Source organism: Schistocerca serialis, unplaced genomic scaffold (assembly GCF_023864345.2).
Source record: "Schistocerca serialis cubense isolate TAMUIC-IGC-003099 unplaced genomic scaffold, iqSchSeri2.2 HiC_scaffold_858, whole genome shotgun sequence".
Taxonomy (NCBI): Eukaryota; Metazoa; Arthropoda; class Insecta; order Orthoptera; family Acrididae; genus Schistocerca; species Schistocerca serialis.
In genome coordinates, this window is record NW_026048472.1 from 1 (window position 1) to 53,474 (window position 53,474).

Here is a 53,474-nt window from a genome sequence, read left to right on the forward strand (position 1 = left end):
ATTGCAGTTAAAAAGTTGATGCAAAAATTAATGTACTGCAACCTTTGATAGGCATTAGAATGTTTGTATCCCAAAGCGAGTCAAGAACTCATCCCCTTCAGTCATTTTCCACACACAATTGATGTTTGCTATAACTGCAATCAATTTTGGTCAACATTCACAGAATACAACACTGATGAAAGGAGCAGCATGACAAAATTCTGCAAAATAATAGTAGACAGTTTTTCTGTAGATAATTGATTGCCAGACATTGAAGGAAGAGATTTGAAGTACTGATTTTGAATTAAACCTTCAAGAAAATTGTAAAAAGTCATTCCATTAAAATATGGTTTTTAAAAAGTGCCTTTATAAAGGACGATACAAGAGTATTGCCTCACTGTAAAGATTTGTGGTATAGATGGGATTAGTGTCAGTGGCAGTGAAAATCAGAATCTGTGACAATGTTGACGTCTCTTATGGCAATAGTATACAGCAGATCTCTATAAAAAAAAAATTGTGCCCAGTAAATAGAAGAAAACACGTCTCACGGCATACAAGGAGTATAGCAGAAGTCAACAAAATTACTGTTGACTATCATTGTTGGCCATTGGCTGTGGTATCTTAAAACCTATTCTGAGCTCAAATTTAATTACCGTCTCAAACAGAATGACCTCCTCCTTGTGAACCAGAAAAGATGTTGTGGACACTGATCATGCAAAATCAAACCTGCATTTTTCTCACATGGCATCCTGAAAGCTATGGATCAAGGCAATTGTATAGATGCATTGCCGGCCGGAGTGCCCGTGCGGTTCTAGGCGCTACAGTCTGGACCCGAGTGACCGCTACGGTCGCAGGTTCGAATCCTGCCTCGGGCATGTATGTGTGTGATGTCCTTAGGTTAGTTAGGTTTAATTAGTTCCAAGTTCTAGGCGACTGATGACCTCGGATGTTAAGTCGCATAGTGCTCAGAGCTTTTTGAACCATATAGATACATTATTTCTTGACTCTCAAAAAGCATTTGACATACCATGAAAATATACTTATTACCAAAAGTATGATTGTCTACAGCATCAAAGTTTGTGACTCAACTGAGGATATTGTGGTAGGAAGGACACAGCATGTTATCTTCTATGGAGAGTCATTGACAAATGTAGAAGTCACTCCAGGCACACCCCAGGAAACTGCATTGGGACCCCCCTTGTTCATTTGTATATTCATGGCCTCAAAGACATTATTAATAATAACCTTAGACTGGGGCTATTTATTAGCTGCCATTGCTTTAACCATTAAATATGATAAATTTTGACAATATTATGAAAAGTATAGATTGCTATTCCCCATGTGGAGGAGACATTGAGTCACAGACACACACAACAAAAAAACTACTATACATTTGAGCTTCCAGACAAAAGGCCTTCTTCTAAAATAGAATATATGCACACATTGACATCCATAGCTACAGTTGTGCTGTGACTGTGGGTGTGTGTATTTAGGTATCTGTGTGGTTGTGTTTTTGGGTAAGTACGTGCATTTGCTAGAAAAAGTGAAGGAGCTGAAAAGCTAGTGTGAATAGTGTTTTCTGTTAAGTGTTTGTGTGTCACATGTCACTCAATTATAGAGTAATGGTTGCCTTCCCTTTACTTTATGTATTGCGTCTTATCATGTTGTGCCTGTTATGCAGCAAAACTGATGCGCCTCTTACCCTCTAACCCCATCTCCTCAATTTTTGCTGCCCGAGGCAGCTTTTTAGTAGATACAAATATACAACCACGAGGGTTGGAACTTTAATAGTGGCAACTATCTATTTACAGCTTGTACAAAATAGATACGTGTTTCAAAGTTTTACTGACCTTCAAAGTAGTCACCAGCATTGTGTATAACCCATTGCCAGCAATGTGGAAGTCATAGAATACTCTTAGCAGTGCCAATTGTGTTGCCAGTTTGAGCGGCGCAGTCTATTGCCCGACGAATGTGTAGCAGCTCTGAAGCAAATGCGGTGAAGTGTTTCCTTCAGTTTAGAAATCTAGTTGAACTTACGAGGGTTTAAGTCAGGGGAGTGCAGTAGGTGGTATAGCACTTAGCAACCCTATCAGTCAAACAAATCAGTAACAGCTTGAACTGTACATGCTTGAGCATGGTACTACAAAATGATTATCAGATCCTGCAGAAAGTGTCATTATTTCTGTCTCTATGCTGCGCATTTTTTTGAACACAACCTGCAACCAGCTTAGAGACAGAAGTGATGACACTTTCTGCAGGATCTGACCATCATTTTGCAGGACCATCCTCAAGCACATACAGTGCAAGCTGTTACTGATTTGTTTGACTGATGGGGCTGCTAAGTGCTATACCAACTACTGCACTCCCCTGACTTAAGCCCTTGTGAGTTCAACTAGATTTCTAAACTGAAGAAAACATTTCATGGCATTCGCTTCAGAACTGCTACAAATTTGTTACGCAGTAGACCATGCTGTTCGAACTGTCAACACAACTGACACTGCTACGAGTATCCTATGACTCCCACATTGCTGGCAACAGGTTATACACAATGCTGGTGACTACTTTGAAGGTCAGTAAAACTTCGAACCATGTAGCTATTTTGTAAAAGCTGTAAATAAATAGTTGCCACTATTAAAGTTCCAACCCTCTGACATTAATGCTCATATTCTGTGAAGCACTGTGAAGTGCATGGCACAGGGGTACTTCCAATTGTACCACACATTAGAGTTTCTTCTTGTATGTAGCATGAGAACAACTGCTTAAAGGCCTATGTGCTGTTATAATTATAAGAATCTTTTATCCACAGTCATCTTGACTGCATGTAATAGAAACATTGTCATTAGAACTAAAACTTTTGAAAAAATAAATATTAAAAAGCCAAAGAATAAAAGTATACAAAGTAACTTGGCATGAAAGTAACATTTCAGGTTGTCAGGAAGCACTAATTGTGCCCATGTAAAATTACCTTGCCTGTTCATGCATCTTACTTTAAAACTGGAAAATTTATTTGCATTGTGTGCTTGAGCATGCTTGGCTTATATTTGTGCGAAGTGTTAAAAGTTACTTACATTTAAAAAAACTGTAACATAAGCTTATGGTTTAATTTTTATGTTCTAGTTTTCCATTTATGACTTGTTTCTATAATAGTCATGGAATACTCCTACTCTTCATTTTACAAAGTGCACAGTTTTACATTTAAAGCAAGTTTCTTACTTTAAAAAATTTATAAAGTTGTGCCTATATATGTTTGCTGTCAGAGGTTACCATTGCTATTGTTTGCCATGTAATCATTAACATACAACATGGACAACAAAAGTCCCAACACAATTCCATGGGACACATCTCAAGTTATTTCTACATTTGTTGATGGCTCTTCTTAAAAGATAATCTGCTCCTCCCTATCAAGAAATCCTCAGTCCAGTCCTAAACTTTATTTGGTACCCCATATGACTGAAAGTTTTGGGTATGGCACCGAGTTACACACTTTTCAGATGTTGAGAAATACAGAGTGGTGCACAAAGAAATGGCCCCAAATGCTAGACTGTTCATTGTCACCCACCAGTTGTCATCCATTGTTTCAAAGAGCTGTTGCTTGCATTAGCTTATTTGTTGATTATTTTTTATTATTACATGTTTATCTATTTGTTGTTGTATCTGCTCATGGTGCACAATAATTCATGCATAACTGGTAACAGTTTGTACTTGAAGCAGGTTTTTCATGCACCACCCTGCATATCATCTGCCGGATGAACTTCATCTTTGGCCTTCGAAATGTGTAGTTCTGTCCTATGTTTGGTCAAGCATTCTTCTAATCTTGAGCCACAATTACTGTACCTGCTTTTGCACTACATGTTTAGATTTCTCCTTGAAAAATGAAATCACCACCTCTTTGGATGACTTTCTAAATATGTAGACTTCCTATTTCTTTTAACTGCCCTTTGTCTTCAATAATCAGTGTTGTTACACATGTATTATTGTGAACATTCTCAGAGGGGTCAGATCTGTTCACTGCCATTGGATCATATATATTTTTGTCATGGGTGACTTTCTGATTGATTCAAATAGGTTACAGAGAACTTAGTATTGTTTCTCAGGGTTTTTCATTGTGTCTAGTACCAACAAAACTGTAATTATCCAAATTGTATGATTAAGGTCTCGTCCATGATAGTATAATGGACATAAGAATTAACAAGCTGAGGCTTTCTCTAAAGTTTTTGAGTAATTCTAGTGTTGATAGAAACCCAGTTATAAATTTGTGCCTACCCTTGATGTTGAATCTTGTACAATTAATTTTGCAGGCAACTTTAGTTTCTGTCTCCGTGGACCTGAGTTTCCTGTCTACTGCAAAGAATACACTAACCCAGTCATCCATTATCGTGTCCTTTTGACATGCTCTTAAATGTACCCAAATTTCTCTGCTGTCAATTTCAGGTATTGACCAGCTTTCTGTACATATGTGGCCTCTCTTCATTATTGAGATTGCTTATAGATCTTGGACTTTGTTGTGAATCCTTTGTCAGTTGTCATTAGGAAGTCTCCTTTGTGGGGAGATGGTGGAGTTGCATGTATGGGGCTCTTACACTAATACTTGAAGCCTCTTACAGCTATGATTGTCTGGACTAACCTGAATAACTCCTGGGTGTACTCCACAGTCAGCTATTTGGCTAGCAGCCTCTGATGTTCAGTGCAGCCCTGACCCTGTTACGGATACCATGCAGTTCTCACTGTGTATGCCACTAGTTCAGGCAGTCACAGACTAGCTCATGACAGAACCTTTGAAGTCTCTGATTCAGTCTTTCATCTTGGAACCAGGGGGCTACACTAAGTTCTGGGGGCAATGCTGCAGATTGTAAGCTTCTGAAATTCTGTTCGCAATCCTGGTCTTCTCAACCATCTCTGCCAGTTGCAGGAATCATCGAAGTATGACATTGGAATGCAAATTATGGGCATATTTTGTTCCGGTCTATAGCTGGTTGCACAGTTTTCCATCAGTGGCTTCTGGAACGGTTCCAGGCTCCTTCAGCAGGTTTAAACATATTGAAAGACCCTCCAACCCACCTTGCCACTCCCCCCCTCCCCCCTCGCCCCCCTCCCCCCCTCCCCCCCCTCCCCCACTCGCCCCCACTCGCCCCCCTCCCCCCCCCCCCCCCTCCCCTCACTCCCCAGGCATACATAGTGTGATCTTGCTGCTGTTTCCCAAAAGGGTACAATGATTTGCTGCAGGTTTTAACTGCTGAGAGTTAACAAGCCTACTTTTCTTCACTTGTTTCCCCTTGGCACAGGACGTAGGTGGTGACGTGTATCACACTGTCTCAGTTTCAGTGGCAAATGTGCCTCAAATTTGTTGCAAGCAAATGAGTGTATGACCCATTCCATAGGCCAACAACTAGCACAGTGCTCAGTCAGTGAGTCAATCCACAAATTTCCAGCAGCTTAGGACTAGCAACTTCATTATCTCAGGCCTGATAGTAGCATTCACAAAGTCCTATGATATTTCTGCATACATTTTCAACTTCTCACCCACCGAGTCTCCATCTCTGCATCTATATTCCATCACTGGAAAATCCAGGATGAAATAACAATAATAATATTAGGAAAATGGTAGATTGCTACTCACCACATGAGGAGACACTGAGTCGCAGACAAGCACAACAAATGGACTGATACACATTTTAGCTATCAGACAGAAGTGTGTCTTTGAAAGTTCGAAAGTAGGAAACACACACACACACACACACACACACACACACACACACACACACACACACATACACACACACATTTGCACGTGCATTTGTTTATATGGATATGTTTGCTGATGTCTGTAAGAGTAATTTTCTGCCTCTCTTGCAAGTCTTCGAGGTTAGAGTTTGAGTTTCAAAAAGACACGAGAGAGGCAGAAAATCACCTGTTCGAACATTACCAAATGTATTCATGTCCACAAATGCCCTTCAAAATGAGAATAAATTCTCGAAATGTGTGCAAAGTCTAAAGAAATAAGTAACTGGTGAAGTTTTCATTATTTAGGTCATGAACGTCAGTCACAGGTTTTCCTGAACCATCTGATGTGGTGAATGAAATTAAGGTCTTTTGCCTAAAAGCTCAAATGTATGTTGTGCCTGTCTATGACCCTTAAGTTTCCTCTATATAGGGAGTAGCACTCTACCCTTTTTGTTATATTGGTATATATCACTCTTATTTTCTGCCTCATTCTTGCTCTTGCTGAAGAAGTTTTAAAGCCAGTTCAAAACAAATGGGTTAAGCTTCAGCTTTTAATTATTTGTCATTACTGTAATAACTGATAATTTTGCATCTGTTCCAGTGAGTGCTAAGCAGATAAATCTCAAAATAAATGTAACCAATGAGATACAGATGTAATTATCTGAAAGACCTTTTTCATAAATGAAGCGCCATATATTAAAAATTTAAAAAAAAATTCGGTTCAATTCAGATGATTGTTTCACAGACAAGCTAGCCATCACTTACCTTTAGGAGGCACAACTCTCAGTATACTGAATACAAGCAGAAGAAAATGAATAATACTCGTCATCTGAGAACCACATTTTCCTCCTTTACGGGAGAAAGTAAAAAGAAAGATGCTAATAGGGACCCAGTTTGTATGAATGAGAAGGGAGGAAAAGTTGAAGGGAAAGGCTAGGAATGTGAGAGTAATATTTTTTAAGTTTTTAGAAACAGACTATTAAGAGCTATTAAGTTGTGGTGTTGCTATAGTTTTAAATTTGTAAACAACAGTAACTCAAAAACTGGCAGAGTGGTCTGTGTACAGTGAGATTTTAAAGAAAGAGATTTTTGAAAAAATGGAAATTTCACATGAACATTTTGAGTGACTTACTTTTACAAAGAGACACTCATAAGCTTGGTTCTGATTGATGTGCCTGCTCCTTAGTCAACCACCTTCAAACTTCCATATTTTCTCCCATCTAGAAGGAACCTATAATTCAAAAATGTAACACAGTAGTTATTTATTAAGATTAGTTTTCACTTGTTAGAGACCATACATTTTGTGAAGTTGTGGCTTTGGTACTGTCATGCGCTTCGTTGAAACAGTAGCAAAACTTTTTTTAAAATTACACTTAAATCAGTAAGTGACTGAAATTATATTCTGACACCTCACCTGAATAGTGCTAAACACACAAATTCCTTGTAATCTAACAAATAATCAAGTAGATCTAAAAACAAAGATGATGTAACTTACCAAACGAAAGTGCTGGCACGTTGATAGACACACAAACAGACACAAACATACACACACAATTCAAGCTTTCGCAACCAACGGTTGCTTCATCAGGAAAGAGGGAAGGAGAGGGAAAGACGAAAGGATGTGGGTTTTAAGGGAGAGGGTAAGGAGTCATTCCAATCCCGGGAGCGGAAAGACTTGCCTTAGGGGGGAAAAAGGACAGGTATACTCTCTCTCTCTCTCTCTCTCTCTCTCTCTCTCTCTCTCTCTCTCTCTCTCTCTCACACACACACACACACACACACACACACACACACACACACACACACACACGCACGCAGACACAAGCAGACATTTGTAAAGGCAAATGGTTGCAAAAGCTTGAATTTTGTGTGTTTGTTTGTGTGTCTATCAACATGCCAGCGCTTTCGCTTGGTAAGTTACATCATCTTTGTTTTTAGATATATTTTTCCCATGTGGAATGTTTCCATCTATTATATTCAAATAATCAAGTAGTGTATACAACCTGATTTGTTTTGTTGAGTATTAATAAAGTATATAAAATTGGTTAAAATGAAATGGTTCCCTTCCAGCTTCCAGACCCAGATAATCTACCAAAACCACTTGGAATGGAGTTTTTCAAATTCAATGCATCAGTTGCAAGGTCACCCTCATTCATCAATCTCCGTGAAGTGAGTTGTAGATTTAAGCTTCCTCCTGGTGTTTACTGCATAGTGCCATCAACTTTTGAACCAAATGAAGAAGGAGAATTTATTCTTCGTGTATTCTCAGAGAACAAAAACAATATGGAGTAAGTATTTTCGAGTGTATATTAAATGGTACTGATTCTGTTCACATTGCAGTAGGAAATGTAATGTACTTAAGTAAATGAAAATGGACATATTTTTGTATAAAAATTTTTGGCGTAGAACTCTTTCTTTAATTTATTGTGGCTGTAGTTAGTAATACTTGTAGAGCAATAAAAGAAATTAATGCCTAATTGAACTAAATATATATGAAATGTGTGTTTACTAATTTAATAATCATTGTTGCCATTGCAATATCATTTTTTTATTATGTCAAAGTTAAGTAGCAACACACTCATTTTGAAAATGTGTGGGGTAGTGCTGTTCAAAAGTAAATAATAAAAATTTATATGTCTTACATTTATTTTGTTTCTTCCAGGGAAAATGATGAAGAAGTTGGAATGGGTGAAATAGATGAAAAAGTAAGTCTCATGAAGAAATAAAGGCTTTAATTTTCCTAATTTATATTTTGTATTAATTTCTGCAGCTATTTGACAGTTGTAATTTAAATAATGAGATACTATTTGTAATTAATGAGAGCGGAAGCTATTCCACAATAGTCACACTGATCCATATGTGATACCCAACTATTAACATTAACACCTTCTGTGACACAGGTTTTGAGCCTCATATCACTAGATAGGAACACTTTGGTGAAAGGCCATTTCTTCTTCTACTAATAACTTCTACAGAAATGGAAGATTTTAAAAAAATTAAATGAATTTATTGCTCTGATAATGTAATAGTCGATTTGGTCAAGAAATTAGTGTTACACATTTGATTATTCTGGTTAAGAGACAGTTTTCAAAATGAATAACTGTCACTGGCATTAAAACATAGACACTGTTGTGATAACTGAAGAAAGATGAGATGTTAAAGTGGATGATTGAAGTATTAAAAAAATAAACTGAAACTGAAGGTTGAAATTCAGTTGACGAATGCAGTACTGGCTCTCCTGTAGTAAAAGCCATATGTAGTTCAGTACTACCTGCAGATGGTATTTGTCGATTTTGAGGCATCTAGAACATGACAGTGTTCCACATAAAATTGGTAAAACTGAAATGGCTCTCTTACAGGTTTTCCAGATCCAAATAATCTACAGAAGCAACTTGGTATTGGCTTTTTAAAATAAAATGCATCAGTAGCAATTCTGGTGTGTGTGTGTGTGTGTGTGTGTGTGTGTGTGTGTGTGTGTGTGTGTGTGTGTGTGTTTTACATTCTTCCAGGACTTGAAATATCATACTTGTGTTGTGTTGTCAAGGTGAATTAGATTGTTAAGGATGAAAAGAGTGACATTCTGAAAGTAATGACAGACTAGATGTATAAAGGCATTGTAAGTCTGAAACAAGAAACTTAATTGTGATTCAGTATACATGCAGAAGAATTGTAATACAAAATTAACTTTAAAAAAATAATTTACAGACTCTATACGGTGGAAAACAGTTTCATAATACTGATACAGTGTTGTAATTATTCTGCTTAACAACATTTTGAAAAAGATTTTAATTCAGTTCCAACAAAATCTGTTAAAATATGTTGAGAAATAAAGTACTGATATGATCTTTGTTAATACACTGGATTGAGCTATCTGGTGTATTATTTAAGACTTTAGAATTAGGTGTATTGAAGAACTTTGGTTTGCACAATTTATATCAGGTTATTGACTGCACAAATGCTGATGGGGTATGCCATTGCAGATGGCTACCAGAAAGCAGTGATGGTAATGCAGTGTGGCATTCTGATGACAGCCCCTAACATTTTCACACTAACAACTTGCGTAAAATCTGTCAATCAGAAATTATAATATTAGGGACAGTTGTCTTATGAACGTGCTTTTGACTTTTGCCTGAGTATATGTTTGTGTCATGACAATTTCTGATGTAGCATAATAGCTTGCATTAATATTAGTGGGAATTAAAGTTACCTTTGAAGAGGGACATTAAATTTTTGATGAGTGCTATGTCAAGTCAGAAGTTTGTAAATATGGTGGCTAATAGCAGTTGCCTTAATATTTTTAGGAATGTTTGATTTTGGTAGATTATACATACTTATTTGGTACATGTGTTTTTATTTTTGTTAGGTAAAGAATGAGCCTGTACCAGAGGAGCACAAGTCTGAGGACAAAATTAAGGAATACTTTAAACAAATTGCTGGTGATGACATGGAAGTGGACTGGATGGAACTGAAAGAAGTACTTGACTATGCACTGCGCAATGGTACTATAAAAATAAGATTTAATTTTTGTATGTGACTATTTCAGATGGACAGTTTGACTTAAATAATGTTTGGATGCAAACTTAGGACAACATTTTCTTGTGCATGTTGATTTAATGACTTTCATAACAACCTTTACATAATTTCATGGTAAAATTATGCTTAATAGGCAGAAGTTTCTTATGGGTGAAATGTGTTACATAAACAACTGAGAAATAGCAATTTTACATAATAGTGTCCAGAGTAGTTTAATTTTTTATTTATTTTTATTTATTTTCTATTCAGTGATCGATTTATATATGATAAATTCTCTTGCAAATTGCTTTACAGCTAAGCAACATATTACAGCTTTCTGGGAAAGTTAGTTAGTCATGCTTCAAAAATTTATGCTTATGTTATTAATGAACTGTTTGATGCAGCTGTAGAAATGACAAATGATCACATTGTTTGCTAAAATGTGTGTGTAGGGACACTAATGCCTACATAAAAAGTACATACATGGAATAATGGTGTAATAAATTCCACTTTATTGTGAATAGATACAAGAAAACATGCATACACAGTAACAAACAAGCAGAACAGTCAGCAATAAAGAATATGAGGAACTGTCGACACACTGCACTTGTCACATATCGATTAGTCAATTATGTCACTCCCACATAGTCCTCCCCCTTATAAAGTGCGGAGCACTGGGGATGAGAGAGAATCTGAGTTTGATGTTGTGCCTAGCCCGCATGTTGGTGGCTGGGCATGGAGGACATGTAACTGCAGTTGGTGACACATCTGGCTTGGTAGTGTGGCCATGAGGAGGAGACAGCAGTTGGTGAGTGTGGGGTATTGGTTCACCTGGTGTCATTGCGTAGCCACCAGAAGTCGGTGGTAGTTATTCCAGCATGATCTGATGATTGCTTGATGAAACTGGAGGACCAGAGCTGGTACAGTTGTGGTGCACTGTACTGTATGTGGCTATACCCTGTAGCTTTACAGGTTGCAGTTTGTCCACAGATACTGTTGTGTGTGGAGCACAGTCGTATTTTGGAGGTACTCTAAGCTGTTCTGATGTTTTGCAGGCTGCTTGGAGTTCGTGTTCCTTTGATGTGATTGCAGTTAATTATTCATGCTGGGTGTGTTGTGTTTTGTTGAACAACCCTTTTCTCCAGTAGTAGTATGACTGTTAGCAGTGTGTACTATTTGGTCATTTAGTAAACCCACAGTCAGAGGGACCTGCTTGAGGAATTAAGTGCTGAAAATAAGTGAAGCAGTGTGGGTTAACACAAAGGTCCAACTGCAGTTCTCAGTGAGACCAATGTCTAACTCCAAAGTCGTGTGACCATATATGCACATGACGGAATCTTTAACTGCAATTAGAGACACTGTACTGTGTTGTTTTGCCTCTGGGTGGAATGTGCCCAGCAGTTTGCGGAGATCCATTGTCATGTCAGTTAAAAAGACTAGGCCTGAATGGTGGTTGGTCAAGGACAGCTTTTATAATGTAGTGTTGTGGTCATTTATTTGTTAGCAGCATGGGACAGTGAGACAATATGCACTATGATCAGCAGTCGTACAATGCCTTTTTGACATACAGTGCAGGCTGCTCTTAAATTGTAGGCATCGTATGGATGTGCACGAGTGGTATTGTGACTAAGAGATTGTGGTGGTGAGACAGCCTCTTGATGGTGGCATGGAGCTTTTGTAAGACCTCAGGAGCACTCTGTGGCCTTTGAGCAGAGGCAGTGTTGCATCGAATTGATACATCAGGCTTGTACGGGATGGAGTGAACAGAGGTTGATGATGTGGCCACTATGGCAAGTGAGTCAAGCAAGATGTGTGCTCTGTCAGCAACTTGGAGCAATGGCTGCCTATCATGAGCAATTAAGGTTAACTTCACTTAGGGTATAAATTGTCGTTGCCAAATGTGTAACAGCAAATGTCCAGAATGATACTGGTATCAATCATTCTGCACAAATGTCTCCAAAATTTATATAGTGTCTTGTCGTCATGCGTCTCGTGGTACAGGATTTGCACGAAAAGAGTTCTGCACTCTTTCTCCCCAGATAATTTTGTTAGGGCAGCTTGAAGAGATGAAATGAGTGTTGGACAAAATAAAATGTTGTTCACTAACAAATAAATCCTGTACATACAAAATCATGTTTAAACAATTCCAACACTGGATAGATAAAACTCGGAAACAGATAGTGTGCTGCTGCAAGTGTACTACCAAGATGATGATGTTTTGATCAGTGAACTTCAATGTAATATAAATTTATTTCAAAATTTAAATATTTGCCTACATTTCGTTCATTGTGCCAATAACAGATCTCCATCTTCCTTATTTTGGTGCCTAGTAAATACCCAGAACAGTTATTTCCAGTCGGTAATACTAGTTTCTGATTTGTGTTTTGAATCTGGTTATTACGAGACACGGAACTACACTCGTGCTCATAAATTAAGGATAATGCTGATACAGGTGAACAATGCTCTGGTGGGTAGTTTGCGGGTTTAAATCACCTCGGGGTATGACCATCCGGTGCATTTGACCTGCGGTCGTCGCACGGTGGTGCTGGCAGCAGTCCACATACACAGAGGAGTGTTGGTGCGTGTCAGTACGGTACAGCGAGTAAGTGTGCAGATGTTTTCAGACATGCTAATGGTGACTGTGTGTTGAAAATGGCTCAAAGAGCACATATTGATGACGTTATGAGGGGTAGAATACTAGGGTGACTGGAGACTAGTCAAACACAGCAGGTCATAGCACAGGCCCTCCATGTACCACAAAGTGTGATCTCAAAGTCATGGCAATGATTCCAGTAGACAGGAAATGTGTCCAGGCGTTACAGTACAGGATGTCCACAGTGTACAACACAACAACAGGACCGATATCTCACCATCAGTGCCCACAGACTGCCACGGAGTACTGCAGGTATAGCCTTGCTCGGGACCTTACCGCAGCCACTGGAACAGTTTCCTCCAGACCCACAGTCTACAGACGACTGAACAGACATGCTTTATTCACTCGGAGACCTGCAAAGCGTATTCCACTGACCACTGGTCACAGGAGAGCCCATAATGCCTGGTGTCAAGAACACAGTACATGGTCATTGGAACAGTGGTCTCAGGTTATGTTCATGGATGAGTCCAGGTATAGTCTGAACAGTGATTCTCGCCAGGTTTTCATCTGGCGTGAACCAGAAGCCAGATACCAACCCCTTAATGTCCTTGAAAGGGACCTGTATGGAGGTCGTGGTTTGATGGTGTGGGGTGGGATTATGATTGGTGCATGTACACCCCTGCATGTCTTTGACAGAGGAACTGCAACAGGTCAGGTGTATTGGGACATCATTTTGCACCAGTATGTCCACCTTTTCAGGGGTGCAGTGTGTTCTACCTTCCTCCTGATGGATGATGACGCACAGACCCACCAAAACAGAAACATTGAAACAGAAGATATCAAGCGAATGGAGTGGCCTGCCTGTTCTCCAGACCTAAACCCCATCTGGGATGCTCTCAGTAGATGTATCGCTGCATGTATTCAAACCCCTAGGACACTTCAGGAGCTCCGACAGGCACTGGTGCAAGAATGGGAGGCTGTACCCTAGCAACTGCTCGACCACCTCATCCATAGTATGCCAACCCGTTGTGTGACCTGAGTACGTGTACGTGGTGGTGATATCTCTAGCACGTGTTTCGGGACAGTTTTCTCAACTTGTCACCAATATTATGGACTTACAGATCCGTGTCGTGTGTTCCCTATGTGCCTGTGCTATCAGAGCCAGCTTTGTGGCACTACATTCTGCAATTATCCTTAATTTATGAGCAAGAGTGTATATAGATGATACTCGTGAATGAATATAGAAAGCTGTTGTTGGTAGTGAAATGAGAGGATTAACATTAGCATACACTCCACTACATTGTATGAAGTGTAAGTTTTACTAGTAACAAGCATCCATAGTATATTATATAATTCATTTGTATTGCTTTTGTTCTAAAATCTGAAAGTTTGAAACTATTTAACTACATGAAACACATTAACAGTTGTGAATATGCACAACTGTCAGCTGTAGACTGGAAAAATGAAAATGAAAATTTGTGCTAGAGTGGGCCTCGAAACCAGATTTCCCACCTACTGTGAGCAGTTGCCTTACCATTAGGCTATCAGAGCAAGAGTCATGCCCAGACCCAAACTTCCTGTAACCTCCCCCTTCCTAATTGTCCTACTGGATTGCAATATAACTGACCATGATTGCATATGTCTAATGGAATTTTTACAGCGAGTAAGGCTATTGTTACCAAAGGAAAATAACACCACTAGGTTGGAGGAAAGTGTACAACAGACTCTTCCGAAGTAATAATCTACTCTAAACTAAATACTGATGACAGTTTTGAAACGGTTGGACTATACTGTGATCGCTCATGAACCACATGGGGGGAAAAGGGTACCATTTAATATTTACTACAAAAATTACTGATAGTATAAAGAAAACATTGATAAGCTGAAAAGGGCATAATTAAATGGTCACCAGCCTGCTAGGGTAATGAATCTCCAGAATCTTAAAAAAGGCAATGGCAAAGAAATTTAAGCAAACAATCACTGGCACGGCAACAGAAGGTTGTCACACTTGTCCAAAGGCACAGAAATTTGTGTGAAAATAAATGAATCAGAAAACATTGAGTTTGCAGTTACTTATTCTGAAATACTAAATTTTGAAAGTGAAGTTACATGGAGTTGCTGGTTAAGCAAATGACTGGCTTAGTTTAAACTTTGTTATGTAAAAGAAAAAATGACTTTCAGTGACCTCAGTGTAATGCAATGCAAAATTAAAAAAATAGACAAACAATTTACTTTTGATTATTGGAAGACTGAATTGAATTTACTTTATGCAAATGAGCAACTTACGTTATTTTTAAAATAACACCAATAAAATAAATACCAGCCAGCAGAAGTCACTCGCTAAGCTAAATACAGAATAAATGAAATTGCGTACTCTTGATTTGTGCTGTATCTTTACTTATTAGTTTTGCCAGTGAAATTTTATGTTATTTTAAGTGAATGAAGTTAATACTCAAAATTGCAAATTAGTCAAGCTTCTGTTATGAAACACAAGAATTAACACTTACTGCAGCATAAAATTTAGACTGAAACTGGTCATTAGCAAACAAACAAAACGTGCAGTAAATAGTTAATCAACTTTCAAATTCTTACAACACTCGGTGACTGCACGGAAAAGAAAGGGACCCTGCCTGGTAATAATGTCTGTGGACAATGATAACACAGGTGTCTATTAAAGTTGGTTACACTTTCTGAGAGAACTGCAACTGGGTAAAGCCTCTACAGTACTATATGTGTCAGTTAACAGACTTAAGATATTGTAGCTGTGTGGACAACAAAGAATGTAGCCGATGACAATGCTGAGCTACCCCGCTGTTGCCCCAAGATGTCTCCAGAGCCATGGATAATTACGGGACAGGCAACAGGTAAAACTTAAGCTTCCTCTGCTTGTCCACTCCTACCGTGCTTTCAATACTCGTGGATTAACAAATGTGGCGTGTCTACACTGATGCGAGCATAGATGTACACCATGTCTGCGGAAGCATGCAACACACTTCCGCACTCTTTCATCACTCAAGCTGCTCTGCTTTTTCTCTGCTCACAACATGACACTCTCTCCATACGCAAAGATGAACAAAGGCCCAGTTACTGCCATTTCGTCATTGCTATCAATACATTTAAAGAAAGTTCCCTTGGCTGTTACCAAGCAATTTACAATATTTTCATTATAATTCTAATCAATTATATACAGTTAGAAATAAATACATTATTACATCGGTTACATATTAAACACAATTTCTGTAATAAGGCTTACAGAATCAGAAGTACAGTAAAAGTTATCAACGAGTATTAAACGGCGAAAATTTTGGATGGTGCAGAAGGTATTTTATCTGCATTTTCGGTGTTACGAACCATGTGCGTACAACCTGTACTCGCACATCAGTTACGTATATTCCTGTACAGGGAAGACATTTTATTTGAAAGTAGCTTGCCTAGTGTTGGCAGATAAATTAATAAGTTAAGGTGGCAGCTTCTGAGAAGTGCAAAATCTGGGTTAGAGTCCCAGACTGGCACAAATTTTCTTTGCCATTATTCCGTTATACAGCTGATGGTTGTCCATATTCACAATTGCTAATACATTTCATCTATTTCATAATGGCTGTAATTGCTGCAGTGCCTGTTGCTTCAGACATACCTGTATGTCCAAAGGGACATTAAATTGTAATTTTAAGTAACACAGGCACTGCAATATCATAATATTGTATTGTAGAACTTCATTGAGAGATTGTTTAAATTAAAAAGCAAAGCGACATATATCTACACTCAGATGGCAACAGATTATAGAAAAGTGTCATCACAGTCTAGCAAGATTGATTAGTGAGAAGTAGAAATAATATAAGTTCCTCTTTAAGGAAAGGAACAATGATGTGACTACAGAAGAAATGTACTTCAAAATCCTGATACTTATGTCAAAATGTGTGTAGCAATTCTAGATATCCATACAAAAAAAAGGATTTTTAATTCTGATATGCATAATATAATTTGTAATACTTTGTTCAAATTGTAATCTCTCAAAAGATAAGCAGAAAGCTTCAGGTGCTTAACCAGATTAGAAACAAAAACCAACCCAAATGTAATCGTATCACAGCTCAAAAATCTAGGAGAATTTGAGACTCAAGGATAAAATTAACTCCACTGTTGTTTAATGAGGGTGAATTAGGGTAGCCAGTGGTTTCAAATAGATAACATAATTTTGTATTTACTAAAGTATATTGTCAGAATAGTGACACAGCTGTTTAGCATAGAAAGAAGATAGGAACATTGATAAATTAGATAGGAACCTGTGGAGTGTACAAAGTGGTGTCTGCATCATGTACAGCAGAAAAATACTACTTGAATACCATCTGGTACTGTGTCAGATAAAAGTACAATTCCCTCATCTGAGAATGCAATCTCTCTATATGGATGGAGGGCAGTTAGTTTGATTTTTCTTTTCACATGGAAACAGATTTGTTTTTCCTTAAATAACTTATTCATAGTGTTTGGTATTAACATATATAATGCATTTTGGATTCGAGCTGTTTGTGGAACAAAGTATTGTGTGGAAAAAAGTATACTTTACCTGTTTCCTGATAAAAAAACAAAACAAACTGAAATGACTAAAGCAGTAAGAAGCAGTATTACTATCCAAGTTTAGCATCATGGAAGAAATGGGTTCCAAAGAGCTCAGTGCAGACCTAACATACACTCTTTTTTGTAGCTAAAAAAACTTGCTTCTTCTATGTGTACATGTGTGATGCTTCTGTGTATATGTTTTCAGACTAACTCTTAAGAAATCTTTGTATTCACAGTTACCAAATAAGTTTCCTATTAATGTTTATGAATCTTTGTTGTTCTTGTTTGTGTATGTGTTTTTATAATGAATGTACAGTTGTAAGCAAAGAGCACTTGGAAGACAGTGCTACTTGTTGCATATTGTTCAGACAGTGCAAGGTTGAATAAAATATTTCAATGTCTCTCTCTCTCTCTCTCTCTCTCTCTCTCTCTCTCTCTCTCTCTCTCACACACACACACACACACACACACACACACACACACACACACATACCAGCAGCACCATGCAAGTCCCACAGATTTGTGACATGACTGCCGAGTAGTTCAAAAAATTTCTTCTGAAATGTTAATGCAGGCCATACCATTAATGACACGCACTCTAAACATGACCAGTTTGATGGTGCAATTACATATTGAAACTGCCCTTACATGAAAAATTAAAATAAATAAATAAAAAAAAGAAAACACAAATCACACATTTGTATAGAAATGTGGTATCTCGATTCTTCTAAATGTTGTTTCATATTACTGGGTATTCGGTCTCTTATTTGCTTGACTACTACTATGCTTTGAAACTTAAAAGTGGCTTTGTAACAAGAATAGACCTGAGATTGAGTGTTCAAAAATCCAAAACTGATCTAATTCAAGAGTTCACAATTCCTGAATGCTAAATAAAGAACTGTTTCTAGCTTACTGGCCATGGTTCACCTTAAACAAAAAAATTCTTTTGAACTCTGTCATAATCAATCTGTATGTCTTTGACACACTTATGTACTTCATACAATATCTTACAAATTCAATAGCTTGTAGAATTCTCAGATTGTTTCCTTCTCTACAGATTTGCAAACTGTAGCACACACAGAGAGAATTAATTCCCACAGTACGTTCAGCACACAGTAAGACATCATTTTTACTCAGTGCAGGCTTTTACAGCTGGTATTTGTCATTTGTCAATTTTATCTCGTAGGCATTAGGCTGTGGTGCAAGATGTATTTCTGTGCCTAATATTTTTCTCCTAATGTCGGAGAAATCATCAGAGGCTATAAAGACTTAGATAACAGTTTCAAACTTCTTGGCAAGCCAAACTGTTTACACTTATTCACACAACTGTCAAGTCATCATGTCATCAGACAGCTGCCTGGGATAGTGGGTTCACATTGATGTATGTTACAAAGTTTGCAGTGGAGAAGAAGTGGTGTTGTTTGCTTTATTTAACATTGAAGACCATAACTTGTCTAATTTGCCCCCCCCCCCCCCCCCCTCCTTTTCTGTCAACGTTGTTTTTGTGCTATTGAATGTCTATGGCTTCTTTGTACACCGTAGCATAGTTGTGGTAGGATCTTAATCTTAATGCATATCAGACACACAAATTTGTGGGACCCTGGTTCCAGTGCATGGCATACTACTGCCATTTCATCAATATTTCCCAAACAACAGTTGCTCGTGTGTTCCTTAAGCAGTGTGTTAATGCGTCTTTTTCTAGTTCCCGCATACACTTGACCACATGTGCAAGGGATTTCTTACACTCCTGCTGTGGTAAATGGTGGGTGTAGGTCTTTCATAAGGTTCACGTATTCACCCCCCTTTCATTTTTGTTTGAACACTGTGTCAATACCATCTTGTGTTAGACTCTTCTGATGCACACTGACTGTTTTTATGAATGAGAGGAAAACTTTTCCTTAAGTAGGTTCTTTTTCACTAGAAACTCCAGATCTCTTAGGATACAACGGCCATTTCTCTTTGTCATAGTAACTGTTTCTTCTGAAAGCAGTTCTTAAAAGATAAGCTCACTCTAAAATTAATGTGGTTCAGGTTAATTTAGCCCAATCCACCAATGTTTTGATCACTCTCTTTTTTTTTTTTTTTTTTCCCATCAGGCTTTCTGAGTACCTGTACATTCAAAATTGAAATTTTCACCAACAAACTTCACATTAAAATTAGTATCCTTCATAAAATTTAGAAATTCAAAGAGTTGCTTTACTGTGTGATGAAAGTATGTATCAAACAATGGAAAATCCAGGATGTAACGTAGCAATATTATGAAAAGGAATGTTGCCACTTACTATATAGTGGATATGCTGAGTCGCAGATAGGCACAATAAAAAGACTGTCACAATATAAGCTCTCGGCCAACAAGGCCTCTATCGAAAATAAAATAGACCGCGTGCGCGCGCACACACGTGTGACCGCAGCATCTGGCAGCTGAAGCCACACTGTGTGCATGTGTCGTCTATTTTCAACAAAGGCCTTATTGTGACGGTCTTTTTGTTGTGCCTATCTGTGACTCAAGTGTGTCTGGTATAAGGAAAGTACGTATCATAAAGATATCAAAACCATAAAACAAAATTCACCAAGGACACATCATTTTCACTTCCCATGAATGAATACTGTCACTAAGCCTCTTATTAATAACCATGTGCAGAATGAGCAGGTACCTGTAACTTAGAGATTGTCTCTGTGATATACTGTGGGGCACTTCAGTTAAAGAGCTGTTCTAAAAACATGAAAAAATCCACTTACTAAAGAAACACATTTATATGGTAATTTGTCACAGATTGCATGCCTATGGTATGTTGTGCTGTGTTGTTTATTAGCAAGAAGAGCATTCCTGTGACACCCCTCCAAAGTAGGACTGGTCCATGGAGTGCATGAAAATATTTGTTCTCAAGCATTGCTGAGTGACCTTTATGTGCAATGTAGAACAACTGAAGATGTGTTTGAGGAGAACTGCCATGAATTATGCTGCTTTATTCCTAATTTAAAAGTAGGAATGATACATAGAATAAGAGAGAGGCAACCACTCATGAACTGATGTGTGGGACATAGAAACACATAACCGGAAACACTATTCCACTAGGTAAACACACACGAGAGAGAGAGAAAGAGAGAGAGAGAGAGAGAGAGAGAGAATGGGCCCACATGTGATGGGGGATTGCAGGGGGCGGGGTTAAGAGTAATAGGAGAAGGTGAGAAGGCAGTACACAATCTGGATAGAGGAGTAGTGGTGAGGACAGAAGGGAGAATGGAAAAGGTGAGACAGTGCAAAACAAATTAGTGGAGGTTCAGGCCAGGAGATTGCAAGGATGTAGGATGTACTGGAGAGCATTATCACGGGTGTAATCCAGAGAAACTTGGGCTGAAAGGGAGTATCCAAATGGCAAACATATGGAAGCAGCTGTTAGTCATTTATGTTCAGCAACTGGATGCTAAGTTTTGATTTGCCACCGTTTGGCAGTGGCCATTCATGCAGGAAGAAAATTGGTTACTACTCATGCCCTCATAGAATGCTGTGCATTAGTTGCAGCATAGCTGATACATTATCTGCCTGCTTTCACATGTGGCCCCGCCTTTTTTTTAGTAGGGAATGCCTGTGTGACTAGACCGAAGTAGGTGGTGGTGGGTGGTGTAAGGGGCAGGTCTTGTACCTGTGCTGACCACAAGGGACTGACCCAGGGGGAAGGACCAGTAGCAGGATTGGAATATGGAGAACAATGATATCATATAAGTTGTCTGAGTGATGGAACACTGCTTTGAGTGATGGAGGTAGGATTTTGGGTAGGATACCATCATCTCAGGGTATGGCGAGAGGCAGTCGAAGCCCTGGTGACGGATATGGTTTGAGCTTTTCAAGCCTGTAGTGCTACTGGGCAATAAGATGAGAGCTGGTCAGTGGCTGGTTAACAAGTTTATTGGTGTTGGAGGAGGAAATGACAGGGAGATCTGATTAGATGAGCTAGGTGGGATACTGCCAATCAGTGAAGGATTTGGTAAAGTTTCTGGTATATTTGAATAACTCCTGCTGCATCCTTGGGTGGTGAGGTTGTGAGGGCGAGACTTTCTAACATGGTACAGTTAACAGTTGTCTAAGAGGAGATAGTTCTGTAGGTGGGTACATTTGATATGAACAGACATAAAAGATGTCCATGATCAAAGGTGCAGTTTCAAAATGCTCTTTAAAAAGAATTACAGATCAGAATATCAAATTCAGGCAGCGTATTATTGATGCAGGGTGGAAAAAGAAAATTAATGAACATTTTACCAATCGATGGCACTGTATCTTAACTGCCAGTTGGCAGTTGATGGTTGGTTTACTGACACCTAAGTTTTCAGATTACCTGCATATCCAGTTACACTGGCTACTGATGTGAGATATATATAAAAAAACAAAGATGAGGTGACTTACCGAACGAAAGCGCTGGCAGGTCGATAGACACACAAACATACACACAAAATTCAAGCTTTCGCAACAAACTGTTGCCTCATCAGGAAAGAGGGAAGGAGAGGGAAAGACGAAAGGATGTGGGTTTTAAGGGAGAGGGTAAGGAGTCATTCCAATCCCGGGATCGGAAAGACTTACCTCAGGGGGAAAAAAGGACAGGTATACACTCGCGCGCACACACACACACACACACACACACATATCCATCCACACACATACAGACACAAGCAGACATATTTAAAGACAAAGAGTTTGGGCAGAGATGTCAGTCGAGGTGGAACTGTAGAGGCAAAGAAGTTGTTGAAAGACAGGTGAGGTATGAGTGGCGGCAACTTGAAATTAGCGGAGATTGAGGCCTGGCGGATAACGAGAAGAGAGGATATACTGAAGGGCAAGTTCCCATCTCCGGAGTTCGGATAGGTTGGTGTTGGTGGGAAGTATCCAGATAACCCGGACGGTGTAACACTGTGCCAAGATGTGCTGGCTGTGCACCAAGGCATGTTTAGCCACAGGGTGATCCTCATTACCAACAAACACTGTCTGCCTGTGTCCATTCATGCTAATGGACAGCTTGTTGCTGGTCATTCCCACATAGAATGCATCACAGTGCAGGCAGGTCAGTTGGTAGATCACGTGGGTGCTTTCACACGTGGCTCTGCCTTTGATCGTGTACACCTGCCCACAGAATATATATATATAAATAAATTTAATCATTAGGATGGCTGTAGGTATTGTATTCTCTCACAATTTGTGGAATGAAGTGGCACTGGTTGATGTGTGTGCAGATTTTTTGTTGCCCATATTCTGCAATTCTGCGTACTCGACATGTTTTTGGAGATGGAAAAGGGCTTCACCTGCCCACAGAATGTTCCATGGCCATTCATTGTCCACTTCCATGTGAGTGAGAAATTCTAGAGCGAATGTGTGTCTTGCTGGCAGGTTAGCAGGAAGCAACTCCTGAACATGGGTGTGGAGAGAAGGGATTTAAGGTATTCAGTGGATAGGAAGAATTCCTCCAGAGGGCCCATAAATGAGTTTGCATAGGATTGTGCCCTGTGATTACCTGTGGCACTACTACCAATTTATTTATGGATTTGTCCTTCAAAAGTGAATGAGGATGTGGCTGGCTAGGAGGATTAGGAAAGAGTTGGTGGATTTGGCATCAGAATGATGTAGGGGAAAGATTGTTTTCCATGGACACAAGGACACTGGCATGGGACAGGTTGGTGTACGAGGATATGGCATCTACAGTGACCAGCAAGAAGTCTTGGTGGTAACGGCACAGGAACTGTGGTGAAGTTTTGAAGGAACTGAACTGTGGAGTATAAGTAGTATTGACAGTAATTTTGATGAGCACTTTAAATGATTATATGATAAGTTGCTTCTTCTTAAAATATACTGCTACTACTAATACTACTATTACTACACATAAAGAGCAGGCACAAACAACACTCTAATTTCTGCTTATCTATTTTTACATCTTTTCGTTTTTAAATAACAGAAAAAATCAGTATAATTTTTAGATGAAGATTAGTTTTTTCATAATCCACCTAATGTGGTATTTAAAACCACTGAAGGCAGTACATATTTTTCAAAATTGTGTTAACACAGTGTAAACATTACATACAACTGCCCTGAAGAATTGTAACGTATTTTGTTTCCAATACAGTATAAAATGTTATTCCATTAATAATCATGAACTATTACCTACACTTTGCCTTTTCTTTTGACTAGGGAGAATGTTAAATTACACATGTTGTACAGTATGTGTATTTTTAACTAAAGTACACATATTGTGAATAGTGAAGTTCTTAAATGGTAGGCAGTTAAAACTGTATTCTCATGAAACTGCACCAAACTCTTTGGCTAAATGTAACACTGTGATTAATGTATGTGTTTTAGCTGTGTTCGAGAAAAAATATAGTGATATGTGTTAACTGGAATGCTTGTTTTAGAGTCTGCAGTTTTGCATTTTGCTTTACCATGTTTTTGTTTTTTTTACATTTGTGAGCTGTCTATGCAAATATTTTATAATGTTTTGTTTGTTTGTTTTTTGTTTTGTAATATGCTGATCATAATTCATCTTTATTGTTAATAGAGATGCCTAGGGATAGTTCAGAATCACAGGATATCATCACCACAGTACTTTCACTCCTGTGTGGATTAGTGTGTCGTGACACCCCACTTGCTCGGGCATTTGGTAAGCAGTTTACAGGACAGGGTTGATATGCCAAATTTTGATTTTATGTTATGTTCTCCTAAGGGTGATGGTTAAGTGTGGCTTCTTCCCATGCTTTTCATAAAATGTTGATTGATCAAAGTAAATAACTGTGAAATGGTTTGTTTTAAATAGAATATAATGAGAGCTGACTTAATTGATAATATTGTGCTTAGTTGTGTTGAGAAAGTGGCTGTTTTAATGAAATATTAGGATAACGACCCATAAATAAACTTTGAGGGCAGCATCTTTTCAATGGAAGATCCACTCTCAAATTCTGTTATAATGACCACACTAGTAATCATGTCATTTGTAGATATGGAATTATATTTGTAAGTGCATGATTATTGTACAAAATTACGTATATGAAGTGCATGGTTAGAGGTTTTTAATATAGTTCTTTGAATAGCTTCAGCTCAAGTTTATGGCATGGTAGTGTTAATGGAATTTCAATATCTGCTTTGTTAGAGAAAGTTTCTTGCAATTATTTAAGTCAGAGACAACTTTACTAAATTATTCATTAGGATAACGTTTTCTGAGATCTATTGCTGAGACAGTTTTGAGTTAGAATTGAAACATGAGATGACAAGAAAACTAATATGCAGTAATGTTACAAGGTTAAAATGCATTCTTAAAATGTGCAGTATTACAAAATTTCTGTGTATTAAAAATAAACTCGCTGAAGTGTAACAAATCTATAAAGCAAAAGCAATGAACATGACTTTCATAATCTAATAACTTCCAGGTACAATAAAAAATACATGTAAACAAAGTGTCTTTATCTTGGCTATGCCATGAAAGCAAGTACAGGTAAAAGATTTGCCGTTATATGAAGTTTTATTTGAAATTTTGTTTTAGTCAGATCTTTCTAGCGAAATAGCATCAAAAATGAAATAAAAAAATTTCATGAATTTGGCTGTCACGATGTTTCGTTTGATTCTTTGGGACTGTGTGCAAAATTTGTAAGATCTCATTAATTATTAAAATTGTTTATTAATTGCAGTTAGCAGGTCATTTTATTGAAAAGTGAGAGACCTAAAGAATGCATCCGATAGCAGACTGATAGGTGATCAGACAAACCAGTTTCTTGCTTCCACTATAGTTTAATTCTTTTATCTTGGCAGTTCGCGCATGCCCGTCCAGACGCGGGAGATTGCTGCGTTGCCAGTTGCACACGACGCACGCGCCAAGAGAAGCAGCGCCATAGAATAGCATAGTTCGCAAGCTTACATTTAGGGGGGAGCGTGCAGTTCATGAAGCAAAGCCACCACGGCCGCATTAACCCTTTCGCTGCTAAAAAGACGTGCTCCCCGCATTCCGCGCTGTGCGCGATTTTGCCACTGCACTGCTCTCCTGTGCTGACACATGGTGTTCCGACTGCTTTGACACTCTTATCATTCGATTCCACAAAAACTATTTGGCCAAAAAATTAGATTTTTACACATTTTCTTGATTGATACCTTCCCCCCATAAATGACTTAATTTTGTTTCAATGTTAAATACAGTTATTATGCAGCATTAAATATAGTAAACCATTGCACGAAATTTTGAAGAGTTTGCAGAGGTAAAAGTCCATAGCGTATACTTTCCGTATGGTCGATTTTAGTTGCCACAATGATGAGAATGAAATGTGAACAAGATACCTAAATTTCATATAAAATTTACTGTATAACAATATCTCATTTAATTTAAGTACCACGTAGGTGTCGATGTAATATTGGGAAATATTCCGTCTTTCGCGACTGTAACAAAAGTTTTATTTACACTGGGCACGTTTGGCTTTATTTTAAAGCACTTCAATCAATCAAAAGGAAGTAGACAAAATAAATTAAACAAAACTGTGGACTTACAAAAACATTAGGACTTGAATATGCCGTCTATCAGTGAAGTGCTCTGAGCTATGTCAAATATAATTTTTGTGTGTGGCACACACAAACAGCATTTATTTGCTAAAACACTCATCAGCCGACACAAACGTTGAATATTGTGTTACCGCAGCACAAAACTACGAAAGGTGACTTGGCAGTGGAGGAGACAAAATACTGTCCACTGAAGATGCTTCAAAAGAGAGAAACGCGTCTGGTCTAAGTAAGGCAGTTGCAGAAGAGGAATATATTTCAATACCATTGGTAAAACTGCGACTGTGGAACAAAAAAAAGAGAACATGAGTACCATTGTGTATGTGCCATACCTCTCATTGATTGAAGTGCTTTAAAATAAAGCCAAACACGCCCGGTGTAAATAAAACTTTTATTACAGTCGCGAAAGACGGAATATTTCTCAATATTACATACAACACCTATGTGGTACTTAAATTAAATGAGATATTGTTATACAGTAAATTTTATATGAAATTTAGGTATCTTGTCCACATTTCATTCTCAACCTTGTGGCAACTAAAATCGACCATACGGAAAGTATACACTATGGACTTTTACCTCTGCAAACTCTTCAAAATTTCATGTAATGCTTTACTACATTTAATGCTGCACAATAACTGGGTTGAACATTGAAACAAAATTAAGTCATTTATGGGGGGAAGGTATCAGTCAAGAAGATGTTTAAAAATCTAATTTTTGGGCCAAATAGATTTTGTGAAATCGAATAAGTGTGTCATAGCTGTGGGAACACCATGTGTCTGCACAGGTGAGCAGTGCAGTGATGACAAAATCGCGCACAACGCGGAATATGGGAAGCACGTGTTTGCAGCAGCGAAAGGGTTAATGAAGGGTAATTTCAAAAATTACATTCAAACGAATAAGATTCGTGAAGTAAGACACTTTGATATTGTTTTTAAATAAAGAAAATATTAAGCACTGCACAAGGTTAGAACTATTCACCTTTCACTTACTAACTCCTCCCGCTGCGGGTCCGGGGGTTAGAATAGGCCCGAGGTCTTCCTGCCTGTCGTAAGAGGTGACTAAAAGGAGTCCATCCTCCTCAAGGGTGTAGTTAGCACCTGCGTCCGGAGACGAACGGTCCCACGACCTATATTTGTGGTCTTTTTGGTTTTTCACTTCTCGTTTCTTCCTTCTTTGGTTGGTTCCTTTCTTTGTTCTTCTCCATCTCACTGTCTTCCTTACTCTTTCCCTTACCTTCTTCTCCTTGCCTTCTTCTCCTTGCCTTCTTCTCCTTGCCTTCTTCTCGTTGCCTTCTTCTCGTTGCCTTCTTCTCGTTGCCTTCTTCTCGTTGCCTTCTTCTCGTTGCCTTCTTCTCGTTGCCTTCTTCTCGTTGCCTTCTTCTCGTTGCCTTCTTCTCGTTGCCTTCTTCTCGTTGCCTTCTTCTCGTTGCCTTCTTCTCGTTGCCTTCTTCTCGTTGCCTTCTTCTCGTTGCCTTCTTCTCGTTGCCTTCTTCTCGTTGCCTTCTTCTCGTTGCCTTCTTCTCGTTGCCTTCTTCTCGTTGCCTTCTTCTCGTTGCCTTCTTCTCGTTGCCTTCTTCTCGTTGCCTTCTTCTCGTTGCCTTCTTCTCGTTGCCTTCTTCTCGTTGCCTTCTTCTCGTTGCCTTCTTCTCGTTGCCTTCTTCTCGTTGCCTTCTTCTCGTTGCCTTCTTCTCGTTGCCTTCTTCTCGTTGCCTTCTTCTCGTTGCCTTCTTCTCGTTGCCTTCTTCTCGTTGCCTTCTTCTCGTTGCCTTCTTCTCGTTGCCTTCTTCTCGTTGCCTTCTTCTCGTTGCCTTCTTCTCGTTGCCTTCTTCTCGTTGCCTTCTTCTCGTTGCCTTCTTCTCGTTGCCTTCTTCTCGTTGCCTTCTTCTCGTTGCCTTCTTCTCGTTGCCTTCTTCTCGTTGCCTTCTTCTCGTTGCCTTCTTCTCGTTGCCTTCTTCTCGTTGCCTTCTCTGGTCTCCGCCTCGGCGTTTGAGACAGTCTGTCCTCTCTCTCCCTCTCTCTCTCCTTTTTCTTCTTCTTCCTTCCTCCCTGTGCGCGCCTGAAGGCCGACCCACGCGTTCGCACGCGTAGCCGGTGACGGGGTAACGCGTAATTCCCCGCCCTGGGTAGACAAGTAAGGCACGCACGTACCCCCTGGTAAAGGCCAGGCCCAGGGAGGGGTGATTGCCTGAGCTGATACCTTCTGACCATGCCGATTGGTCCCTCCGTCTGTTTCTCGGGAGGTGTGACCTGAGGTGTAAACATTCACCTAAGGCGGGAGTGCCCTCTGAGAGGGTCCCCTTAAGGAAGGAGCACGCCATCGGAGACGCTGGCAATCATGGGGGATTCCTCCGCAATGGATTTCTCTTCTTCTCCCTCGACTTCTGCCCACAAACGGAAACATGACCAGCCCCCAGTGACGAAAGTACTACCACCTACCCCACAGTTCCTAGTCGTTTCTTGATCTGAGGATGGAAAGGATTTTTCCTCTGTCAACGCTTTCGTTATCCAGAAGGGCGTAGATGCCATAGCTGGATCTGTCAAATCTTGTACCAGGTTGCGTAATGGTACCTTGTTACTAGAAACTGAGAGTGCCTTTCAGGCACAAAACCTGCTTTGGGCCACTCTCCTGTACACGTTCCCTGTCCAGGTGGAGGCTCACCGAACTTTGAATTCGTCTCGTGGTGTGGTCTATACTTGATCCCTCGACGGATTGACTGACGAGGAGCTTCAATCATTCCTCGCTGAGCAGGGCGTGACGGCTGTCCATAGGGTCATGAAAAAGGTCAACAATGACCTTGTACCGACCCGGACACTTTTCTTAACCTTTGATAGTGTTAAGCTGCCATCGCGCATCAAGGCGGGCTACGAGTTTATTTCTGTTCGCCCCTATGTCCCGACACCTACGCGCTGCTACCAGTGTCAGCATTTCAATCACACTCGACAGTCTTGTTCCAACGCGGCTAAATGTGTCACTTGTGGCAGGGATGCCCATGAGGGTGACTGTCCACCTCCGTCTCCTCGTTGTGTGAACTGTCAGGGTGACCATGCCGCATCCTCCCGCGACTGTCCCGTCTATAAGGAAGAACTCTGTATCCAAGAAATTCGGGTCAAAGAGAAAGTGTCCACCTCGGCTGCTCGCAAGCTATTGGCTAGTAGGAAGCCCACGCTGCTCCCAGCGGGGAAATACAGTACTGTCCTCGCCTCTCCTCGGACTACCAGGGAGGTGGCAACCCAGACATGCGATCTGACCTTCAGCACCAGGGTCGTCTGTTCGGCCAGTGCTAAGATCGCGCGGTCGACGTCTCCTCTTCCTCCCATCACCCCACAGACACCAGCCCCTTCATCAGCTTCTGCTAAGACGAAGACCCAGAAGTCAGAGGCACGGGCCTTCAAGAAGGAACCGTCCCGTGCAGACTTCCTACATACCTCGACCTCCCAGCCATCGACCGGTACTTCCACCAAACGACCTTCCAAGAAGGCTCATAGGAAGCACAGTTCTCCTTCTCTGCCACGGCGCATTTCTTCTCCTGCACCACCCAGCGGTTGCCGCCCCAGGCCGTCATCCGTTTCGCCTGGCCGCACCGCTGGTAGCCGAACATCTGGCCGTTCACCAGCGGAGGAAGCTCCCCCTCTCGGCCATCTTACCAAGATGGCTGATGAACCTATAGAACCAATGGACGATGACTGTCTGCCTACTGATAGCGGCGGCAGTGCTCGCTCGCAGCCAGGCCCTCAGCGGCCTTCGAGGTGACCCCTTCTTTCATCTTCCTTTTCTTCTTACGATGGCGCTTATTCACTGGAATATTCGCAGCATTCGCTCCAACCGAGAGGACTTGAAGTTGCTGCTCCACTTGCACCGTCCGCTCGTCGTAGCCCTCCAGGAAACGAAGCTACGCCCATGTGATCAAATTGCCTTGGCACACTACACCTCTGTGCGTTTTGACCTACCCCCTGTGGTAGGTATCCCGGCTCATGGAGGGGTTATGTTGCTGGTCCGGGATGATATTTACTACGATCCCATCACGTTGCACACCGGCCTGCAGGCAGTTGCCATCCGCATTACTCTCCCCACTTTTACATTTTCCATTTGTACCGTTTACACTCCATCGTCGTCTGCCGTTACCAGGGCAGACATGATGCAACTTCTGGCTCAGGTACCTGCACCATTTTTGTTAACTGGAGACTTCAATGCCCACCATCCCCTTTGGGGCTCTCCAGCATCCTGCCTGAGGGGCTCCCTGTTAGCAGACCTTTTCAACCAGCTCAATCTTGTCTGCCTCAATACTGGCACCCCTACTTTTCTTTCGGACTTACCTCACACCTATTCCCATTTAGACCTCTCTATATGTACTCCCCAACTTGCACGCCGGTTTGAGTGGTATGCACTTTCTGATACATATTCGAGCGACCACTTCCCGTGTGTTATCCATCTCCTGCAGCATACCCTCTCTCCGTGCTCATCTAGTTGGACCATCTCCAAAGCAGACTGGGGGCTCTTCTCTTCCAGGGCGACCTTTCAGGATCAAACCTTCACAAGCTGCGATCGTCAGGTCGCACACCTCACGGAAGTCATTCTCACTGCTGCTGAATATTCCATCCCTCACCCTACTTCTTCTCCACGTCGCGTAACGGTCCCCTGGTGGACCGCAGCATGTAGAGACGCTTTACATGCTTGTCGACGTGCTTTACGCACCTTTAAACACCACCATACAGTGGCGAATTGTATCAATTATAAACGATTACGTGCACAGTGTCGTCGTATTATTAAAGAAAGCAAGAAAGCCAGCTGGGCTGCTTTCACAAGCACCTTCAACAGTTTTACTCCTTCTTCTGTTGTCTGGGGTAGCCTGCGCCGGCTATCTGGCACTAAGGTCCACTCACCAGTTTCTGGCTTTACGGTCGCGAATGACGTCCTTGTGGCCCCTGAGGCTGTCTCCAATGCTTTCGGCCCCTTTTTCGCAGAGGTTTCGAGCTCCGCTCATTACCACCCTGCCTTCCTCCCCCGCAAACAGGCAGAGGAGGCTAGGCCACCTAACTTCCGCTCCTCAAATCGTGAAAGTTATAATGCCCCATTCACCATGCGGGAAATCGAAAACGCACTTGGCCGATCACGGTCCTCCGCTCCAGGGCCTGATTCTATTAATATTCAGATACTGAAGAACCTTTCTCCTGCGGGTAAAGGTTTTCTTCTTCGTACTTACAATCGCATCTGGATTGAGGGACATGTTCCCGCATGCTGGCGCGAGTCTATTGTTGTCCCGATCACTAAGCCGGGGAAGGACAAGCACTTGCCTTCCAGTTATCGACCCATCTCGCTTACCAGCTGTGTCTGTAAAGTGATGGAGCGAATGGTTAACTCCCGTTTGGTTTGGCTGCTCGAGTCTCGACGCCTACTTACCAATGTACAATGTGGATTTCGTAGGCGCCGCTCTGCTGTTGACCATCTGGTTACCTTGTCGGCCTTCATTATGAATAACTTCTTGCGGAAGCGCCCGACCGCGGCTGTGTTCTTCGATTTGGAGAAGGCTTACAACACCTGTTGGAGGGCGGGCATTCTCCGCACCATGCATACATGGGGCCTTCGCGGTCGCCTCCCTCTTTTTATTCGTTCCTTTTTAATGGATCGACAGTTCAGGGTACGTGTGGGTTCTGTCCTGTCAAACACCTTTCGCCAGGGGAATGGGGTGCCACAGGGCTCAGTTTTGAGCGTCGCTCTCTTCGCCATAGCGATCAATCCAATAATGGATTGCCTCCCAGCCGATGTATCAGGCTCCCTTTTCATGGACGATTTTACCATCTATTGCAGCGTGCAGCGTACGTGTTTCCTGGAGCGCTGTCTTCAGCGTTCTCTTGACCGTCTTTACTCCTGGAGTGTCGCCAATGGCTTCCGTTTTTCTGCCGAGAAGACGGTCTGTATTAACTTCTGGCACTACAAAGAGTTTCTCCCACCGTCCTTGCGACTCGGTCCCGTTGCTCTCCCATTCGTGGAGACAACAAAATTTTTAGGTCTTACATTTGACAGGAAACTTAGCTGGTCTCCACATGTGTCATATTTGGCTGCCCGTTGTACCCGTTCTCTAAATGTCCTCCGTGTTCTCAGTGGTATGTTGTGGGGAACGGATCGAACCGTCCTACTTCGCCTATATCGGTCGATCGTCCGCTCCAAGCTGGATTGTGGGAGCTTCGTATACTTCTCTGCATGGCCATCCATCTTACGTCGCCTCAACTCCATACAACATCGGGGTTTACGACTTGCGATCGGAGCGTTCTATACTAGTCCCATCGAGAGTCTTCATGCTGACGCTGGTGAATTGCCACTCACCTACCGGCACGATATACTGCTTTGTCGGTATGCCTGTCGGCAACTGGCAATGCCCGACCACCCGTCTTATCGTTACTTTTTTGATGACTCTCTCGACCGTCAATACGGGTTGTATGTCTCTGCCCTGCTACCCCCTGGAGTTCGCTTTAGTCGCCTCCTTCAACACCTTAATTTTTCACTCCCTGCAACCTTTCGAGTGGGCGAGAGCCACATGCCACCTTGGCTCCAGGCTCAGGTTCGCGTCCACCTTGACCTCTGCTCGCTCCCAAAGAAGGTTACCCCCGGTTCAGTCCACCACTCCCGTTTTGTCGAACTTCGTTCGAAGTTCATTAATATGACATTCATTTATACAGATGGCTCTAAGACCAATGACGGGGTCGGGTGTTCTTTTATTGTCGGGGCACAAAGTTTCAAATACCGGCTCCATGGCCATTGTTCGGTCTTCACAGCTGAGCTCTTTGCCATCTGCCAGGCTGTTCTTTACATCTGCCGCCACCAACATTCTGCATATGTCATCTGCTCCGATTCCCTGAGCGCCATCCAGAGCCTCATTGATCCGTACCCGGTTCACCCTTTCGTGCACCGGATCCAGCGCTCTCTTCAGCAGCTGGTGGACGTCGGTTCTCCGGTTAGCGTTGTGTGGGTTCCTGGCCATGTCGGTATCCCTGGGAACGAAGCTGCAGATGCCGTGGCCAAGGCTGCAGTCCTCCAGCATCGGACAGCTTCTTGTTGTGTCCCTTCGTCAGATTGTAGCAGGGTCATTTGTCGGCGCATTTTATCGCTGTGGCATGCCGATTGGGCTGCACTTACAGACAACAAGCTTCGGGCCTTGAAACCTCTTCCCGCGGCTTGGACGTCCTCCTCACGCCCTTCTCGGCGGGAGGAGGTAGTTTTGGCCCGGTTACGGATTGGACACTGCTGGTTCAGCCATCGCCATCTGCTGACGGCTGCGCCAGCGCCGTTCTGCCCATGTGGGCAATTGCAGACGGTCCGCCACATTTTAACATCCTGTCCAGATTTTAACACACTGCGTCTTGATCTTGGCCTGCCATGTACTCTCGATGCCATTTTAGCGGATGACCCACGAGCAGCTGCTTGCGTTCTTCATTTTATCAACTTGACAACCCTCTCTAAGGACATTTGATTATGCTTTTTTTTTTTTTTTTAATCCTATGCCTGTCAGTCTTTCTTTTATCGTGTTTTCCGTTTCGTTGCTGTTTTAAACTTGTGACTCGCGGTGCATTCCTAATGTAGTCTGGGCGCTAATGACCGTTGAAGTTGTGCGCCCTAAAACCACAAAAAAAAAAAAAAAAAAAAAAAAAAAAAAAAAAAAAAAAAAACAAAACCTTACTAACTCAAAACCTCAACCATTATGCTAACGCAGCTCGTCCTACAACGTAACTCCATGAGGACTCTAACAGGTCGCACAAAATACTAACACCGTTGGTATGGCTATGAATTACTCACACTTCGTCGAAGTACAATACGAAATAAACAATTACCGCTGTTCTTTATTGCGAAAAAGCGGTTCGTGAGATTGATACAAACACCTTTCCTTGCTATCGCCTGAATTACAAGTCTTATTGCTTGTTTGGTTTAATTAATTAATAGAATATGAAGCAGTTGGTATAAAGAATGCTTTTTCCAAACTTTCTATAAAAGAAAGTCTGCTATCAAGACATTGCTTTTGTTCTATTACTTTATTTATGACTGAACATTTCTAAAACTGAAGACACTCGTCTGTGCTCTGCTCTGCAGTCGAGATCTGGCAACGTCGTTCTCTGTTCATTGGCTGACTGTTTTTTGTGACATCAGATGCGCAGAACGAACCTATACTCGGCCGCCAACATAAATGACGCGCACTTTAAAATACCAGAAATTCAAATTGTGAGAAAAAGAGTTTAGGGAAAAGGAAACATAAAATTGCCATTCAAGCAATTTCTTGGATGGTTTTATTTTTATATTTTAAATTTTGTAGATACGATTAATAATTTGTTTCGGTGATGGATGGTTAAAAAAAAAAAAAAAAAATATATATATATATATATATATATATATATATATATATATATATATATATATATATATATATATATATATATATATATATATATATATATATATATATATATATATATATATATATATATATATATATATATATATACAAAAGTTGTTAAAAGACATCATCAGATATAAGAAATACTTACTAATGACTGTTAATTCAACAGCACAAAAGTGCTATATTTTCTGAAGTTTATCACAATTCTTGTAAAATAATGAGTGGAACATGAGCAAATACGATAAATGAAGAGAGATTAAAAAGAAAATAAAGCTGTTATAAAGTAAAGAATGTAAGCGATCATAAATATTCATTGACAATTCACAGATTCTACTGGATAAAACTAGATTACGTTGTGTTAAATAGTTATCTAGGTTATGGTCAAAAGTATTTTGGTATCAGATTGCTTACACTTAATACAGACAGAAAACAAAGTCCTAAGCAATAGATTGCTGATGACAATAGAGCTGCATATGTTTCAACAGTTAGAGAGAATATTCCTATTGGTTTGGATATTTTTGTATTAGGAACTGCTTAAAAGACTATTTACATATTGATGTTTCACTGACAGAAAATGTAATATGACGAGAGAGGATATTAAACACTTTCGTGCTGGTGCAATGCATGCCATCCTGCAGCATGTTAAGGTTCTGTAGGTCATAATGTAGGTTAAACATTCTGCTTGTATTGGATTTGTGATGTGTGTTGTGTGACTTGCATAATAATTGTTTCTTACAAACAAAACACATCATGAAGATTATATTGTTCACCCTTCCTGCTACTAATAATCAAATTCCATTACTACTACTACTACTACTACTACTACTACTACTACTACACATACAAATAACGCTATCACATATGGGAATGAAGACTTTAACTGACCAATAGAAAAGATCTAAAAGTGATACAAAACAATGTCATTAGAAAAGAAATAAGAGTTATCTTCTTACTCCACCGTCCATTTTATGCCCTTCATTAGACTTTGTCTTATGCAGATTTTGATCCATTGAAGAAGTTAGAGCAAGGAATTCACACCAAAGACACGCATATCATAGCTTTAAAGGTTGATGTATGTCTTTTGGGAAGTTCACTTGCAGAGTAAAAGCTTTTTGACTTCAAATACTCAGAGTTTGATGCAAATTCTTTCACATTACTGGTGGGTAAGGTAATGTACAATACCTTCTAAAGTTCGAAAAGTAGTCATTTATTCAAATTTAAGCAACCATACCAGTAAGAACACTGGTGGGGATGGTGGTGGTGGTAGCAGCAGCAGCAGCAGCACCACAACCACCCCCGATGATGAGGATGGAGGATGGAGGATGGAGGATGGAGGATGGAGGATGGAGGCTGATGATATGTGAATTAGTTTACTGTTGCCTTTGTCTCCCTGTACAGCTTTTACCTCCTCCACGTTTTCCTTCATTACCAAACAGATGATTTCTTGATGCCTCAGCATGTGTCCTATCAACTGATCCTTTGTTTTAATCAAGTTGAACCATAATTTTTTTTTTATTTTTTTTTCACAAATATGGTTCAGTATTTCCTGGTCACTTATTCAGCTCACCCATCAAATTTTCAGAACTTCTGTGTAGCACCACATTTTAAGCATTTTCAGTTTCCTCTTCTCTGAACTATTTCATTCAAATTTCACTACCAAGCTAGGCTACCCTCCAAATAAATTGCTTCAGAGAACATTTTTATTGTTATTAGTTCTTCATTGTGTACCAGTCATGACTAGACAAACTACTTCAGAGTTAAATAATTTATCATATTACATATAATTTGTTTGTAAAGAAAATTGTTCATAAACAGTTACAAACTATTATTTTGTCCAATCTCTGTAATCATGATTGAAAAGTTGTCGAATGGACTACAATAGCTCCTGTTTTAGATAAATGTATATTACATGTTAACTCTTTCGTGGGCCGTGGGGGATATACTTCCCACCAAATGTATTTCTTTACAGCATTTAAGGAAATATGTGTTACCAGTTTGATACGCTCCTGGCATCTAGTGGCAGTCTGCTGCAACAGCTGTACTTTCTGTTTGTTGTGAAATATAGCCTTCAGGACTGTGGGAAGTATACATCCCACCAAACAATGATCTTTTAATGATTATTGGGAAGTATGATTATCACTAAAGTAGTTTATGGAAGGGACTTGGGAAGTACACTTACGACACAATCAATCTGGCATTTGTGGTCCTTGGGAAGCTTGCTTACCAGCTTATGAGGGATATGCCAAAGCTTTTGGGAATATGTCCCACCACTTTTGTCTATGCCTGACATCTTGCGGTAGCGTGCTACACCAGGTGTATGAAAACTGCTACAGCAATCAATTTCTTTTGTCATCGGATCACTACTGTTATCAGAACACGTTGCTTTGCTACTGCAGTGCACATTATTGTGAACTGTATTGGCTCATACCTTTATTGCCTCATACTTTGTGTGATAAAGTTTCAAGGATTATTTCACGTTGTGGTAAGTAAAGTTTCATATCGGTAACAATTATTTTCTAGGTAAAGTAAAAGAAAACATAAAATAAAAGCAGTAAACACTTCATTATATTTTTAGTGTAGCAGCAATGTGTGACAGCTTACAAAAGGGAAATGGGAAATCCATTTACTGCTGTAGTTTTAATACCTCACAAAGGTGCCATGGTGATGTGTATCACCATAGTTTTTGGTCCTAAATCACAAAAATAAAATTATCAAAAAATAAATATACTCAGTAGATCACAATTCAATTAGGAAAGCAGAAAATTTATCTTCACAGAGTTGCTACAAAAAATGCACCAGTGAAATGGTTAGCAAATTTCTGCTTTTCAGGCATGCTCTTTTTGATATTGCCCATCTGCATTTTACATCTTCTTCAGCTGTCATCAGTTATTTTGCTGTCCAAACAGCAAAATACCCATCTGCTACATTTAGTGCCTCATTTCCTTATCTAATTCCCTGAGCATTCCATTAACCGTATTTTAATTTACTTGATCATCTTACAACTTCTTTTCAGGACACTAACAATTCCATTAAACTCATTTTCCAAGTAATTTGCTATTATTTCTGATGAATTAAAATGTCATCGGCAAAATGCAGAGTTTTTATTTCTTCTATCTGAACTTGAATTCCCTTTCCAAATTTTCTTTACTTTCCTTCACAGCTTGCCCAATCTACAGACTGAATAATGTTGGCCAAACTACAAACCTCTCTCTCTCTTCTCACCTACTGCTTCCCTTTCATGTTCTTTGATTCTTATAACTGTAATCTTTTGTCTGCCTAAGTTTTAAATGACCTTTTGCTTGGTGTATTATATCCTTGATAACTAAAGAATTTCAAAAACTGTTTTTCAGTCAACATTGTCATCTAAAAACACTACAAACATGAGTCTGTCCTTCTTAAACTTTCTTTGAAGTTGTAGTTATAGGGTAAGTATTGCCCAAAGTGTTTCTAAATATCTCTGCAGGCTAAATTGATCTTCCCTGGAGTCAGTTTCTACCAGTTTTTATCATTTTTCTGTGAGTTATCTGTATCAGTGTTTTACAATCATGTCTTATTAAACTCTTGGTTTAGTAATATTTCAATCTGTCAGCACATACCTTTTTTGGAATTGGAATTACTACATTCATCTTGAAGTCTGAGGCTGTTTCAGCTGTAGGATATATCTTGCATTGTAGTTGAAATAGTTCTGAGATTATGTCCACCAAACAAGCTAAATAATTCTGAGGAAGTGTCGTCTACTCGGGGGTATTGTCTCCCATCTCATCTTCATCCGCACCGCTCCCCTTCGTACAATATTGTCTTCATATTAATTTCCCATTCGTACCCCATCTATACATTCATTCTTTTTTCTTCAGTATTGATTTGCACATTGAAATATTAGGTTCGATGTGCATTCATTCTTCTAACCACACAACATACACCTTTCTCGATACCCATCATATAAAGGCATTTCTTAAAGTCCTCATGGCCAGTCATTAGTCCTACCGTGAGTTTAATCTGTCACCTGTTCAAACCCAGGACTGAAGAACTTCTCTTGAAACTTGGTTTCAGCATCAGTAGCTAGCCATGTTTTTGTTTTCAGAGCTTAGTTCAGTATGCTGCAGGCAGTGTACTGATTCAGTTCTGTAGTTTTCATTCTGCCCTCACTTTTTTTCTTTTCTTTTTTTCCCATCCGTCAGTGTTCTGACTGGTTTGAAGTGGCCTGCCACGAATTCCTCTACTGTGCTAACCTCTTCATCTCGGAGTAGCACTTGCAATCTATGTCCTCAATTATTTGATGGATGTATTCCAGTCTCTGTCTTCCTCTACAGTTTCTGCCCTCTACAGCTCCCTCTAGTACCACAGACGTCATTCTCTCATGTCATAACAAGATGCCATATCATTCTGTCCCTTCTCCTTATCAATGTTTTCCACAAGTTCCTTTCCTCTCAAATTCTGCTCAGAACTTTCTCATTCCTTACCTTATCAACCCACCTAATTTTCAACATTTGTCTGTAGCACCACATCTCAGCTGCTTCAATTCTCTTCTGCCCCATTTTTCCCACAGTCTGTATTTGACTACCATACAATGCTGTGCTCCAGACATACATTCTCAGAAATTTCTTCCTCAAATTAAGGTTGGTATTTGATATTAGTAGACTTCTCTTGACTTCTCTTGGCCTGGAATGCCCTTTTTGCCATTGCTAGTCTGCTTTTGATGTCCTCCTTGCTCCATCTGTCATTCGTTATTTTACTGCCTAGGTAGCAGAATTCCTTAACTTCGTCTATTTTGTGACCATCAATCCTGATAAGTTTCTCACTGTTCTCATTTCTGCTACTTCTCATTACTTTTGTCTTTCTTCGATTTACTCACAATCCCTATTCTGTACTCATTAGACTGTTCATTTCATTCAGCATATCATGGAATTCTTCTTCTCTTTCACTCAGGATAGGAATGTCATCATCGATCGTATTGTTGATATCATTTCACCTCGAGTTTTAATCCCGCTCCTGAACCTTTCTTTTATTCATTACAACATACATAGAGTTAACTGTCCTTAGAATATAACGGCTATACTTTCTCCTTATTTTCAGCCATTCACAGCGTAACAAGACCACGCTGGCTAATGTTAAAAGGCTAAATCACTCAGTTATCTGGGTGGGTACCCCTGAAACTCTTCAGGAAGCATAGGTTAGATTATCGGAATCATTATTATCACCAGGAGATAAAATTGTTAGCATTGCCTAATAGATTGCATATGCAAGAAACTTGACTAGAAGCTAGAAACGTCTTCAGTCTCTCAGTTCAAGAGTCTTAGAACTTTTTCAGACTACTCATTTCCCGTTTTATCAGGAGCCACAACATGTGTATCACTTAACTGACATTGGCTTAAAGGAAGAAATAAAAGAAGTAATTGACGAATGGAAAACATGGTATGATGTTTTGAATTGCTTTAACAGTCAGAATAATATTGGATGTAGTTTTGATGGGGTAGTAATATACTGCTTCAAGAATCTTGCAAAAAATATATAACTTTTGCAAACCTTTATTGTGATTACAAATAGCATATAGCTGTGCAGATGTTATGTCATTAGTTCAGGAAAATTGTGAATGTACTTGAACAGCACCAGAAAAGTGTTCATCCTGTCTATTCTATTTCTTCCCAGATATGGTGTTTCAAACTAAAACTAAATAAAAATGGTGGTGGTCTTGCAAAGAACCTGCTTCATCTTCCCCCTCCCCCTCCTAACACATCATCATCATCAACAGCAGCACAATTCCTTTTGTTTAAAATGCAGAATAAAATGGCATGAAACTAATTCATAGAAAAAGGGCCAAATATTGGTGTGGGAAGTGATTAGGTCTTTTACTCAGTTTTCTTAGATTACTTTGCTCTTATCTACACGAGTTCTTCAATAAAGCCATGACTAATGTATTGCAGTACTAGCCTGATTTTTCTCTGGTGATATGTATGTATTCTATTCTGAGAACTATGTTTTCACTAGGAAAAACTTAATTTCACTAATACTCCACTATGAGCCAATACTTAACTGTACATACCTTCTTTAATTTCTCTACAGATGTCAAGCGGCAAGGTTTCTCTAAAGATACTTGTCGCAGCATGATAGCCATGATGGATGTAGACAGATCAGGAAAGCTTGGGTATGAAGAATTCAAAGCATTATGGACAGACATCAGGCACTGGAGAGTAAGAATTTATTCTTTTAGAGTATTCATTTCTTTCAAATTTTTTTTCTAATTTTTATTTCACTAGTTGGAATGGAAGGCTGTGAAAGCCAACTTTTCAATAACCATTTTTTTCATTTGTTGTAGATTTCACTTAAACGTTTCGGAATGTCACATGATTAAGGAACACAGCACACATTTTCCTTGATTAGTTCTCTGGCTTTTATGGGTGGCTGCTTAAGAATTTTTCAATCCAATGCTGAGCATTGTGTTTGAATTATACAACACACACTTATAATGTATATTCTTAAGACCTATGTTAATTGAGATTCATGAAACAGACATTTTGTCATCCATTTTTCCTAAATTCACTCTTTACAAACAAGTGTGAATCAGTTTATCAGCTCTACCCAAATATTCAGTGAATTTGACATTTCATCACAAATAATCATGTGCATGTTTTTCAGGGGCTAGTGAAATCTGTGTATTGCACTTCACTCTAAAAGTCTGTAATAACACGATTCACATTTCCGTCACACTTCACCTAGTGTAGACCGGGACTGTCTGCTAGGCGTGCCCAATGTGAACTGGCTGGGCACGGCCCGTGCTGCCTGAATTATTGTTGTTCCGCTGGCAGAGGGTGCAGCTGAATTCTCACGTGCCCTCTGGTGGGCGGGACTTTACTTGCGGCAACTACTGTCCATGATGCGCCATGCCGATGGGCGCATCCCGCGATCTTTCTGGTGGCTACTGCACTTCTCCTCCTTCGGGGGGGTGAAGCCACCATGATCTACTGCGTCGGAAGGTGGAGTGTCATGCAGTAGCGATGACCTCCATGTCCATTGGAAGGCTGGAGTCAGAAGGATCTGCCAACCCTTGAGCCGGAACCTTCGAATACAGTTGGAAGTGACCCACACGAAGAGGCCCCCGTCGTTCCACCACCGGAGCCCGGGGCAGAACGGGCGACAAGCTGTTGAACGCCGGATCCCGGTCCACCTCGGGAGGGGCAAGACCCAGTGGCGGGGACGATGGGGAAGGGACGACCACAGGTGAACCAGCCTCCTGAGGAACCAGGCCCGCGAGGGGAGCCGGCTCTCGCCGGGGCATCTCTAATGATGGCGATGCCGGTGCTGGAGCTACTGGAGGCCGCCAAGGCTGAGAACCCTCGCAGTGTAGTGGAGTCACAGGCGGGAGGGGTGGTAGTGCCCCCTGAGAAAACAACACGGGTGCCGGCAATGGGGAAGCCAGCGCCCGAGGGGTCGGAGGGTGGGTGCCCAGACGTGGACGTAGCTGATTTTGGTGACGACGTACCTCCCGGTCCCCCACCTGCAAGGTACAGAGCCGGCGGGCATTGCGGCGCAGGACCATCGCCGGTATCAAACGTGGATTGCGACCAAACCCACATGCCCAGACAGACATACCCAGTGGAAAGCCGGCTACCCCTTTTTGCGAAGACTGGCGAGGACCAGGCCGGAGGAGGTGGAGCAGAGTCCTAGGTTGGCGCCCATGGAGGAGCTCTGTGGGGCTGCGTTCTCCCATCGGTGTGGTCCGGTATGCCATCAGGAAAAACGTCAACGCCTCCTCCGCAGGAAATTCGTGCACATACTTTTTCATCTGCGTCTTAAGTGCGCTCACCATGTGCTCGGCTTCCCCATTCGATTGTGGATGAAAGGGGGGAGAGCAAACGTGCTGAATACTGAAGCACCTACAAAAATCCTGGAAGGTCTGCGAAATAAACTGAGGTCCATTGTCCGATACCAGGGTGACTGGCAGACCATCCACAGAAAAGATTTTTGCTAGTGCCTGGATTGCAACTTCTGAAGTGGTTGAGGAGCAGCGAACCGCATATGGGAATCGGGAATAAGCATCAATGACAATGAGCCAAAAACCACTAAGAAACGGGCCCGCAAAATCTATGTGAACATGTTCCCATGCCTGGGTTGCAGGCGGCCATGAAGAGAACGCTGACCTGGGAGACACCTGTTGGCTCACACACACTGGGAACAGGCAGCCACCAAGTGCTCAATTTCTCTGTCAATACCAGGCCAGTACACATGTCTGCGAGCCAAGGTTTAAGTACAGGAAACACCCCAGTGCCCCTCATGTAATAACGTGAGGACCTCTCTTCGCAAACTTGGAGGAACAACCACGCGAGGAACTGTACCATCGGTAGCCAGAAGGAGAACTCCTTCCAAGACTGAGAGGCGGTCTCGTAGAACAAAATAATTACAAAGAGGGTCCGACGCCCGGCCTGGAGGTCGGGACGACCGCCCCTGCTGAACGAGGCAAACTACTTGCCGGAGAACCGGGTCAGCTGCCGATTCCCTGGCGACTCTAGAACTAGTGATCGGGAAGCCATCAGCCGCTTGGCAGGACGCCACATCCAAATGAAAACACACAATCTCCTCCCGATCGAACTTAGGATCCGGGCCCACTGAAAGACGGGAAAGAGCGTCAGCGTTTGCATGCTGTCCGGTAGGGCGAAAATGAATGTCATAATGGTACTTAGAGAGGAACAAGGCCCAGCGCTGCAGTCTGTGGGCCGCCCTATCCGGAATCTGAGAGGTGGGGCCAAATAACGATATTAATGGCTTATGGTCAGTGATTAACTGAAACTTCGTGCCATACAAGAAAGGGTGAAACTTGGTAACAGCGTAGACAATGGCCAAAGCCCCATTTTCCACCTGGGAGTAATGGGCCTGTGCGGGATTAAGAGTTTTAGACGCAAACGCCAATGGCTGCTCGGAGCCATCTGCGTTGCGATGGGCCAGGACTGCCCCCACCCCATACTGCGAAGCATCTGTAGCCAGGACCAATGGCTTATTGGGGTCAAAAGTAGCCAAACAAGGCTCTGACATGAGGAGGCCCTTCAACGAGATGAACGCTCGCTCGCATGCAGGCGACCAACCAAAAGGAACACCCTTGCGCAGAAGGCAGTACAGGGGGTGGACTGTGTTGGAAGCCCTGGGAATGAACCGGTGGTCTTGCCTAAAAAAGCTTGTAACTCCTTAAGCGAAGCGGGCTGCGGAAGGTCAACGATAGCCTGGACCAAACTTCCTAGAGGCTGGATGCCGTGTCGAGAGATGGTGTAGCCCAATGGATGGTTGGAAGAAGTTCGACTTAGGCAGGTTGCAATGCAGGCCCACGGGCCTGAATTTGAGAAAGAGGGTTCGAAGGTTGTGCAAGTGTTCCTCCATGCTGCGGCCTGTGACAATTATGTCGTCCAGGTAATTAATACAATGAGGGATTGTCGACGTGACATGCTCAAGATAACGCTGAAATATTGCCGGGGCACTGGATATTCCGAAGGCCAACCACTGGTATTGGTAAAGGCCAGACGCAGTGTTGACGACCACCAGCCGTTTGGAGTCCTTATCAAACGGAATCTGATAATAAGCCTCCGAAAGATCGATTTTCGAGAAATATTGGTCTCCCGCCACAACGGAGAACAATTCCTCAGAACGAGGCAAGGGACAGGTGTCTACCACCAATTGGGAATTAATGGTGGCTTTGAAATCGCGACAAAGACGTAATTTTCCCCGAGGGTTTCCTGACAATAACAAGGGGCGAAGTCCACTCACTAGAAGAAATGGGAAGAATGACCCCGAAGGCTGTCAGCCGGTCTAGCTCTGCTTTTACCTGAGGGCGGAGAGCCAAGGGGATCTGCCTCGCGCGTAGAAAATGCGGGCGAGCCGACGCCTTCAACGTTAAGTGAGTTTCAAAGTCTGAAACACGCCCCAGGCCCTCCTCAAAGATATCCTGAATGTCGGAGATCAAAGATTCCAATGATTGATAGGGAACATCTTCGGAGACCAACTGTATGGTGTCTGCGATAGAAAAACCGAAAGCTTGAAAGGCATCCAATCCAAAAAGGTTAGCGGAGCTCGCCTCACTGACAACAATAAAAGTAATAGGCAGAGTGACTGATTTGTAAGTAACGTCGGTAGTGAATTGACCCAGTAGGGGAATAAACTGTTTACCATAACCACGTAGACGCTGGTAAACTGCTGCCAATGGGGCGACCCAAGGTCAGAGTAAGTTTGTGCATTCAACAAGGAAACTGCCGCGCCCGTATCTACTTGCAGTTGTAATCGGCGCGACCGAACCCACACCTCGATAGAGAGTTTGTGTGCCGATGCGTCGGGAGCCTGGCCCGATGAAACTTCCTGAATGCCAATGTCCATGTCCTCTGTATCAGCTTCCTTCGATTCTTTTGAGGCTGAGCAGCAAACTTTAGCAATGTGTCTATTTGTATTACATTTGCGACAAATGGCCCAAGGCTGGGGGCACTCTGACCGATCATGATGCATATAGCATGACGCACAGGATGGTAACAGGGGCCGGCGGCCGGAACTCTGTTTACACGCCGTGCGGGAGCGGCCGTAACGGCCGGATTGTACTGCTTGCACATTGTCCACCCCGGACGCAGTGGACGCGGCTGCGTCGCCCTGAACCGCTGCGACATTGCACCACGCTTCCAACTGTTGACCTGCGGCGTGAGAGACTTCATACGATTGAGCAGTGGACAGGACTTCCTTAAGGGAAGGGTCTTCCAACTGCAGGCTGCAGGGCCCGTTGCTGGACCTCCCTATCAGGGGCCGAACGAACAATGACGTCGCGCACCATAACGTGGCATACGACTCTCACGACTGCTCCGTGACAAAATGACACTTGCGACTAAGACCGTGCAGCGTAGCGGCCCACGTCCGGTAAGACTGATGGGGCTGTTTCTTGCATTGGTAGAACTCAACCCTAGCCACCACAACATGCGTGCGGCGGTGATAATAGGAAGACAGCAATGAACACAATGCGTCAAAAGACATGGACGAGGGCTCCTGCAACAGCGCTAGCTGCCGCAAAACTTGATACAACGAGGGAGATATCAAAGACAAGAAAAGAGCACGACATACCTCCGAATCGGCAACGTGAAATGCCTGGAAATGCTGCCAAAGGCAATGTTCATATGTGTCCCAGTCCTACGCCGTCTCATCATACGGGTTAAAGGGAGGAGGGAACGGCACTGGAGCAGACTGCATGGAGAGCATTGCCGGAAGCACTTGTTTCATGGTTGCCATGAGCTCCATCTGCTGCTCAACCAAAACCTGCACTAAATCCTCCATGCTGTGGTTAAGCTGCAAAACCGGAACGACGACTCAACACGCGAAAGAACGACCCTACTCGTCGCCAATTATGTAGTAACACGATTCACGTTTCCGTTGCACTTCACCTAGTGTAGACTGGGACTGTCTGCTAGGCATGCCTGATGTGAACTGGCTGGGCATGGCCCATGCTGCCCAAGTTGTTGTTGTTGTTGTTGTTGTTGTTGTTCCACCGGCACAGGGTGTGGTCAAATTCTCACGTGCCCTCTGGTGGGCAGGACTTTACTTGCGGCAACTACTGTCCATGACGCGTCGTGCCGATGTGCGTTTCCCGCGATCCTTCTGGTGGCTACTGCAAAGTCTTAAAGACACTTAATATGTTCATTCTTAATATAATCCATTTTGTATTTTTTTCATTAAATTATATGTGCATTTATTAGAATTATGTCCATGTGCTTAAACAGAGACTACTGTTCAAAATTAAAAATTTACTTTGTATTGATAATTAACAGAACTGAATTTTTTTCTTGCAGACCATATTCAAAATGCACGATAAAGAAAACTCTGGTGTATTCAGTGCTTTTGAGCTGAGAGAGGCACTAAATGCTGCAGGTTACAGGTTAAACAACCACATACTGAACATACTGATGCATAGGTATGGAACTGTAGATGGGAAAATAACATTTGATGATTTTATGATGTGTGCTGTCAAGCTAAAAGCGATGATAGGTGAGTATTCAGATAATTTGATCTTGTAATTGTTAGTACCTTTCACAAGGTTTTGAGTAAGTATTATTACTGAATACATAGAATTTTTCATTATTTAAAATTGCTTTCGAGTGAGTAGAAGCTTGCTAAACTGAATTGAATTTTTACTATGTTGGACACCTTCAGAGGTCATGCAATGCATTAAGTGTCTTTACAGCTACTGTACATACATATACAATAACTTATTAATTGTTGTGGCATTAAATATGTTGGTATATTACTGATACCAATATTAAAACATTAAAATAAGTATGCACTATGTTTCTGTTCATTGATGTATCATATCCTAATACTAAAAGTGTAATAAGAAATATAGCATTATTGTACCATTTTCTTATTCTCAACTGTAAATTCATCAGTTTTGTAAGTACTTTGTTGTAGTAGGTAATGTTGAATTTCTCTTTCGAATTGATCTGGCAGCTCTCTGATACACTGAGGTATGACTTTAAAGTGTGTAGTTGATTTGTTTACAGAATTCTTCTGTTGTTTTTTATAGTCATAGTGGAATGATACCTGATCTTCTTTGTGCCTGGTATTATAATTATAGGACATGTCTTACTGTTGGCTTCTGCATTAGTTCTCATTCACGTGCCTTGCATACTGCAAATTCTATAAGGGTGACAGAGGTGTAATCTTCAGTTTACTGAAGCTGTGTGTACAATGAGCTTTGGGTATCATGCTACATATTATCACCACTGCCCTCTTTTCAAGTGGTACCACACACACTATGAATATATATTGGGGCATAATAGACAACTTTCAGCATTGGAATACCAACACAAAGACATACTTTCCCAAGGGGAAATACATTGAGGTGACAAGTCATGAGATACCTTCTAATATGTTGGACCTCCTTTTGCCCAGTGCAATGCAGCAGCTTATGTGGCATCGATTCAGTGAGTTGTTGGAAGTCCCTTGCAAAAATATTGAGCCACTCTGCTTGTATAATACTGTCCATAATTGTGAAAGTATTTCCAGGCCAGGATTTAGTGCACCAAACTGACCTTTCGATTATGTCCCATAAATTTTCAATGGGATTCATGCTGGGCAATCTGGATGACTAAATCATTCACTCTAATTGTCCAAAATGTTCTTCAAACCAATTGTGAACAGTTGTGACCTGGTGACATAGTGCATTGTCACCCATAAAAATTCCATCATTGTTCGGTGGCAAATGGACTCCAAGTAGCTGAACATAACCATTCCCAGTTGATGATCAGTTCAGCTGGACCAGAGCACCCAGTCCATTCCATGGAAACACAGACCACACCATTATGGAGCCACCACCAATGTGCACAGTGCCTTATTGACAATCTGGGTCCATGGATTCACGGGAGCTGTGCCACACTCAAACCCTACCATCAGCTCTTACCAACTGAACTCAGGACTCATATGTACAGGCCACAGATTTCCAGTCATCTGTGGTCCAATCGATATGGCTACAAGCCCAGGACCTTTTGCATACTTAAGTGTTCTTTTGAACCAGGCTTGCAGGATGCATATATTCATTACATGTCATCAATTTTGCTAGATGATCTGGTCCACATTTTGACATAGTCACATTGAACCCATAAATTTCCCTACTGAAGCTACTCATTTTTTTTAAACACATCAAGCACATTTTGCACCTCAGTCAGTCCAAACTTTCTGGTTGTGCAATGTTTTCCAAAAAATACTTAAGGCCAGTGACTACATTGTGGGTGTTGATCATTGTGGATGTTGATCTTTATTTTTTCCTATGCCTTATCAGTAAAGAAAATCCTCTCTCTCCATATACTCCTTTTGCAGTTACATTCACTGCTGTCTGTCTTCCAGATGGTTTGCACCTTATTGTCAAATATGGATGTTATTGCATAAGTCTTTTTACTTTTGTTTTGTTTTAAGGCATGGCTGAATCTCTTCTACTCACTTACATATATTCCTTTCATTACGCAAGAGCTGGTAAAGCTATACAAATCATAATACTATTCAGACTCTCCTTAACATGTCTTCAACGTGAACCTTATTAAATCTATTTGTCTTCCTCTCGCTTGATATCTTATGAGGCAAGGATATGTTAACAATTTTGAAGACGATGACTAGTAGATTATAGAATTTCTTATCAGCTGAAAGTTCTTGTTATACACCGCCTAACACGAAAAGTGAAGCAACCAGGAGGAGAGGGGAAATGAACTGAAACTTCTTGGGCTGAGGGAGTACTGACCCCGAAATTGTTCAATATTATAAAAACTATTGTGCGGTACTAAGAAAAGTCCAGAAGTATGTGTATCGTGTCTGAGATCAGTAACTGATAATAAAATTAAAGCAATTTGGAATATTATTGAAAGGGAAACAGGGCAACCAAGAGCACAGGAAGACTTAAGTGCCATAAAACTGACTGACAAGTGTACTAACAAACAATCAGAAATTGAAAATATTTTCAATAATCATTTTGTAAATGTTGTGGAGAAAATAGGATGTAGATCTTCACTAGAAGAGGCAAGGCTTCTAATAGAAGAGGCTACACCTGTGCAGTTTGAAACAACTGTATTTCCACCAACCTCTCCCTCTGAAATCAGTAAAATAATAAACTCACTGAAAAGTAAAAGCTCTTACGGAATTGATGGCATTTCCAGCAAGATACTTAAAGCTTGTTCCCCACAGATAAGTAGGATTCTCAGCCATGTATGTAATAGCTCTTTGGAGCAGGGTGTTTTCCCTGATAGACTGAAATATGCCATTGTAAAACAATTGCATAAAAAGGGGGATACGTCGGATGTCAACAAGTATCGCCCAATCTCTCTTCTGACAGCTCTATCAAAAATTTTTGAGGAAGTGATGTATTAAAGAGTAGCCTCCCATATTTGTAAAAATAAAGTACTAACAAAATGTCAGTTTGGTTTTCAGAAAGACTTTTCAACAGAAAATGCTATATATGCTTTCACTGATCAAATATTAAATGCTCTGAATAACCGGACATCACCCATTGGTATTTTTTGTGATCTCTCAAAGGCCTTTGATTGTGTAAACCATGGAATTCTTTTAGATAAGCTAAATCATTATGGTTTGAGGGGGGCAGTGCACAAATGGTTTAATTCATACTTAACTGGAAGACGGAAGAAAGTTGAAATAAGTGGTTCATGTAATGTTAAAACAACAGCTGATTCCTCAAACTGAGAGGCTATCAAGTATGGGGTCCCACAGGGTTCGGTCTTAGGTCCTTTACTGTTGTTGATACACATTAATGACTTACCATTCCATATTGATGAAGATGCAAAGTTAGTTCTTTTTGCTGATGATACAAGTATAGTAATAACATCCAAAAACCAAGAACTAAGTGATGTAATTGTAAACGATGTTTTTCACAAAATTATTAAGTGGTTCTCAGCAAACGGACTCTCTTTAAATTTTGATAAAACACAGTATATACAGTTCTATACAGTAAATGGCACAACTCCAGTAATAAATATAGACTTTGAACAGAAGTCTGTAGCTAAGGTAGAATTTTCAAAATTTTTAGGTGTGTCCACTGATGAGAGGTTAAACTGGAAGCAACACATTGATGGTCTGCTGAAACGTCTGAGTTCAGCAACGTATGCTATTAGGGTTATTGCAAATTTTGGTGATAAGAATCTCAGTAAATTAGCTTACTATGCCTACTTTCATTCACTGCTTTCGTATGCCATCATATTCTGGGGTAATTCATCGTTGAGTAGAAAAGTATTCATCCCCCAAAAACATGTAATCAGAATAATTGCTGGAGCCTGCAGACATCTATTTAAGGATCTAGGGCTCCTCACAGTATATATATTCACTTACGAAATTTGTTGTTAATAATCCAACCCAGTTCAAAAGTATTAGCAGTGTCCATAGCTATAACACCAGGAGAAAGGATGATCTTCACTATGCAGGGTTAAATCTGACTTTGGCACAGAAAGGGGTAAATTATGCTGCCACAAAAGTCTTTGGTCACTTACCAAACAGCATCAAAAGCCTGGCAGATAGTCAACCAACATTTAAAAATTAAGGGGGAGGGGGGGGGGGGGGGGTAACGAAAAGAAAAAACCAACTTAAACATTAGTGTTGTGCAATATTTTGTGTAATGTAATATCTTGTACAGACATCTTTTATTAACCTGACACGTTCCACATCATTACGAAGTGTCGTATTCATGATCTGTGGAAGAAGTATTAATCTAATCTGAGGGGCATTCGATGTTGTTTCAGTGATAACATCATAAAGTCAGAACTTGGCATTATGATCCTGCTTAACAGTATCCCATTGCGCTGCCTCGGTCCTTGATGTATGTCCTGATTCAAGGGTTGGGAAGGGTGTTATAAAGCTTTTGTATCCTTTCCTAAGGCAAGCTATCCCACAACTGTTGTAACTGGCCCAAAATATTCTGGATACTGGCCACTGGGATGTAGTTGACATGTAAGCTGGTTGTCCCATTATATTGAGACAGATCTGGGTGATCTTGCTTGCCATGGGGGTATCTCACTATCATACAGAAATTTAATAGTCATGTACCACGTATGAATGAGCATTGTCCTGTTGAAAAAAAAGGCCCAACAATAGTGTCGCATAAGAGGAAACACACAAGGACAAGATGTATTTGATATACCACTGTGCTGTCAGAGTTCCCTCGATTACCACCAGTTGTGACCTGAAGTCATACCCAATGGCTCCATACTATCATGCCAGGAATAACACTGTCTATCTCCAGAACACTGGGAGAATGGGACATCTCATGATGTCACTGCCATATTTCCCGATGGGGTGGTCATCTGGGATAGTGCAGAACTGCGATTAATTGCTGAACACAATAACACCATTCATCAGCAGCCCATGCTTCCCCGTCACAGCACAACCCCAAATCCAACCATCTGTGCTGTGGTGTTACTGACAAACTACGCATGAGACCTTAATCCCCTAGTCCAGCAACTACTAGTCTTCAGCAACTGGTACTGGATGAGATGGAATGGTGTAGAGTCCCTCACTTTTTCTCAGATAAAGATGCAGACATTTAGGGGTTATGATGTGTTTGGTACACAATACAGTGACCCTCCCTTGTGGTGGTCATACTTGGTTGACCAGAACCTCGATGTGAATATACCTACCACTATGCTCCTATGCAGTCAAACATAAAGTCACTGTTACATCCAAAGTGTCTCATAAATCTCAATGTTGCAGGGCTTGAAAGCTGGCCAAATAGGATTCAACCAGATGGCCAAATGGAGCTAGACAGTGAGGCACCTTTCAAATTCCTTCAGGTGCTGATAATGCTGTGTTATACAATTATGTGATATCTCCATGCTCTTCACAGTGATCACTGAACATGTTATGCTGTCCATGCCCCTTTTGCAGTGTATGATACCAAGCCTGGTAGCAACACAAAACATGGACAACAGTAATTCACTCTGGTGGCTGTTCTACATGTCATAGAGAATTGCAACTCTATTCATTTATGTATGTTACATTCACATTCAGCTGGGTTTTCTGGATGCTTCACTTTTTTTTGTCAGGTATTGCATTTGTAGTCACATACTATCATCTAAATGGAACAATTGTATTTAGGGTGTGCTCATTTCCCACATGTATTTTCTAAATGATGAACATTAGTTTTAATGTTTCTTGTAAGATACATAAGTCTTTGATTATGTCTAACTTCAGATATTTTAATTCAATTGAGACAAATGTATCGTCTGTATGGCTCTGGCTTGTAACCTTTTCATTTTACTAGTTGTAACATAAAGCCCAAAAGAGCTGAATAAACTATTTGCATAAGAGCTATAATTAGTAAGCAACTGGAAGCTTAAAGTAAAAATGCCACAGATAATTACCCTATATCTATATTTATTTTCACATACAAACATTAACTTACTAACACACTCATCTTACAGCTGACATGCTGAGTTGCAGACAGGCACGATGAAAAGACAGTTAAACATTTAGCTACCCAACCTAGCATTTCCATTGCTTAGCAATCTCGTCTGTTATGCTGCCCCTTCTCTATTTGATAACTACAGAGCCACAACCATGATATTTTAATCTGTTGGCCTATTTGCTGCCATTTCACATAATATTTCAACTGTCAAATGATTAACTTTCTCAAAGGTTTCTAACTTAATCCCCTTTTGTAAATAGATCACACATCTACCTTGACTTCTAGTTACTGTTTTGTATGTGTAATGCGTGGCTTTTTCTGAGTAGTAGAAGTCTGTCTTACCTAATTTCAAAGGATTCTGACATATTCTACAACAGCCAGTTTATTGGATAATGATTCCACTTTCATATGAGTAATATTAAAACTTTGATTTATGTGAAACAGACGCACCTGGTAAATAAATGTTAGTCGACTTCATATCATGAGACATATTCTGCAAAAATAAGGCAACTTATCTCAGGAATCTCATACCATACTATGAACTATTGTTTCAAAGTCACTCCCTTTTAGGTTATAGGATGGTGTATATACTATCCTGTAACCTATATGGGGCTTACTGGAGAGCAAATTAAGTTTCTTTGTTTCGTTCATGAGCTGGTCCTTCACTGTTGCAGCAGGTGGAGGTTCTACCCACAATGATGATACAGTAACAATTTGTAAATATAAAAACTGTTTAATTTTCTTTAAGTAAGTCTGTATTATGCATCAAAGATTGCGGCAATACCAAATTCGCCATTTCTAGCTAATTGTAAGCCATTGTGGCACATATTAACTTCACAGCATATGGTGTAATATTTAATAATCATTTTCTATACTTCTTATCTTGGCACTGCTACTACTCATTTTTAATATTCGTTCAGACTAAAATTATCTCATTTGATTTTCAAATAGTTCTGATTAACATTTATCTTTCTCAGTTAAGTGTTACGAATAAACCCATCGTTCAAATCACTGCCACTCTCTTGTAGTCCACCATGTTATCTGACAGCATCAAACACAAACGTACTGTTTGTTGAGAAAATGAATTATCTACCCTAAGAAGAACTTCACACTGTTAAGTATTTCATAAATTTTGTTACATAATGAGGGTAACAATGTTCTGTGTGGTTTGAGATACCATGCAATTTGCATACTATTTTTTAGTGTTTCTTATCCAAAAATTTTTATGTGGCTGTATATTATTCCAGATGACATAGCACTTTAGAGGATGTAGTCAGCAGTCACATATTAACACTTCTTGAAAGTAGAGCTAATG

At 40.8% G+C, this 53,474-nt stretch overlaps 1 protein-coding gene across 1 annotated transcript; it reads left to right on the forward strand.

The window, feature by feature from the left end:
* Positions 1–7,740: 7,740 nt before the first annotated feature.
* On the forward strand, positions 7,741–46,254 carry LOC126452436 (calpain-A-like; the record flags this gene model as incomplete). The annotated part of the gene is made up of 6 exons (XM_050091067.1): positions 7,741–7,988; positions 8,363–8,405; positions 10,064–10,199; positions 23,896–23,997; positions 40,321–40,448; positions 46,059–46,254. Coding segments are annotated over exons 1-6 (838 nt in total), but the record flags the coding sequence as incomplete, so codon positions are not given.
* Positions 46,255–53,474: the final 7,220 nt, after the last annotated feature.